The sequence below is a fragment of the Telopea speciosissima genome, chromosome 4 (genome assembly GCF_018873765.1).
Source record: "Telopea speciosissima isolate NSW1024214 ecotype Mountain lineage chromosome 4, Tspe_v1, whole genome shotgun sequence".
Classification (NCBI taxonomy): Eukaryota; Viridiplantae; Streptophyta; class Magnoliopsida; order Proteales; family Proteaceae; genus Telopea; species Telopea speciosissima.
Genome location: NC_057919.1, coordinates 60,215,948 through 60,276,895, shown reverse-complemented (window position 1 = coordinate 60,276,895; position 60,948 = coordinate 60,215,948). Strand labels below are relative to the sequence as shown.

The 60,948-nt window shown below is 38.0% G+C and overlaps 4 protein-coding genes across 4 annotated transcripts; all 4 read right to left on the bottom strand.

Annotated features, from left to right (window-relative positions):
* Window positions 1–651: 651 nt before the first annotated feature.
* LOC122659490 (methyl-CpG-binding domain-containing protein 4-like) lies at window positions 652–9,007 on the bottom strand. Its single transcript, XM_043854594.1, has 3 exons — window positions 8,928–9,007; window positions 4,525–4,602; window positions 652–1,161 (listed from the first exon to the last, which is right to left on the bottom strand). The coding sequence occupies exons 2-3, from the start codon at window positions 4,567–4,569 to the stop codon at window positions 652–654; spliced, it is 555 nt and encodes a 184-aa protein (XP_043710529.1). The 5' UTR covers window positions 4,570–4,602; window positions 8,928–9,007.
* A 640-nt stretch (window positions 9,008–9,647) lies between these two features.
* On the bottom strand, window positions 9,648–9,984 carry LOC122659489. Its single transcript, XM_043854593.1, has one exon. The coding sequence runs from the start codon at window positions 9,903–9,905 to the stop codon at window positions 9,648–9,650; it is 258 nt and encodes an 85-aa protein (XP_043710528.1). The 5' UTR covers window positions 9,906–9,984.
* A 6,807-nt stretch (window positions 9,985–16,791) lies between these two features.
* LOC122660511 (ABC transporter C family member 3-like) lies at window positions 16,792–24,381 on the bottom strand. The gene is made up of 10 exons (XM_043855848.1): window positions 21,819–24,381; window positions 21,402–21,488; window positions 20,667–21,317; window positions 20,400–20,564; window positions 18,701–18,995; window positions 18,397–18,605; window positions 18,025–18,330; window positions 17,489–17,552; window positions 17,029–17,268; window positions 16,792–16,895 (listed from the first exon to the last, which is right to left on the bottom strand). Exons 1-10 carry the CDS (start codon window positions 24,192–24,194, stop codon window positions 16,795–16,797), a joined length of 4,494 nt encoding a protein of 1,497 aa, XP_043711783.1. The 5' UTR covers window positions 24,195–24,381; the 3' UTR covers window positions 16,792–16,794.
* A 34,776-nt stretch (window positions 24,382–59,157) lies between these two features.
* Window positions 59,158–59,719, bottom strand: LOC122659488 (heavy metal-associated isoprenylated plant protein 39-like). The gene is made up of 3 exons (XM_043854592.1): window positions 59,714–59,719; window positions 59,528–59,603; window positions 59,158–59,438 (listed from the first exon to the last, which is right to left on the bottom strand). The coding sequence occupies exons 1-3, from the start codon at window positions 59,717–59,719 to the stop codon at window positions 59,158–59,160; spliced, it is 363 nt and encodes a 120-aa protein (XP_043710527.1).
* Between the last annotated feature and the right edge of the window lie 1,229 nt (window positions 59,720–60,948).

The window sequence follows — 60,948 nt, the reverse complement described above, 5'->3', positions numbered from 1 at the left end:
CCACATCATCTGTCTATGTGGCATAACGAAGGCATGCTACTTTAATAAGCTTATCAAAGTGATGTATATACTTTGAAATTCAAAAGCAAAGTAAAAGGGAATAAAAGAGACAGAAGGGAGAAAAGGGAGAGGAGTGAAAGTGAGAAAAAAGAGAAAAGTGGGAGAAAGGGAGACAGGAGCGGGATGACAGAGAAAGGGGAGGTTGCTTTGAAATGCTGTGGAGAGGAAGAGGTAAGAGGAGGTTATGTTATTTCATTTGGGGAGAGGATTTCTAACACCACCAGTGTGGAAGAATCTCACATGCCATACCAACATACCATGCTGAAAACAGTTCCCACAAGCCATTTAACCACACTGGCTTTGGCTACCTCATCTGTCTACTAGCTGATCTCTATCTCCAGTAGGAAGGAGATATGCTATAGCAGCAGAAAGCCAAAAATGAGTGACAATATCAGCACATACCATGCATCTGATACATTTGTCAAAGGCAAGATAAACTAATTTCACAAAGAACTACTATCTAATGAATCCAAATAAAACCATGAGAATTATTAAACTACTGGCCAAGAAGTTCCATTCCACAGAGAATTCAAATCATGAAAAGTTTAGCCAATGCAACACACATAACAGTTTAGCCAACACCACTGTCTGTCAATCCACTAGTTCTCCATCATCATTATCATCATCTTTGATCATCGATTTTTTCTTTTTCTTACCCCTACTTGCACCATTCTTCCCATCCACAATTCTAGGGATTGTGTTTTCCACTACCTTTGGTACCGTAAAACTGAAATCTGAAACAGAAACACCACTGTACTCAGGATTTGCCTCAAGAAACTTCGCTATCTCAGTAATGGCTCGCAGTCTCTTTCCAGTTGAGGTAATATAATAGGCATCAAACTTAGAAAAATCTTTTCTAAGTACCAAGATTCTTTCAAAACCAACTGGAGTCTTTGGAATATTTGGTTTGTCAATGGCCCAAATCTTGCTGCTGTCATACTCAATATCTTCAGGATCCTCACAAGAGACACCATATTTGTTGTCGCAGACCCACGGATCCTCTATGAATTTGCTTCTGATGTCTTCAAACTCTTCTTTTGTGGGAATCAACCTCCATTTGAAGCATTCACCACACTGTACGGTATACACAGTCGATGGTTTCTACATGCACAACACAAAGATGAGGTGGTTAGAAAACTGTAAAACATCTACTGATGCTAAACAAATACTTGGCTTCAAGGTGGTTAGTTTCTCCTATGTTATACTTGCTTCTATGGGTTAGCCTAGCCACTAGAATGAACTTAAACCAACTTAACGTAGTAGGAATCCTATGGTAACAAGGAACTCATGACCAAATTTAAATTACAGTATACAAATGATACAAGTCAAATACAACATCCAACCCCAATAGTGAAACATGATCCAATGCAGAGAATCATTGAAAGATAAGTTTGAAAGTCTCTTTGTTCTCCTTATCATTAACAGATAAACCATTTGCCGACACACGCGCGCGCACACACACACACACAGATAAACCAAATATATTTATATATATAAGAGAACGCAACCTGGTTGTGTGCAGTGGGAAACCCCTGCGGCCAGACACAGGGCCGCGCAAAATGACCGCTGCGTCCTCAGGTATTTCTGCCTTTCCATGGGGACACAGCGCTCATTTCACATGGTCCTGTGTGGGTGCAGGGGCCGCGCGCCGCACACGACCAGGTAGATTGAATGACACCTCTATAGGTGTGTTTAGAACTTGACACCTTCATTTAATAGCCACTTGTAACTCTTTTACTCAAGCATTAAGTACAGCACTAAATAAATTTTGGAAATTTACCAAGGGTAAAAAGGTAAGGTTACAAATCAATCGACACTTTACCAAAAAAAAAAGGGTAAAAGACACTTTGGGTACCCAATGTTTGAACAAAATATATCTAAGATACCCAACATTTGTGATATTGAATTTGAGGTACCTATTTTGATATTCCCAATTATACCCCAAACATAATTTACACTGCCGCCACCACCATCACTGCCGGCCAGCCCCACCCCAACCCACACCATCCTCTTCCCCGCACGACCACCGGCCCCCACCCACCCCCCTCTGTTCCTCTCCCAACACCCCACTCTGCCCTACCCCATTCCATACAACCCAGCCCACCATACCCTACAACCTCGCCCCACCCATCCCTGCAACACAAAACCCCATGGCCCACACCATCCTCTTCCCTGCATGATTACTGGCCCCCACCCACCCCCCTCTGTTCCTCTCCCAACCTCCAACCCACCCTGCTCCACCCCACCCCCTGCAACCCAGCCCACCCTCCCCTACAACCTTGCCCCGCCAAGCCCTGCAACCCAACATCCACCCTGCGCCCCCAACGGCCCAACCCCTCCTCTAAGACATCAAAAACTAAAAACAGGGAGAAGCTAAAGCTTCAGAAGAAGACGAAGAACCTATCAAATAGAAGAAGTTAAATCTGTTACATCTACCTCGTTTCTTCTACTCATACAGAAATGTCAAACTAAGACATGCCTCATTCTCCCTCCATGAGCTACTAGCATTCAAACGAATGTCTAAAAGAAAAAAGAACATGGCCTGATCAATAACCCAACTCGAAACCAGTCGGACAACAGAACCTACGTCATCTGAGATGCCCACTCCCAAATCTTGAAGTTCAGCTTATATAATTTATCCAACCCAAATAATAATAATCAACATCAAGCCTGTGAATCAGGCTTCCTTGGTTGACCTTCCTACTCTCTCGCCTCAAAAATCCTTCTAGACTCCTGATCTGCCTGAGCAACGTCTTCTGAACATCCATAGCCCTGAGCGCCTGAAACTCGAGGGGTTGTAAGCAATCCCCCAAGAATGCGAACCCACACCCATAGAACAGATTGATCAGAATGATTGTATCCCTGGTGACCAACCACGAGAAAGCAATCAAAAGCCAATATTTGACAACCCCAGCGACATTCATTGTCAGCTGCCTCTGTCTCCGCCTGCAACCCCGCCCCATCTCCTCTGCAACCCCACCCCTAGACCTGAAACCAAGAGCTCTCTTCTCCCCTACCGCCCTCATCTATTCTTCCTCCCTAACCCCACCCTGTCCCGCACCCCCTGCCCAGCCCTCTCTCTCCTGCTGCTCAATCGCTCAACAACACCCACCACCCGCTGCCCTGTTTCATTCCCCCCTAACCCCTCTGCACCTTCTGTCCCAAACACTGTCGCCTTCACCCTTCTTCGATTTGAACCAAAATACAGTCACCCCCCCCCCCCATCTCCTCCACCACCATCGAATCTGCAACAGCCCTTCCCTCCCCTGCACTCTTTCCCCATTCAATTCCATCATTTGCGAAGACAACAAGGGTAAAATTGGGATTCTAAAAAAATAAGGAACCTCAAACGAGCATTATTGAAACGTGAAGTACCTCAAACATCATATTTATGGAATGTGAAGTACCCCAAAAGATACAATTCCAACGTTGGGTACCTTACGTGCAATATTGAAAATGTCAAGTCATTTACCCAAAAAACAAACTCTATTGACACCTTTAGGGGGTGTCAATAAGAAAATCACATCTATACCTCAAATAAAATAAGAGAGAACGAACAAATAAAGCAAGGTTTCTGCCAATTCTAAGTTATCTGAGGTATTGATGGAAATCATTCTGAGTTTATAATGATGATATCAAACTGAAAAAGGGATTGAATCCTTGAACAGTAAAAGTTTTCTGGAAGTGAATGTCCTCATTTTTCAGCAAAATCACAGAAATAAGAGTCCTTCTATCAATCAAGTTCACTAACAGACTTTTTAATTGCTGATATTAGTAACAAAAACACCAGAAATTGCATCTAAGTTTACGCATTCATTCACCATGATGGCACCAGTTGACTACCTAGTCTCTGTAACCAAGCCAGCTTCATCCACACCATAACCAATTTTACCATAATCATTAATCGGTCAGTATAAGTCCATCTGTTGCTGCCCTCAATCATTTTGTCATAAATTACTTACAGGCAAACTCTTGGGAAGGGGGAAGGGGGAAGGGGGAAGGGGTAGGGAAAGGGAGGTGACTCTTACGATTAGCAGTAAAAGTAGGAGGTGGGGTTGGACAGAAATTGTTAAACCTTACGGTCTTGAAGCGCTTAGTAGGGTCACAAGACAATTATGGGATTTGTATCTATTTCCCCAAGTTGTCAAGTTTTTAGAAGTTTAGTTGTTTAAACAGAAATGTGTGTAAATCAACCCAATCATTTAGCCCTAGAAAATTTCATTCCAATGGCAAAGGAATGAGGATATGCATTCAGAACTCCTAAATTTCTTCATACGCAGTTCTGATTTTAAACATGCTCACAATAATTAAAATTTGGGGAATATCAAGATCAGATTCATACGTCGAAAATGGATTAAAGACCTATATCAGTTTTCATGATTTCTTTATGCCATAAATTTAATCGGAAAGGAAATTTTTGTAAGGGGATACTAAGGAAGTGAAGAGAATGCAAGGGAAGCATACCTCTAGGGTTTTAGGAGTTTCTTTACCTCCTCCTCCTGGCTTCATCCTTTCCACAAAACTCCACTGCAGCTTCTGCTCCTGAGAGAAACAACGATCACCTCCCTCGCCTTAAAAGTTAAAACCAAACAGAACAAACCCCTCGTGCTCCACGTGAGCACTTATTCCTCTGAGCTTGGGTAAAGATGGTCCGTAACGGCCGAAAGTAACCCCCCTCTGATGTCATTCACATATGAGATGCCATTTCTAGTCTATCCCTTTCTATTTCCTTATATGTATAGTCAAATTTTGAATTTGAAAGCAACATGTCATAGGCCAGCTATTAAAACTGTCTTCATTCCCAGTCTGAGAGCTACAACTTTATCAAGAACAGCCGAGCTTGGGTAAAGATGTCCGTAACAGCTGAAAGTAACCTCCTTCTGATGTCATTGACATACGAGATGTCGTTTCTAGTCTGTCCCTTTCTATTTCTTTATATGTATAGTCAAATTTTGAATTTGAATATATCACTCTGAACTAAAATAAAAGAAAGAGGATTCATATTTTCAAGTTTCTTTGAAATGACTTGACTTATAATTTTGTAATTCCCACCTACCCTTTTGACTCAAGTTTTGTGTTCCAATTCAACTCTTCAAGGCACAGCTCATATTTGCTTTACCCCCTATTAGAAAGTAATTGGAATAGGAAGCCTAATTGTTATATATTGATCCTTGATATCCCCATATTTGCTTCAGTACTCCAAGATTGCTCCCCTACTGACTCATGACTCTTTTTTGGTAGAAAATCCACCATAATAGTATTATTATTATTTTTTGGTAATTAATCAATCGCATTCTTTACAGCTCATTAGTGGACAAGTTTTGGCACAATGGTTAAGTTGCACTATTGTAACCTGTTGGATATTCTTTTTTGTTCTTTACAGCTCATTACCACTTTACAATGTCCTACAGTAGCGAGAGCCTCATGCACTGGAATTTCTTTTTTATTCTTTACAGCTCATTACCACTTTACAATGTATGGAAAAACATGGTCAGCCAAGGTTTAAAATCCTAGAAACAGACATGGGATCGGCCTCCTCAATTTTGATTCAAATTGGATCAAAATAGATTAGACCTAGAAAATGAAATCGAGATGAAGAAGCAAAAATTACATAGATACGTGTTTTGGATTTTTTTTTTCGTCAGTCTTGTAGATCTTAGATGTAAATTTCATTGATATTATATTATTTTAATAATTACAAGAAAAAAGAAATGACTAAAAATGAAGATCTAAATGCATTCACGGATGTATCAAAATAGGGGTTTGAGAACCGAGCATAATTGAAATTAAGTTTGGCTTATTATGAATTGATTCCAATCCGATTCTTTGAATCATGGACTCAGCCAAGGGATTCCAATCACTTGAAATCCTTGCTAATTTATTACTTTTTAGGGAAAAAGAACGTCACCTGGTCACATGGAACCTGCGCCAGACACAGGAGTGCTCAAAATTACTACCCTGTCCCCCCATGAAATCAAAACTCTCATCCATGTTGATGCCATGGCATGTTCTCACTGGCCCCTGCACTGGCGGGTGCCACACGACCAGGCAGCATTCTCTTGCACATTTTTTAAAACCTTGCTACACAAACACTGATCCTTTGAGAACCCAAATGCTGGGTCTAGGACCAAAGCCCAAAGTTTTTTAGTTGAGTTGTATACGAGGGGCAATGAGAACAATGGTACAACCTAGCATATATTAATATGGCAAAAGGTTCCTGTCCCCGCCCTAACAAGAAGAGATCGAGGAGATAAAACCCCCTATTTGATGCATCGTAATCCCACCCCTTGTGTGATCATACATGAAACCCTCCCCCTATTAGTATCTATATAAGATCTTCTCATTACTGCTTACCCAAACTTATGAAATTGTTTTTCTTTTTCCTTTTTGGATCTAAGAAATATAGCACTTAACAAGTGGTATTGCTTTGTTCTAGACTAAGCCCAAATAAGATTTAAGATCACCTACCCTTATATGTTTGCTATATGTACAATTAGGTAATGATATTTGTCCTTTTTTTTCTTTCATAAATGCCCCTCCATGCACTCTTAGACTCTCTTTGGTATGGTTTAAATTTATGTTTATCTGATACATAAACATAAATAAATGTGTTTGGTATGATTTATGACCCCTATTACTCATTAAAATAAATCAATATAAGCATATATTCGTAAACAGCTCGAGAGTGGTTTATGATTTATAACCATAAACTATTAATGTTTGTTTATGCAGGCACCATTAATGAACACATGCAGAACTGCTACTTAAGTGGGGGTCAAATGGTAAATTAACAAAACTTAGAACAAAGCCTCTCTCTCTCACCAACCCCCACCCCGCCCTCACCCTCTCTCTTAACATATATCGTATTATATAATATATATATATATACACATTATATAATGTAAAATATATTATATTATACTATATATTTATATAATATATAAATATAATATAACACATATTATATTATATGCACTACATAATATAGTATCTTATAATATAATATATGTACTACTATATATTATAATATTATATAATATAATATAAAAGGAAGGCTTTTGTTATATATACATACTATATATATATATGTAAAAAAGAACGCTACCTGGTCGTGTGGCTCTTGCACCTAGACTCAATACCACCTTGCCTCCATGGAAAGTAGGAGTGTGCGTGTGCAGGCTCTAGAGGCCCAAGCAGCGTTCTCTCGCCCTATGTATGTATATATTGATAAGAAAAGTTTGGAAGTCCCTTTGTTCTCCTTATCATTAACAACGAAACCATTTGGTGACACTTCAATCCATGTGGTAAAAATACACACACACACACACACACACACACACATATATATATATATATATATATATATAGAAGACTCTTCGTTCTCCTTATCATTAACAAAGAAAACGTTCGGTGACACTTCAATCCAATCCATGTGGTTAAAATTCACACACACACACACTGTTTGAATGACACCTCTATAGGTATGTTTAGAACTTGACACCTTCATTTGATTGCCCCTTGTCCTATTCCCAAAAGGATTTAATGCAGTTTTTTCAATGAGGGTAAATCTGTCATCTCACATAGGAACTACATTAAATGATTCCTTAAATGACTTTCAACTCTTTGGAAACTCCTTTTTTATCCATGCATTAAGTAATAAAATAAATTTTTGGAAATAAAAAATGGTAAAAAAATGAGGTTACAAATCTATTGAAACCTTAGGAGAGTCAATAAGAAAATCACATATATACCTTGATACTGCAAAATAAAATAATTCTTTTTATATACTTCAAGTTATGAGGCCAAAAGAATAAAATTTAATACTACAGAAAGTAAAAAATAATTAGAAACCACTTAAAATACATACCTCAAATAAAATCATAGAGAACAAACAAATAAAGCAAGGTTTCTACCATTTCTAAGTTATCTGAGGTACTGATGGAAATCATTCTGAGTTTATAACGATGAGATCTAACAGAAAAAAGAGCTTGAATCCTTCAACAGTAAAAGTTTTATGGAATTGAATGTCCTCATTTTTCAGCTAAATCATAGAAATAAAAGGGTCCTTCTATCAATCAAGTTCACTAACCGTCACTTTTTAATTGCTGATATTAGTAGCAAAAACACTAGATATGCCATCTAATTTTATGCATTCATTCACCATGGTGGCATTAATTGGCTACCTAATCTCCGTAACCAAGACAGATACACCCACACCATAACCAATTTTACCATAATCCTTTATCGGTCAGTATAAGTCCATCAGTTGCTACCCTCAATCCTTTTGTCATGAATTACTTAAGGCAGACTCTTGGGAGTGGGAAGGGGAAGAGGAAGGGGAAGGGAAAGGCAGGCGGTTCTAAAGATTAGCAGAAAAAGTAGGAGGTGGGTTTGGATAGAGATTGTTAATCCTTACGGTTTTGAAGCGCTTAGTAGGATCACAAGACAATTATGGGATTTGTATCTACTTACCCAAATTGTCAAAGTTTTTAGAAGTTCTGTTTAAACAGAAATGTGTTTAAATCAACCCAATCATTTATCCCTGGAAACGAAATGGGGAAGGAATAAGGATATGTATGTAGAACTCCTAAATTTCTTCATACGCAATTCTGATGTTAAACATGCTCTCAAGAATTAAAATTTGGGGAATATAAAGATCAGGTTCATGCGACGAAAATGGATTGAAGGCCTATATCAGTTTTCATGATTTCTTTTATGCCATAAATTTAACCGGAAAGGAAATTTGTGTAAGGAATACTAAGGAAGAGAAGAGATTGTCAGGGAAGCATACCTCCAGGGTTTTAGGAGTTTCTTGACCTACTCCTCCTGGTTTCATCCTTTCCACAAAACTCCACCGCAGCTTCTGCTCCAGAGAGAAACAACGCTCTCCTCAGTCCTCCCTCGCCTTAAAAGTTAAAACCATACAGAGCAAACCCCTCGGCCTCTGCGTGATCACTTTCTTCCTCAGACTGTTTTTTCTATCTCCAGTTACAATGATCCATCCGGGAACAGCCAATCCGATTTGGTTCATTACTAGACCTTGCCCTTCCAGTAAATCTTATTGAGTCTTGTAAATGGGCCTATGCTTTGCCGTACAATTTCATATCTTATTGATGGATTCAACATGGTCCTGGAATTTTTTTTGCCCAGATCAGGTTTGGGGCCTTCAATCCAGAAAAAGAGGGTGCGGAGCGAAGATGAAGACGACGAAGGGAGGGAAGGGAAAGTCATGAACCCTACCGAGTAGTATTGAATTAATTCGTCAGGTCTTGAAAATTGTAGTGAAACTGAAACCATTTCTGGGCTTGCAGGGTTCGTTGATCCTCTGAAGATATGTTGTGGGTGCCATGTGTGGTGTGGGATGAAACGTCAATGGTAGCGAGGTCCATGGTGCTTCTGGTAAAAACCTTCAAGCTACATAATCTGGGACGGTGTTCACTGCTCTCTCTCGGGCAGCAAACCAGAGGATTGCAGACGATATCCTCTTTGGTGGACTGACCGACCCACCGTTTCACCTCATTAGACAACCCAAATAGCTGGTTCCAATAATTTAGCATCTCCCACAACTATCTGAACTCTTAAGAACCCTACCCATCAATACAAGCTAACCAATTTAGATTTAAGAAGCTACTACAGGCCATGCGACCCCAACCAGAACAGGTCCGGCAGCCAACATCACCGTCCGACCAGCGGGAACACATGCAGGTAACTCGTCCGGTGCCGTTGCAATTCGGACACCTGGGCCACTGACTAGCCATCGGCTTCTCCAACACCGATTTCACCAGCACCGCACCTGCTAACACACCGAGCTCTGTTGCAAGCTGAGACGCCACGATCGGACTCATTTTCTCTTAACTGTTTCTCGTTCAATCCGTAGGGAGATTCTGATTTTCTGAGTTCAGTCGAAGATGCAGAAGAGAGAAGAGGACCGGATGAACCATGGTGGGTTATTCTGCATCCAATGGTTCATCCTCCTCGTACTGATTTTTTATAGTGAACCCAGTCAAACCAGTGGGTTATTTGGTTTCGGTTTAATCTCACCGTTTTTAATCGGGTTTTTTTTCAAATGCCCCTGAATTTTTACTATTTCCAAATGCATCTCTACTTTCCAAACTTTGTAACACTCTAGTCCAGTCCATTAGTGGTTTCAGGAGTTTTAATGACCAAAATGCTCTTATGATAAAAATCCACCAAAATTAAAGAGTAAAATGCCCAAATTGCCCTCATCTTTCCCAAATAGCTTAGGGTTTAAAACTGAAAATCGAATAAAATATAAAATCATCCAAAAAAAAACCATCTTTTGCATTCTCAAAGAGATCATTACTGGAAGGATCTATGGGTAGCAAATTATTTGACAACTCAACTTTGATAAATTTGGAGCAACCATTGAAGATGCAAGGCTAGAAACCCTGAAGGCTGCTGATTGATGAGATAAACCCTCTGGTATCTCAAAAAATTCCTTTTATCAAAAAAAAAAAAAATATCTCAAATAATTCCAGACGAGAGAGCTTCTGTCCATTCCCCCATCTCCACTATATTCCTCTAGTAAGATAGACTTATTTGCATCATTGAATCCACTGCAATAAAACTCAGTAACATGTTATTGCATGCAATCACCATACACAGAACATTGCAATCAAGTGATGGTAAACCTGAGTTCCATCATTTGTAATCCATGGAAGAAGGAAATAAAAGATTATCTCAAAGATTTGCTTTCATATGGATTTTCTGTGTTGGATAATTGAATAACAAAATTGTATTTAAACTTGAAAGACATAAAAAGCAAGCAAAAATAGGTCATTATTTATCCTTCAAATAGCATAATTAGCAATAGCATGTTACACAAACAAGAGAACTAAAACTAAAAGGTAATCAAAGTCTTCAGACTGTTGCTCAACCTTGAGTCTTTGTCCATACCATTCCATTCTCATTTATCCAATGACACACTTCAATTAGGCCTGGTCCAAAACCTAGAAGTTTGAAAGCAAGATGGTTTGGGTTCCAAGTTGATGTATCATAGTGGCATGACATGATCGCATGATTCACTTTCTTCTGAGCATGTATATCAACCGCAAATACTTTTACTTTCTGTAAAACATGGCAATAATAGACTTGAAATGGGAATGGCTGACTATGACATATGGCTGGTGATTCAGAGAGGTTTCCATAGATGAGTTTCACAGCCCCGATTGTGACATTCTCATAAGATCCTTCCACACTCTCAGTAGTCCATAAGCATACATGGTGCCCTAATTTCTCGACCACAAAATCAATGAGATCCTTGGTAGAAGTCACACAGGTGCTCTGCTTTCCTCGAATGGGACTTTTCTCACATGTCTTGATGGTGTCTTGAATATATTCATCCATGTTTGATTCATCCACCACTCCAAAAAGCTTTTTTAATTCCTCGATCTTGTTAAAGGAAAATGGGATTTTTGAAGCCAGAGATCGCGGCAAGAATGATTTATAGGACATGGGTCCCTTAGATCAGGAATAGGCATGAAACCTCCCTCTTTCACCATTGATTCTCGAAAAAATGGCAATCCCCCTTGGCTAGCAACAGGCAAGGGTGTTTCATTTGGAGAATCATATTTCAGTTTGGCAACATTCCACTTGGCTACTGATAACAGGTTAGTGTTGTCCCTTGCCTTCTTCTCCATTGCATTTGTAGAACAAGCAACATTAGCTTGCTTACAAAATGAATGCAGATTGGAAGCCAATTCATTTTCCTTCATAAGTTTCATAAACATTGCCACCTGATGGAAATTTAAGGGAGAAGCCTTTGCAGCTAACCAACTTGGAGGGTGTGGAAGACCAATTTGTTTTTCCCAATACTGTAAGAAGGCATTTTCAGCTTGATAACCCTACAATTTCATAGGAAAAATAATCACCAAATAAGAAAGATAAATCAGGAACAAGCAATAAATAATGGGAAATCATCATTTTTCTTACCCTGAAGTATGCTAAGATCAGAAGTCCAAGCAATAGAATGGGATGCTTCATGATGGAGCTGAAACAAAGAATGGAATGAGTTGGGTTTGTTTCATGGAGGAGTGTTTGTATTTATATAGATACAAAAATTTTGTAGTACCAACAAATAAAAAAGAGGAAGCTTTTGTCAGTCACCCTCCCCTACATGGTTGAATGTCTTATTGCAATTTTCATTTACTCCATATGAAAAAGCGAAAAACTTTCTCCTTTCTAAGTACAGTTGAAACAAACTTCCTACTCCCCTTTAGGTGTCAAATTTTACAATACCAAAATTAACCTGGGTTATTCTCAAATATCCCGTTTTTTTTTTAAGGCTGGGCACGCTGCCAGGAGCCCAGCATGTATCATCCTCTCTCCTCCTCTTTTGGAAAATACTCCTGTGTTCAGCCCTGTGATTGGTGCATATCGTTAACTTAATTATTAATGGCATCCACGAGTACTTGACTAAAAAATGGGTTCAAGCGGTAATTTTGGTACTCAAACACTTTAGTAGAGTAAAGGAGATAGTTTGATTTTTCTTCCATATGGCAGATATTTGGGTGATGGAATTTCGGGATTGAGCTCCTCTCCAGGGAGCCCAGCGCCCAGAGGGGATCCAGCCATTGGGCTATGCTGCACACATCCTGATGGTTGGCTAGGCGTATGTCGGGATGTGTGTGGTACATTCCAACTCTTGGATGCCCCCTGGCCCCTGAGCACTCCCTGGCCGTTGGGCTCCCTGGAAAGGAGCCAGATCCTAAATTTTGTGGTCTTGATCTCCTCATTATCATCCATCCATTTGTGAGGTTTTAACCACAAAAAACAATGAACTCAGTAAGCATTCCAAACCCCAAAAAGGCAATTGCAAAAAATAAATAAATAAATAAAAGAATAGACGACTTAAGAAATGTGCACTCAACGAAAAGGACTCAAACCTTCCCTTTTTTAAAAGATTATACACCACTTAATTCCTCTAGCGTTCCTAACTTACCAAAAACTAGGGTGTTAGAAATTTTCGGTGTTCACGTAAGTGAACTTAAGTGAACAACTCACAGTCGTTCAGATGGAACATTCTCATAGAATGGATTCTATCTTAATAGTACGTTCGCGTACGTGAACATTCCCTTTACTCAAACAATAATACATCAATCAAAAATTTGATGCTCTAAAGTATAATTGAATTAAGGACATCTCTTTGTGAAGAACCTCAGCCGTACCCTTTTAAGGTCAAAAACTTCCCATGTGGTTGGCTATAGGGACAAATCAAATTACCACTCAAGGAACCAATTTTTATTTTTGGGTCATAATGCAAAACCATGGAAGGAAAACTTTGTGAAGAGGGGAAACTCGGAAATAAATATTGCAAGAATAGGTAAGAACAATTTAGGCATAAAAAATATACCACAGTTATTATTCAAGGAAATTTTGGCAATAAATCAATTAAGATATGTCTAAAGAGAAAGTCTTCCAAATCAATGATGAAAGAAATCAAATGTTATAATCTTCCGTCCCCCACCTCCAATTGTAGAAAGTTGTCCTTTCTTTAGAAGTCCCATACTCCCATCCAACAAAAATGAAGGTAGGGATTCTCTTCACTGTGGATGAAGAGAACTTCAGCCCCTTACGTGTAATGTAACTAACATGCAAATTTCTTGCAGTTTTTTTATTGGCAGGCGTTAGAAGGTATCCCTAAATCAGCACCAAGTTCTGTCATATGGAAAGTTGTTGTGGCAATTTCAACTATATGGATACTAGAAAATAGTCTAAGGTAGGGCACATGTCAAATTTTAGACTTAGATTCAAGCATATACCCTCCCATGTATGGTCTATTCACTTTTATTTTCAAATATCTATTTTTTTAAAATTATATTTTTCAACGGATTTCAATGATTTTGTTTTTTTTTTGGTGGGGTGGATGGGGGGGGGGGGAGGGTTATTTGACCAACTCCATTTTGGTTCACTTGGCATGTGAGCAATGGACGACCTTGGGTTCTACTTGTCCACAAAATTTCAATTATGCCCAATATACCACATGGTAGACATTTGTGTAATCTAAAGATACCGTTGGACTATTAAAATTTCTCACATGATTTATAGATACGCATGAAATTTTTTATTTTTTTTTATCTCTTCTTATTTTATACCCAATACTTCAACTGGATGCTAATTGTAAGTATTGTGGTCCTCGGATGGAGGTTTCCTCGGCCTTATGGCGACAGAATTGTCTTTGATGAATAATAACGTATCATTTCGAAACATCTTCATGGGGATTGGGATCATGCTTCATAAAAAAATGGAGTCGCCACCTAGGATTCAGGCCTAGGACCCAATGGGTGTAGCCTCATTCGGGGTGAGCGGAAATGGGTTATGTGATTCCTTATGATCTGGTCAGAAATTATGGGTAAGTGGTCAGGATTATGAGTGTGGGAATGTATAAGCACCCCATCTCGCCCAGTTAAACCGATCTTTTTACTAGATGCAAGGTTTCAAAAATTCTCCCTTAATAATGCATCCTATATCAACATGTAAGACTAAATCATGATGCACTAAACATGACAAAGAAAGAAAAAAAATAATTACTCTATTACGCTAAAGTGAACTACTTTAGTGGTCTACATTGTGTCAAAACAATAAGAAGGAAAGAGATAAATTTCTATCAAGAAATAAATGAAAATATATCAAATGTGAAATATGTGATGTCTCACGGCTCAGGTGGAGATGGATGATCGGCTTGCCTCTCTCTTGTCGGACAGAGTAAGGACTATATGAGATGAGTTTCGTTACTCAGACTTCAGGCAAAACAACGATTGTATAAGGGATTTTCATTATCTGTATACAGGCATAATAATGGTTGGGACAGATAATTAGTAGGATCACTTTTTAGGCGGGGTAATTGAAGGATCTACCCATCACCATCGCCAGGGTGATTCCCTACTCTCGGAAGAGACAAATTGGAGAGAAAGGGCCTAAGAATGCTCTAAAACGGAGTTGGGGAGGGTAATTGAAGGATCTACCCGTGGCTTAGGAGAATCCTCACTCAAAAATAGCTTCAAAGAAAGAAAAAGGGCTAAAAACGGGGCTGGGACCTCTGTTAGTTAAAACGGGAGCGGTAAAAAATGGGGTTCGGGACAGACGTATTTTAAACGGATCAAAACTTGAACAGGATGGTAAAAAATATGGTCAAATATGTTAAGAACGGCAAAAAAATGAAAACAAACAGTACGCATTTTAAACGTTTAGACTTTTTTAGTACAGGACCAAAAAACCGGTAATATATACATATAAATTAAAGAATTTACATAATTGATGTCTGCATTCAAAGTTTAAAATAAACATAACATCCAATTATTCAAATATTTTATTTATTATTTTTTCATTTATCAATTAATCTCTTATGCTTATATTTAATATTAAGGCTATTAGTTTACATTAAGGTTTTGGGAGAGAGAAAACATGAAAGGTTTTAGGATAATAAAACCGTGGAGATCTTAGAGGCCCAATGGGGGAGAAATTTTAGAGGAGATGAGAAAGCCGTGGCCCGTGGGTGGCATGCGGAGGGAGTTAGATATGTGAGAGAAAACATAAAGAGGAGAGAGAGAGATGGAGAGATGGAGAGATGGAGAGATGAGATAGGATTTTAGGAGAGATGCAAAAGATAAACCGTAAAGAGATTTTAGGGAAAAGAGAGGAGATTTAGGAGAGATGGGAGTTGCTGCTTGTAAAAGTGCTCTCAAGAGAGCATTTTTAGTCCCACATAGGTAGTGGTGTCCTTGAACAAAAATTGTTAAAACTATAAAATGAGTCTTAGACTCAATGAAAAGTATCTTTCAACGTTTTATGGGTTTTGGGCCTCATTAATGCTTAATCTATTGATGTTGAGAACCAATTGGGTCCCATTAATAAAGGTTAAAATTTATTACAAAACCCTTTTTTTGATTTTAAAAAATGGCTGACGCATTTTAATCGTGTTTAAAACTTATTTTTCAGCCGTTCACGTTTTTTCTCGTCGCTTTGAGCACAGTTTGGTTTTAACTAATAGAGGTTGGGACCCTCTCCCTCACTCTATTTCTTCCTTGTTTTTGGGGAAGGGGGACCCCCCTATTTATAGGGGGGCACTCATAAAGCGCTACACTGTGTTGGTCCTCCACGGCGCCGTAGATGATATTACCACGTTGATGTTTGTACTTTTTTCATTGTGTCGTATTTATTTTACGCGATGCCGTGGAAGCCTTTCTGCAGCATTGTGGAAATCTTCTGCGGCGCTGCGCTTAAGGCATTCCCCCAGCACTCCAGTTTTGGGCTTTTTATGGGCTTTCAGGGGTTTTTCTAGGTTTTTTCCTCCTTTTTGACTTTTCATTAAATTTTTTGTCGGGGGGCTCTACCTCCCTACAATCCCTACGACCCGCTAACCGGCTAGCGAGACCACCGTGGTTGGGAAATGTGAGCAATACCTCCTTCAACATTTGGTAAAAGGGTATTATAAGTCATTTTTAAAGATGTCAAGTATATTTGGCTTAGATGTAGAGGCAAAAGTTCTTCTTGAGAGAGATACCGATGTTTGTCCGTATCCTATTATTATCGTCGCTGGGGGGTGACAAAATTCAGTGTCTACACCAATGCCAACTTAAATAATTACAAGCAACTTAGATATCTATTCTAGCTTCTCCCAATATATTTCTGTCACACTAAAAATGCAATACACCTTAGTCTAATGCATTCTACTTACAATTGAACATTTAAAACTCTTATTTAGCCTCTCAAAAATTAGGAACTACATCTTTGAGTATACTCATTAACAAGCTTTGCAAATGATGAAGACTTGACCTCTAATAATTTAGCTGGGGAATCATATTCCAGTATAATGCCTGCTTAAGACCAAAAAAAAAAAAAGCATATCAATCAATGTAGGTAAGCACCTAAAAAGATAACAAAATATATTACAAACCAACAAAACCCATTTGATTGTATTGTACTAATTACTAGCTACCAAGTACTTACCATTATCGAGAAGGAGGACCATATCAATATCAAGAATTGATGTTATCCTATGTGCAATTGTGATGATAGTAGATCCTGAGAAGTGTTTTCTAATCGTTTGATGAATTAAATGGTCAGTTGCAGTATCTACTGACGCAGTAGCTTCATCAAGTACTAACACTTTGCTCGTCTTGAGTAATACCCGCCCTAAACAAACTAGTTGCCTTTGACCCATGCTCCAATTTTCTCCATTCTCAATCACTATGATAACCACCATATGAAAATGGGTTAGTAATTTAGGATCTTATTTTTATTTACTTTTCTTCTACTTTTTTTTCAGAAAAGGAGTTAGGGGCTGGGAGGTTGGGTTATGCATTTGAATTTAGATATATCCTACTTTTTGTTGGAAGGGATTGTGCACTTGTGCATGTGTAAATTGATGTCGAGTAACTTTAAGATAGCGTGTATGAGAAAAATCAACCTGCAGAATCAAGCTTCCCTTCCTCCTTTCGAATTTTATCACCAAGTTGGCATCTATCTAAAGCCTAATACAAGAAAAAAAATCCATGTCAACTTACCACTTAGTTTGATTATTCAAAATGACATAGAATTGATCATTAAAGATAAGATAAGAAAAAAGATGAAATGAAGAAGCAAAGGGTATCAAGTGCAAAAGGAAATTGGGTGGCAAAAACAGTGCACTTCCCAAGTCCCAACTATGAGAATCTCTTGGATGATACTTGGCCTAAAGATGATTTAACGTTTCCAATAAAAGAAGACCATAATGAGAAAGGAATTCATCTAGATACATGTCCTAGCTAGTGTAAATGATTTAAAAAAAAAAGAACAAGAATTAAAGACAAGACGACCACGAGAAAGGAGTTTATACAAATGCATGTCCCAACCAGTCAATTGCGATGGGTTTGTTTTGTGTGTGAACATCAGTAAGCAAAATATATGTCCATCATTTCTTTGTTCATGATTAAAAATTATTCATCCAAAAAAAAAACCACCCACCTCCCAGATCTGTTCATCAGTATACTCTTCAAGTGGGTCAAGATTACTTCTTAGAGTCCCCTCAAACATTATTGGGTCCTGCGGGATGATACTCAATCTCGATCGCAAGTCATGAAGACCAATTTTAGATATGTTGATACCATCTATCAAAATTTGACCAATTGTAGGTTCAAGAATGCGGAAGAGAGTTTGTACGAGAGTTGATTTACCACTTCCTGTTCGACCAACGATGCCAATATTCATCCCTCCAGGGAAAGTGCATGTGAGACCTCGCAAGACAAGAGGAAGGTGTGGGGCATACCGGACCTACATATATAAAAAAAGAAATAAATAAGGAGATAATGATTTTGAGGAATCTAGATTAGGGATTACCTGCAGATCAACAATATCAATTTTCCCTTGTGAAGGCCATTCACGACCTAGCATATTTTCTTTGACCGACAGAGGAGGTTCACTAGGGATGCAGGCATATTGTAGTATTCTCTCAACAGATATCATTTTGTTCTCAAGACTACTAAGATCCCAGACAACCCCCTGCATACTTAAACTAAGCCCATATGTGACTGCTAAACCCACAACACCTTCAACAAAGAAAGGAAAATAAAATAAATTCAAAACAATCAATCAAAGTTGCCCTAAAGTATGAATTTATAAGATCTCAAGTTCATCTTTTTACCAGGACTGAGTACTCCCTTTGGCACTAAGATCAAAAAAATCAAAAAGATGACATATGTGATTGATGCCAACATATCCATGCGGAAGCATAACCACTCAACTGCACCAGAGAAATAAAATTTGGGTCGGGAATACGCATCTACCAGCTTGAAGTTTGTGTCCATAAACCTCTTTTCTTTATTGAAGCATCTGATTGTAGTTAAACCTAAACTAGATTCAGCTAAATGCTGTATAATTGGAGCTTGGCACACTCCGACCAGCCGTGATAACTCTCGGGCTGCAAATATGTAGAATTGCTAATGAACAAGGTTCACCAAAAATAAATAAAAATTAGGTACAATGTATAATAATGTAAATTAATGAGAAAATAATACAAGATCTTTTTTAGAGGGATTTCTTAATATGAGCCGTTTACATTTTGATGATTGATAGTGACACCATCATCAAGAATAAAACTCTAGGAAAAATATTTCATTACGTTTTATTTATTTCAATTATTCTTTTTTAAATGGTTACAATTTTCTATTTTTATTAGATTTTTTATTGAATTATATACAATACTTGTATGTGGACTATATCTCGAAATTTCTATCCCCAAATTCTTAGATGAATATTTACTGAACATGAACATAATTGTATCCAAAGTTTTATGGTACCCAATTTTTTTACTTTACCAATTTTAGATAATATTTTCAAATTTAAATTCATGTGCCCATTTCAACATTTTATGCCAAATCAAAATTTAGTCTTATTCACTTTTGCCAAAAAGTGCATGAATATGCATTTTACAGGAAGAAAAAAAAAAAAGTAGCATAATGCCACCTTGGTACTTCACTTTTGCTAAAATGCAATGCTTTTGCATGTTTGGCTCACAAGCTTCACTTAGGAAAGAACTATGGATGTGAAGGAAAGATAAAAGAAATAAGGGAAATGGAAAAGAAGGATAAAAGAAATGGGAAAGAATAGTTTTCCATAAATCATCAATTAATTACTAAGACGACATTGGTTCCTAGGTAACCCACCTAGATAGATGACTCCCAAATATCTACCACATTGCAGTTCCATTGGGCCTCATTTTTTTTACGACATGGGTTGTCTAAATCAATCATCTATCAAATTTGATCCATGATTTGTTGAAAATTTCACTTTCAATTTAAGTTCATCTATTGAAAATACAAAGGTAAAAGTCCAAAAATGGCGGGCCATACAATGAATGGATCAAGGCACAACATAGGACTACGTGCACAAGGCTGCGCATTTAGGGTGAGGTCAAATGTACACCTACAGACATTTCGGACTTGAACCAATGACCAAGTGTTTAGCAAGTGAGCACTTGACTAATGCGTCAAGAATGACCTTCGCGTTGTTTGGTCTTTTTTTTCCATAAAATTTTGGTAAACAAGGACTACAACTTTGCATTACTTTACATGAAAATGTGTGATTAGAAAAATAGATCTCTTGTGTATATTATTTATAAATTCACGAAAATATTAAAGTCAAATTAACACTTTCAAACCCAAACATATGCGCATCTACCACTAAATGAATTTTTTTTGTGAACAAAGCAAAGCACATTCAAAATTTATTGAACAAACAAAGCTTGAACCAATTTGAATTACAATATGTTAATCATAGAAAAAATATGGTTGAGCTTGATTTAAAATTTTAATAATGAGAAGAGGAAGTGTCTACAGAAATACCCGGTACCAAATGCAAGTCACCGTCATCGGAATAAAAACTATTAACATTTTCCATGCAACCTGTGACATTACTGCAGTAGCTCCCAAAAATCCTATGATTGAGATAAGAAGTTCTTCAATTTGATGTGGAATAGAGGTATCAACTACACTTTGATCTATGGATGCCTATATAAAAAAATTTTACTTAAAATTTAAAATTATATCAACTATTATAGTGATCAAACAAGATTATTTGGATCCAAAGAGTAATTAAGCATATTTACTAACCCGATTTAGAATCCTTCCACTTGGAGTAGAATCAAAAAATGACAGTGGTGCACGAAAAATACACGAATGCATTTTGTTGAAGAGCAGATTGGCAGTCTTGCACCCAACAGTTACAATGAGCATGGACCTTATAAGTACACAAAAAGAGCTTCCAAAGGTCAAAGCAACATAAACAAAGATGAGAGTGGATCCTGAAACATAAGGTCTCACGTCATTTGAAACGGGAGTAGCCAACACCATCCAGTAACAACTGACTATTAAGAGAAGATGAAAAAAAATATGTGCCAACAATATCAGCGGTATTAAAGCCCCTTTATATATAGTAGTAATATATTTCCAGTAAACTGAAAGACTAACTTCACCCTTTTCTCTCTTTTCTTCTTGGACAAGCTGCCCTTCTGGCCCAATTAGTTTATCTGTTTTGTAATTTTTGGGGTCCCTTTCCTCATCATCTTGAATAGATTTCTCACTACACAATATATCACCATCTTCCTCACCATTAACTAAATTATCCAAAATAGCCTCACGATCAATAGAATTAAGTTTTGCTAAAGCTTTCTTCTGTGGATCCATTAACTCCATAAAGTCAGTTCCTGAACTAAGAATTTCTTCATACTTTCCTGCTTGAGTAATCATTCCATTTCTCATAACCTATCAAATAAGAGAATGTAAATAATTATTCTTAAACTAGAATGAGGGAGTTAAAATCGAAAAAGAAAGATCGCATATTCTCACCAGAATAAGATCAGCAGAACGTAAAAACTCTACTTGGTGTGTAACATAAATTACTGTTTTTGAATTCAAAATTCCCAGCAAACACTCCTGTCACAAAAGTTCAAATATTCACATTTATGCATTCAAAAAAAAAAAAAAAAAAACTTTGGTTACTTAAAAGAGTCAAATTGTTATACGTATTAATCTACTTTTTTTTTTAATAATGCTAGTAACATCAAACAATAGGTTTCATGCAAGAACATGCATCACTCAATATTGTATGTTTATATGTATTGTTTATTTAGATAGACATGAGATCAATTTTTTGACCAAACTCTATTTCTAATGAAAACAATTGCGACATAAACAATAAGATGTATATTTTCAAGTCAACTTCATCAAGGAAAGCTTTGGATGTAGAGGTCAAAGAGTAGCTACCTTAAATAGGTGAGTTCCTGTGTGAGCATCCACAGCACTAAAAGGATCATCAAGCAAATAAATATCAGCATCATTGTACAAAGCACGTGCAATCTGAATTCTTTGTTTCTGCCCACCACTTAAGTTGACCCCCCTGTCCCCTATGATAGTTTGGTCTCCAAAGGCAAACAATTCTAGGTCCTTCTTCAACGAACATGCTTCAAGGATCATCTCGTACCTTTCCTCCTCCATCTCCTTACCAAACAATATATTGTCTATGATCTTGCCACTCTGTATCCAAGGTGATTGTGCAACATAGGCCTTCGTCCCATTCAACTTAATGGCTCCAGATATTTTCGGCATTTCCCCCAATATGCATGAAAGTAGGCTTGACTTACCTGACCCAATAGAACCACATACAGCCACTTGCATACCTTGGTACACTTGAAAATTAAGATTTTTTAATGTTATATTAGGGGAGAAAAGGTCCCAAGAGAAATTCCCATTGACTATCTCAACTGCAACATCAGAACCATCTCTTGAAAGCTTTTGTACTATATTCGGATGAAGATCATCAAGACAGAGGAATGAGACTATCCTATTAAGAGAAACTTTAGTCTGAACTATCATAGAGATTGTGTCTGGGAGATTATAAATGGGTACCTGCAATATCTCAAATGTTGAAATTGCAGATAGAACCTTCCCCGACTCTAGTGGAATTCCCATAAGCACACAGAACCCAAAAGTAACCACAGATACACACATGGGAGCAGACAAGAAAAAGAACGAAGTCATAGCCAAGGTATAAAGTAACTTTTTTAGCCATCTTGTTTCAAATTTCCTGAGCTTGATTATCTTTGCCATAAATTTCATCTCCCAACCCTGGAGCTTGAGAATTCTTATATTCCTCAAAGCCTCAGATGTTACCTTCATCCTTCGATCCTTTGAATCCATTAATTCCGCTTGAAATTTCTCTTGTAGTTTTCCCACTGGAATATTTGCTAACATCAAAATCATTATGACAACAAAAGATACAAGTGAAGCAAGCCCAAGGTTCATGTACAAGATCAACAATGCTAGAACAATTTGAATAGGCACCCGCCATATATCATGCAAGTACCAACTGAAAAATGCAATCCTCTCAACATCAACACATATCAAGTTAATGTTCTCCCCACTAGTGTGGCTCTGCTTTGCATGGCTAGAAAGCTTGAGACTCTTCTTATAGATTATTGCAAATAAGGCAGTACGAACCCTAATTGCCATCTTTCGCAATTGAAAGAACAAGTGTCTATCTGAAAGTCCCCTTATGAGCTTTGCAAGAAAGAAAATGAACACCAGTGCATAGTCTTTATATTTTGGTGCGTGGGAGCTATTGAGATACTGAACAAAGGCATCAATAAGGTAAGGCCCAACATACGAAGCCAATGTGCAAACAATAGAGAGTAGACCAGTCCATAGTATTTCTTTCCACATTAAGAAAATCAATGCCTTAACCAGATTGTGTGTGCTTATCTGACCACCATTACCATGATCAAATTTAAGTTTACTTTTAAAATGAGCAAAGACCACATTGGCGCTATCACAATTGGCAAGTCGAGGAACATCTTCGAGGTCCAATGTTTTTTTATACCCGAGTGCAAGCAACGGGTAAATCCAAGCAAAAGTAAAAGTACTAATAAGATTGGCATTTTCATAAGGAATTACATTTTCTCCACCGATACATGGTCCTTGTTTATCGTCACTATTGTTTTGACTAGAACTAGTTTTCAAAAGAGGCTCCAAGAAATGGAAATATATATCTTCTCGTCCTTTGCCAAATAACCCAGCATAACAAAAGAACAAACCAGTAATAATGGATACAACATTAGAAACCCATAGTAGTAATGGTAAGGATGAATATTTCCAATACAAATCAAGAAGTATAACAAGAAAGGAACAAGACATTAGGAAGTAGAAGGCCCACCAAATCCTTAGTAGAATGGGAAACTTGCGCTCACTTGAATGAGAACATTGGATGTGCAAGTAAGCAGAGATTACAAACCAAGTAAGTGTTCTGAATGTAAAGTCCAATTGGGCAACAATCTTTAAATCAGACCAACCACGTTTATACACAGAGAGGTAGTTTAACACGTATAGGAGTAGATCACAAAAAGATAGACTCATGCAAGATATTAGGGCTGCCCAATAGTATAAAATGTATGAATTCTTCAATGCTGATTTTGAATTCTCAAGGTTAGGCATCCTGCATCTCTTGCAAACCCAAGAAGTGGATAAAATTAATAAAAAAATTAGGTGTGAAGAAGCAGAAAACCCATGTAGAAAAATGGCTGCAGAAGACTGCGAAAATAATCTCCAAATATTCATATCTTTCTTTGATTCTTCAAAAGCATCCATGTTTGCAAATTTTCTTTTCTTCTTGTAATTTGATGACTTAGTTTAGGTAGATCCAATACAAATCCCATCAGTTTTACCACATTTTGAATTGATGCAGGCTCATTTGCAAAAATATTGTGCAAACTCTAACATATAAATACCAATCATTTCCACTTTATGAATCCCATAAGATTTAGACCAATAGTGGAGTCTCAATATCACCCTTACATGAAGTTGAACCTGTTAATGAACAAACAAAACAAATTAAAACCATTTGACCATATAGGATGAGCAAGAGAATTGGTAAAATTTCAATAGAAAAATCAAGAATGGAAGAAGCTACAGTTATATATAATTTAGTATATGTTCAATTGAGAACATCAATGAAGAGAATAGAAACTTAGTAATCTGATTGACCAATAAATATTTTGGAATAATTATATGGAGCAAACTACCAAAGGAAAATGATAGTTATCTCTCATGAGAAGTTTCTCTAATTTTGGTAGAACACTGAAAGAAAACCAGCTCCTTTTAGCCTCAATGGTGATTTAATGTGATGTGCAACATTTGAGTGAAGGGTTTATTCAAGGGTCGATGGAGAGAGAGAGAGAGAGAGAGAGATGCACCTTGACGAAGAAGCTTCAAATTATTGTGTGTTTCTGTAACAAAAAAGTGAATTTCAAGAACTTCTTCAACGAACCAAAATATTTCCCTGTGCCTCCCTGAGAAATAGGAAAGTTATCCTCTACCTAGAAAGGCTATAGAATGTGCATTCCTCGGATTGCGCCAAGTCTCAATTAAATTAAAGGGAAATGTTTGAAAGAGATCCAACAAAAATTTCCGTTGAAATGGCCACCCCCTAAAATTAAACATCTCACAAAATCACCCTCAAAAGGGAGCCTAAAAAACAGCATCTAATTAGATAGAGATCCCATTCTACATCTTAAAAATAGGAAAGTTGAGGGTAGATAGAGATTTCACTCCCCACCTTAGAGATTCCACTCTCTACATTGCCACCGCCCGTGTATGGTAAGCTAGCAGGCGGCACCAATGGGATGCCGGATGGAATATCATACAAGAAGAGCAGGGTCATTTCAAAGTGGCAAGAGAGAGATTGACACAGAGGGCACTAACCTGCGATACATTGGCAGTGTGTCCAGCATTTTCCAATAACTTTTTTTGGAAAAAAAAAGGGGAAGATATCACGTAATTATAAAAATATCCCTCAATTTTGGAAAATTTTGCGTGCCCCCCCCTAAAGTTCTTAAAAATTAACACATGCCCCCATTCCATTAGTTAGGACTAACAGTGTTAAAATCAAGGGGTAAAGTGATATTAAAAATGCCTTTGCAAGAAAGAAAAAAAAATCCACAACTCATCTTCCCCAAATCATTTAGGGTTTGAAAAAACTTGCAATTCATCTTCCATTTTTTCAAACCCTAAGCGATTAAGGGAAGATGAGTTGTAGGGTTTTTTTTTTCTTGCAAGGGCATTTGTGTCACTTTACCCCTTGATTTTAACACTGTTAGTCCTAAACTAACAAAATGAGGGCATGCGTTAACTTTTAAGAACCTCAAGGGAGGACGTAGAATTTTTTAAAATTAAAGGGTTTTTCTGATAATTACGTGATACCTTAAGGAAGGTACGTGAAAATTTTCAGAAAAAAAAAAAAGAAAAGAAAATATACTAGTGAAGCTAATGAAATTCCCATCAATATCAAGGAACAAAGGTGAATTTTTATCACGGTTCCCTATCTGGTATGGTGCCCTAGTGCATCTAATAAAAGGAGGTGGACCCCATCTGGGCAGTGTGTTCGATCGAGGGTGGAATGGTCATTTCAATCTCCCTATGAGAATGAACAACCGCACAACCGTACCAATCAGCGAACTCCACAGGCGACGATAAAGATTCAACAAAGGTTACCACCTGGAACGGCGTTCACTACTCACTGCAGACAATATCCTCTTTGGTGGACTGACCGACCCACCTTTCACCTCATTGGTAGACAACCCAAATAGCTGGTTCCAGCAATTTCGCATCTCCCATATCTATCTGAACTCTTAATTAAGAACCCAACCCATCAATACAAAAACTAACCAATTTAGATTTAAGAAGCTACTACAGGCCATGCGACCCCAACCAGAACAGGTCCGGCAACCAACATCACCGTCCGACCAGCGGGAACACATGCAGGGTAACTCGTCAGGTGCGGTTGCAACTCGGACACCTGGACCACTGACTAGCGATCGGCTTCTCCAACACCGATTATCACCAGTACCGCACCTGCTAACACACCGAGCCCTGATTTAAGCTGAGACGCCACGTTCGGACTCATTTTCTCTGATCTGTTTCTCGTTCAATCCGCAGGGAGATTTCTGATTTTCTGAGTTCAGTCGAAGATGCAGAATAGGAGGAGGAGGATGAACCATTGGATGCAGAGCAACCCACCATGGTTCATCCTCCTCGTACTGATTTTTGATAATGAACCAAGACAAAACAGTGGGTTGTTTGGTTTTGGTTTAACCTCACCGTTTTAATGTCAAATTTGAATTTAACATCCCCCAACCGTTGGATTTCCACTCTATCACGTGGCGGGCCTGGGCTTGTGGGCAACACGATGACCGCCCACACCAAGACCGCAGACAAGCTCGATCCAAAAGAAAAAGAGAGCCCCATCGAACTAGACTACTTTCTTCAAAGGAGAGAGAGAGAGAGAGAGAGAATGGGGCCTCTTCTCTTCTAGCATGAGCAATGAGTAGGTTCCATTGTTGGGTATTATTGAGCTTATCGGGAAATTCGCCACATTGTAAATAAGTTTAAGCCTTCCGTGTGTTTTTTGTGTGAGACCAAGATGTCTAGTCTCCCTCTCTCTAGCGTGTGTAGATCGTTCTCTTTCTCACATTTTGTTGCTGTCCCTGCTTGTAATGGTTCTGGTGAACTTCTTTTGATGTGGTCTCAGGGGGTAGAATGTACTATCCTTTGGCAAACAGCTTGGTGTTTGCATGTGGAGATGTATGTGCAGGAGTTTAATATATATGAAGTGGAATGTATCTTTTGTCAACATGAGTTGTGACGAGCAAGTTAGAAAACATCAATTTCATTCTCTGCACAGCCTTGCTTCTTTTATCAATAAACCGTGCATGGCTTCTAATGGGAGACTGGAACTTTTATCTCACTGTGAATGATAAGTCCGGGGGTAGACCATTAACAGCTTCTCAATTGGCTCCTTTTCAAGACTTCTTAAATTTTGCTTGTCTTTCTGAAATCCGAATTAATGAATGGCCCATCTGAGACTTGGAGTAATAATAAACAAATTGGTAGCAGAAGAATAGAGCAGGCCAAACTTGATAGATACCTTCTAATTCGGATTGGCAACAACTGTATCCGGCAACAACAGTCACAACTGAAATTATGGCCGGCCACATCAGATCATAAAGCTGTCATTCTTCACACTCACCCACCTGATATTCGACATCAGAGACCTTCTTTTCAGTTTGAAGCATTATGGTTGGTGGAGCCGGGTTTTTTAGAAGTGGTTAATTCTGCCTGGAACACCAATGATCAACGTGGATCTTCCTCCTACAGGTTTTGTAATAAACTTCAAATTCTGCAATCTACTCTTTCTATTTGGAATAGACATCATGTTGGTAACATTTTTCAACGAATTGATCGAGGAATCTAGAGAAGTTCTGAAGATGTTGTACACTATTGCCGTGGCACATAGAGATGATCTCTGGTTTCAAAGTGAAAAAAAGGGCTATAGCTTATGTGAAGAGGTTGACTCATCAAGAGGAGTTGTTGTGGCAGCAAAAGTCTAGGATTAATTGAAACAGGAATGGTGATAGGAATACCAAGTTCTTCCATCTAACCACCATCAAGACAAGGGCAAAGAATGTGGTGAGATTTATCAATGTAGGAGGTCTAACCCTGAATGGATTCGAAGAAATGGGGGAAGCATTCAATGGCTTCTATAAAAATCTCTACAGCACTTCTAATCCAAATTTGGAATCTTCTTATTTCACCCCAATTAGAGGTAGAGTAACTAGTGCTGATAATCTTTCTCTTCTAAGCCCAGTTACTGACGAGGAGATTTATGCCACTGTCAAAGCCATGCCATCAAGCAACGCCCCAGGGCCGGATGGTTTCTTGGGTATGTTTTACCAAAAAGCTTGACAAGTAGTGGGTGGTGATTTAATTGACAGCATTACAAGATTCTTCAATGTTGTCAGCTTTTCTCTGCAACTAAATCACACATACATATCTCTCATTCCAAAGGTGGATAACCCCTCATCGATCGCAGAGTATAGACCAATAAGTCTATGTAATTTTGCATATAAGATTATCTCAAGAATCTTTGTTAATCGTCTCAGACCCATCTTAAGTCGAATCATTTCCTTCAACCAGAATGGATTCATCAAGGGAAGGCAAATTCAAGACAATGTGTTGATATGTCATGAGCTACTTCTCAAGATCAAGCATACCAGGAGAGGGTCTCGAGGGTTTTTCTCCCTCAAAATGGACATACAAAAAGCCTACGATCATTTGGAGTGGAATTTTCTAAGAGAAACACTCACCAATTATGGCTTTGATCAGAGATGGATTCAGTTGGTCATGTTTTGTGTGGAGAAGACACATCTTAGTATCCTACTTAATGGCACCCCTCTCCAACAATTCAAACCTACTAGAGGACTTCGACAAGGTGACCCTCTATCCTCATATTTATTTGTTCTCTGTGCTGAAATTCTATCTACTAAGATGGCCATAGCTCAAGGGAACCTTCAGATTAAGGGTGTTCAGATAAGCAGAGGAAGTGAAAAGAATTAATCACATGGCGTTTGCAGATGATCTAATATTTTTTGGGGAAGCAGGAATGGAGGAAGCAAGACGAATCAATGATATTATACAAGAATACTGCAAGTTCTCAGGTTAGGCATTGACTATCAATAAGTCCAGGGCCCAATTCAGTCCAAATGTCAATTCAACCATCAAGAGACAACTGAGAGAATTCTTTCAAATTACCCCCACCTCTTCATTGGATACTTAGCTTGGCATACCATATTCCACGGGTAAACTCTCTAAAGCTCAATGCACTAGTCTCCTCAACAGAGTTAATGGGAAGTTACAACATTGTAAAGCACAGTATTTGAGCTCAGCAGGGAAGACAGTCCTTATACAATCTGCCCTTTCAACAATTCCTCAATACACCATGTCTTGCTTTCAAATCCCCGCTTCAGTGCATAAAGAATTGGACTCCACAAGCAGAAAATTTTTCTTGTCAAATGGTAATAGTTCTTTTATCCCTACTATTTCTTGGACCACTATTTGTTTGCCCAAAAGATTAGGAGGACTCAACATTAAGCTCTCAGGTCCCATGAATAAGGCCTTGCTCGCTAAAAAAGCCTGGGAGTTACTCTTCCCTCCTTCTTCTCAATGGTCCTCCCTCCTGAAATCTAAGTACTCTCCAAACTCATCTTTACTTTCTGCTCCTTGTCCTCAATCTTCATCTTGGGGGTGGAAATCAGTTTGTTCTGCTCGGGACCTCCTTCTTAAAGGAATCTTCTTCCGTTTAGGGAACGGATGCTCCATTAAACCTTGGACAGATTATTGGATTCCTGATTGCCCTCCTTCTGCAGCTCCTTACCCCCTCCATCCTCAAGCTCCTCTCTCAGTGGATCTTTTATTCGACCCCCACACCTTAACTTGGAACAGAAATCTGATCTTCCACAGGTGGCCACCAGATCTAGCTTTTAGGATTCTCTCCATTCCCATACCCACTTTTCCCCGAAATGATTGAATTGTTTGGATGGGAACTTCGACCGGCATGCTTACTGTTGCTTCAGCCTACAGGATTGCAATCCATGGTAGTAGTTTGATGCAAAACTCTTATTGGTTGAAAATCTGGCACCTTCCAGCAGCTCCAAAAACTCAACATCTGATATGGAAAGTATTGCATCAGAAACTACCTCTCCCAGATCTCTTAAATCAGTGAGGATTCCAACTTAATCCAGTTTGAATTTTATGTGGTGAACAACAACAGAGTGCGGATCATCTCTTTCTTAACTATCGCAAAATATAGCATATTTGGGCATCGCTAGGACTTCTTGACTTCTTCAGTTCCCAAGAGATTAACTCAGGAATTTTCATAGCAATGAAACACTCTAGAACCAACAATAGAGATCATTTGTCGAAGTCTGCTCTTTTCTGCAGTGTTATATGGACCATTTGGAGAGCTTATTGGGATCATCTCTTTCGAAGTGAACCATTTAGCCCCAACACAATCATGGTAAGAGCAATTACCTTTGCTAAAGATCAAATGACAAGCCAAGCGACAACTCACCAAATCAATACTAGATGGGTAAGGTGGAATCCCCCTCCAGAGGGAGTCCTGAAATTCAATGTAGATGGAGCTAGTAGGGGTAATCCAGGTTATACAGGGATAGGTGGAGTCTGTCGCGATCAGCGTTCCAACTTCATATGCTGTTTCATTCAAGGCATTGGGAGAAATTACGCACTTGTAGCCGAAGCTCTAACAATCAAAACAGCTTTACATATGTGATTGGGCTGTAATCTTAGATAGAAATCACTATTTATTTATGGTTTTTATTTGAATATTTATGAAGGATTTGATACTGTTATGTGATTTCTATGATTGCAGGCCTTGAAGGAGAAAAGCATGAATCAGTAATAGAATCAGCCCCCTCAGTCGATTTTGGATGTTTACCAGCTGGGTCAAGGGTCCGCATGTGTGCAAATCATCATCTCAAGGGCATTATCGTAATTTGACAAAGAAGAGATTTTCAAGAAAAATCGATATTTGACTCATTGCATTAGAAAAATTAAATGGTTAACATTTAATTCTTGGGTCGAATCGATTCGGGTCAAGGAAGGAGGGATTATGGTAAAAAAAAAAAAAAGATTATGACAAAGTTGGGAAGTGTGAAGAAAGAAAAAAATAAAAAATAAAAGAAAGAAGAGAGAAATCTACTCCAACGTAAATATCTCTCTCTCTCTCTCTCTCTCTCCTTCTAGTTTGTTAATTCAAAAACTCTTAAACAACTTTTTACTTTTTTTTAAGTCATCCCATCTCACACGTTCTCTCCATCTCTCCCATCTCGCACATTCCCTCCCTCTCTCTTACTCTTCTAGTCGAACCCAATTCCCTTGGATTATTTTTTCGATTTTTTATTTCAAAACCCATATCACTTCTCCCCTAAAAAAGAGGAATGAATTTCAAAAGGAAGGGGGGAGAATTAAAAAGGGGATATATATTCAACAAGGGAGAAAAGGAGGGGAGTTCGTTCTTAGTTTTTTGAGAGGAGACTAGCTCTACGGTTTTGGGAGAAGAAGACTTGAAGAAGAAGAAGAGGAGGAGAGGAAGAGCATCTACCATCGCCATTGCTGCCATTGCTTCTACTCTCTTGTTCCCTCTAATTCTTTGGCTTGTATCCCTAACTTCTCTTTATTTCATTTATGTTCAATGAGTAACTAAACTTGCTGCTGTTTTTGGAAAGATGATACTTTAAGGATGATTTAATTATTCATTCTCTTTTATTATTGATTGCTTGGAAAAAACTTAGGCATCTCATTGTGATTTTTATGTAATCATGTTTACATCTAGTTAGGGTAATTTGTTTCTGTGATTCAATTTAACCTACCAAGCAATAGTATTGAATTGATTCATGTGGTCGTATCAATGATACGGTATACCTGAGTGGATTATGCGTACCGAGTTCTTTGAACTTTCGATTTATTGTAGCGATCGAACGACAATTTTGCCAAGATACTTTATACCTAGAAGGGACCCTATTTTCTGTGGTTGTCATGGGGCTTGTAGTTGCCATGAGCCGAATATGAGAGAGTTTGAATGATGAATCTGAATTGAAGTTGATTCAACCTAAAAACAGTATTTTCTCACCATCTTTTATTTAATTTAATCAGTTACTAGTGTTAGCTTGAATTTAATTAATTTGCATTTTTAGTTCCACCTTAGACTTGATTTAATTTTGTGCAACTTAACCTCTGTTCCCCGTAGTTTGATACCCGTATTTTCCACTGTATTAGTGTTTAGTTAGGTTTATTTTTTATTGGTTCAACGACTCGATCATGGCTTTAGTAATGGGGGTCACCTGACTTGCCATTGAGAGTAACAGCTGGCTTGTAATTCATCTTCTAAACAATCCGTCTAAGGTGGCTCCTTGGAGAATCACACATGCTATTGAAGATTGCCTCTTTGCTGCTCAACACTTTGAGGCAATTAGGGTATGTATGGTAACCATTCTGATTCAAAAAATTGATTCTGGGTCAGAATTGATTTTTTTTGTTTCTGAATTTTTGGAGTAATTCTGTACCAACAAATGTTGTATGGTAAAAAATTGATTATGCTATACAGAGAAACAGAAAAATGTATGGATTGCCATTGATGGTTGGTTTTTCCCTCTTAATAAGACTGGGAAGTTTTCTACAAAAATTGCTGCTAAACCATTGAACTGTTTAAATCCTTTGTTGCTACTTGTCCTATTGATAAGAATGATAAGCAGATGTTATTATCTGTTCTTGCTGTATTTTTTACTTCATTTGGTTGGCCCGAAACTATGCTATTTTTGGTTCTCATAAGCCTAATACCCTACGAAAACAATCCAGGTTGATTTTCAAATGGGCCAATGCTTTAACAATGAGAGAAAGAAAGCCTCTTCACCTGTGATTGGGCTCCTCTGTCCTGCCCTTCATTTCTACTTTAAGAAAAGAATTTTTTTTGATGAATTCCAACCAAAAAAGAGGAAAGGGGGGGGGGGGGGACACAAGAGGAGGAAAAAAAAACACAAGCAACCTCTGTCCTGCCCTTAATTTCTACTTTAAATACAGAGGAGGATTCTCAAAGAGAGATCAGTTTATAGACGGTGTTTTAATTTTGTTTTTGTGATCTAAGGTTTTAAACCCTAGATCAGAAAAAGAAGAAGAAGAAGGGAAATAGTAGTAGAAGTACAGATGAAGAAGAAGAAGAAGAAGAAGAAGAAAGGAAACATTACCTGAGTTGAAGGAGATGCAGATGATCCAAGCTTTGATAAATCAGAGCTTTTCCCTTCGTTCGAACAGAGGCTGAAACGATGGAGAGAAGAGGGCTGGCAGTGTTCTTCATTTGAGAGATGGAGAGGTAAAGCCGTTTTAGGTTTTGTTATGTTTTGAGGGAAAATTCCAAAAAATGCCCCTCTAACTTAAGTCGTCCTAAGTCTACACGATTTTTCATAAAACCAATTCTTAGAATTGAGAAACTCCATTTTGGTGTTTCTCAAAAGCTTGCCAGAATTCATTATATCACTCGGTCCATTTCAAAGAATCACAAAAACAGATCGGACAAACCATACATAATTTGATTCAATTCTGCCCCTAGAATAAAAACAAACGTCAAAATCCATTTTTTGAAAGGTTACCATACATACCCTTACTTACCAGCATACTCTTAGAGAAGCTAATGCGGTGGCAGATAACGTAGCAAAGCTTGGCTCCATTTCCCAATCTAATTTAGCTTGGTTTTCTTCTCCTCCCCAATGTATCTTCCTTGCTCTGTTTTCTGATTGGTCTAGAACCTTGTTCCAACGTTAATAAAGATTGTTATCCAAAAAAAAAAAGGAAAAAGATATTTGCCAACAACATCCTCGCCAATCATCCATTCAACGGTAGCAAGAATTAGGACACATCCTTAAGTGTTGGCAGATGTTGAGATGCGTGTTCAAATCTTCCAAATCGTGGGATTTATAGTTGAAGAGGATTCGTCTGGCATATTTTGAGGCGGTACACACAACCCAAGCGACTTTTGTTCTCATTTTTTTATTATCTCTTTTTAGTTTTGGTAAAAAAATTTCTATTATCCCACGTCACCCATTCTCACATCATTTTCACAAGACACAATCCCATATTCCCAAGTCTCCTACAAGGGTGACCCACTTTAATGAGTATTCAGTTCTTTTTTTTTTCTTGGGGGTGGGGGACGGGGGGAGTGTGGCCCTCGTGCACACGCGACGGCCAATGAAAGTGTTTGCGGAAGCATCTTGGGGTGGGGCAGTCATGTCATCCCAAGTGTCTAGGCATGGGCAGTACACTCCCCACATCAACCATATTGGTTGTAGCTTCTTATGCATTATGGAATAGGGAGATGTTGGGTTCTTTGTATCAAAGCTACTCCCAAACCAGTTGTAATATGATAATCAGTGCCCAACATTCCACGCTATATTTTATAGCCAGTTGTAGGATCAGGATCGTCTCCAGGGAGCCCAACGCCCAGGGGGCATCCAACAGTTGCGTTGTGCTGCACACATCTCAGTGCATGCCTAGGGATGTGTGCAACACAGCCCAACGGTTGGCAGCACCCTAGGCATGCTGAGCTCCCCGGTGACGAGCTAAATTCGATTGTATTACTATCCTATAAAATTTTCCTTTAGTTTTTAAGGAATATGTCAATCACACAATACTCCGGACACAACTCTTCATTTTATTCATTCGATTTTTCTCCAGGAAGCCCAACGCCCAGGGCGCACCACTACAACAAAAAGGGCTTATAACTGCGTTTTTTTTTTCACAGTAATAGGCCCAAAAATCTGCAGCAATAGCCTATAACTACAGATTACCTGCGGTTTTTTATCTGCAACTACAAGTGCCGTCGCTAAGTCTATAGTTGCGGTTATCCTACCGCAGGAAAATGGTACTCTGTAGCTGCGGATTTTTAGTTGTGGATTTTTCCTCAACAAATTTATAGCTGCATATTTTTTAGCTACGGATATTTCCACAGCAAATCTATAGCTACGGATTTTTAACTGTGGATTTTTTCACAGCAAATCTATAGCTGCGGATTTTTAACTGTGGATTTTTTCGTAGTCAATATCTAACTGCGCACTTTTAGTTGTGTATTTTTCCGCAACAAATCTATAGCTGCACAATTTTGCGTCCCAAAAGTTATAGCTACATTTTTTAATTGCGGATTTTTTGTACAACAAAATCTATAGACATGTAGATGCAGATTGCAATTGCAAATTTTTGTGCATTAAAGGCTATAACTACAGATATTAGCTACGGATTTTTTTTATGAAACTTGTAACTATGGATTTTAGTGGCGGATTTTTGTGCATCAAAATCTATAACTACAAATTTTAACTGCAACTTTTTGTACAACAAAATTTATAGTTGTGGATTTTAATTATGAAAATTTTAGATTATGCCTGTTTCTTGAATCCACATAATCCATTCATTACACAATACATCTAAAATAAAAATCCATTCAACACGTAATATGACTAAAATAAAAAATCATTCGATACCCATAATTGTTTAACACCAAAATATATATAAATGCATAAATCGTGTTTATCATCCAAATCACTTAAATTCAAAATACATCTAAAATAAAAATCATGTTCACCATCCGAATCACTTAAATCCAAAATACCTAACAAATCAACAATAGTATCCTAAAAACACTCAACTCCCAACAATTCATATTGTACGCTAAAAAAAAAAAAAAAAAAAAAAAACTACTAGACTCGACTAGTAGTTGAGTGCTCCTTGTTGTTTAGATCTTGATCAAGTCTCAACCTCCCAAGTGCTATGCTGATGGGGAACTCTACAATGGTCTACTACCTTCTTGATTGAGTATATTTTGAGTTAATGGGATACTTCCTATAATCAATATTAATAAAATTAATTGTTAAACAATTATTTAATAAATACTCATGATAAAACCATAAATTATATATCACTTTACCTTGTTGAGATGAAGAAGCATTATGACTAGCTAAAGAAGAGCGATTCCCTAGTAGTGTTGACTCATTGTGACCAGTATAGGCATTAGGTACCTATCACACATATATAGACAACAAAGGATTATTCTTGAAATAAATAATAGTTAAAAATAATGACCAATAAATTATAATAGAAATAAAAAAAAACTGTAATATAAAGATAACTTTTAAGACTAGCACCCTAAAAGCATCTAGCATATTAAGCCTTCAAATTGGCAATCAATACAAAGTAGCCTTTCAAATCCATGGAAAAGGACAGAGAGTTGATCTAAAAATCTATTAAAATTGTTCACTAAACTTCTATAACCTGTACAACTTTACTCATTACCACATGTATAAAGTTGTAAGCATTTGGGAATTGGGATCAACAAAGTTTCTAATGAGAAAAAGGAAAGGGAGCCAAAACAGATTATGTGTTGATTTCCCATAAATCAGTTGGATTTATTACTCAGATTCTGATTATTACCTTCCACCAAGTTAAAATTCAGATCTTCTAATGTCAAATTGGCATTTTGATAGATATCAATTCTGAACTCAAATTTCATTTTCTACATTGTTACTAAATTAGATTTAAGTGATTTCATAATCTAAATTTGAGGTAGAACAGAAAAAAAATAATAATATGCAATAAAACTACTCATATCCAAATGCTAGAGTACACCTTTTTTTGTTCACTTGCTGCTGGAGGGACGGTGGATCTGACAATGAGCCACTAATCTAATTCACAGTATAAAACAGAAACGTGATGGGAAATATATTCTACTTAGGACAGTAACTAAAAGGATAAAAGCATGGAAATATTATTTTGTAACTTCAACAAATTTTGCAAGCTGAGAATCAATATGATCAAAATTAATTAGTTTTCAACTAACCAACTTCTTAGTGAAAGCCGAGAACATGACTTCCAAGAAACATACCTGCCCATAGATCCAAGCTCTAGGGATGTTAAAAGATTGAAGTAGATCGGAACCACATACAAACATGACCTGGAAAATAATGAATAATCAACTAGTCATCCAACCTTTATCTGAGGTATTAACAAAAACTATAATTTATCCCTTAAGCTTACAAAAGAAAAACAAACAAACAATCTGTAGGTATCATTGCAGTAAGCATCTACAGCATCATAATGCTATTCTTTTTCCTTTTTTTTTTGGTGGGGGTGGGGGTGGGGCTGGAGCTCCCATTAACAGCTCTATATCCTAGCTAAAGCAACCAGAGAACTTACCTTTGGAAAGCAATCTACTCTCAGACAAGCAGCTATGAAACCTAGCCAAAACAGTCAAAGTGCGCTGGAAGCCACTTTGCTTCCCCTACAAAAAGAATCTAAAGCATTTGTTCAATTTTAGACAATGAAGACATCATGGAAAGAAAATCTAATTGTCCTTTGGCACTAAAGAGTCGTCTTGAGCCCAAGAAAGGGCAACAAGTAAAATGAAGCTATATTGCAAAAGAAGAGAATCCCACTAAAACTGAAATGCAGAGGAAAGTGCAAAGAGAGAGTGAGAGAGATTTAAATACATTTAGCTCTTTTATATTATGGACAGGATCAAAGAAATAATCATGCTAATGTTATACACTTACACCCATACTAAGATTCTAAGCATTTACCACGAAAACTCTCTTCTAGCTATAATCGGCCAAACATTTCAGGTTTGAGAGGTAGAGAGATATCGCCAAACGGGTTTCAGATTTCAATCCAAAAAACCTGTCTTCTGGAAAACAGCATTCCGGACACGGCAAAGATCCCTCCCTTTAAGCTACCACACCACCCCTTCTTCTTGGCTGCTATCTCTGTTGCTCCTGAAAGAAACTGAAAAACTTGATTTCAAAGCATAAAAACCTTTTGTAGTCTTAGAAAAATGGTAGCAGTGTTTAATGAGGAGCTTTTAAGTTGGTATCTCATCACTCTCAAACTGAGGGAAACAGTGGAAGCTGGAATTGCAAACTCACCTGGTTCTATCCCTTCACGTGACCTTCAATTGGGACCACTGCAACGGTGACAATCCCATACACAGCCACCTTCGGAGCAGCAGTGGTTGACGCTGCACGAATCCTCCTTTTCGCAATCGCATTTTACATCAATCAATGGTGACGATGAAAATGTTAAAGAAGAAAGAGAAGTAACGAATCCAATGGAATCAGATTGGGCGATCTCCATTAGAGAAAAGCTCGAGCAAGCCCATCAACATCATGAAGCTGCCTCATGGGCCAAGCTCTGCATCTACCGAGTCCCACAGTACCTCCGTGTGGGTGACTATTATGGCAAGGCTGACAAGGCTTTCGTCCCACAAATCATTTCCCTGGGTCCTTACCATCACGATCGGAAGAACCTTCGACATATGGACCGTCACAAGTAGCGTTCTCTCTATCAGGTTTTGAATCGAACCCATCAAGACGTGAATCTCTACCTCGATTCTTTCATGGAGGTTGAGGAGAAGGCTCGAGCCTACTACGAAGGACCAATCTCTCTCAGCAGCAACGAATTCGTGGAGATGATGGTTCTCAATGGCTGCTTCGTTCTCGAGCTCTTTCGAGGCGCCGCCAGGGGTTTCGAGCATCTGGGCGGGATTTACCACAAAAAAAAACAGAGAGGGGCGTGGAGGTGATTGGAAGCAGAAGGGAATAGATAGGGTTGAGAGAGATTTGAGAGAATGAGAGAGGGGCGCATGGGGAGAGAGATTTTTTTAATTATGGTAAAGGCGGGGAGAGAGATTTGAGAGATTGAGAAAGGGGCGCACGGGTGACTGGAAGCGGGAATGGATTTTTTTTTTTTTTTAATCTTTTTGGTAGGAAGAAGCGGGAAGGGAATGGGGCTCGGGTTTAAGGCGGGAAAGAAAAAGATATTCAACACAATTTATATTGAGAATTGATCATCTTCATGTACGTGCAAACGAACGTACATCTCAGAGCCAATCACATGTTTATTTTGAAATTATAATTTAAGCTGAATTGTTCGGTTCAATTTTCGATTTATATGGTTCAACTGGTTCTTATACTCGGTCCATATATTATAATATATAATATATGATATAATCTATTATACTATAGTATAGTATATAAAATCTAATAATAATTCTAGTAATATAAATATGTATATATATATATATATATATATACTATAATATATTAGTATTATAATATATTAATATACTATAATATATTAATGGGAAAGAGAACGCTACCTTGTCTCATCCAGCGCGTGGCCCCTAAACCCAAGCAGAGAGCTATACAAAATGACCGTTGCACCCTCAAGGATTTCCGCCTTTTCATGGAACATGACGATCATTTTGTGCGGCTATGTGTCTCGGCGTAGGGGTCGTACGCCGCACGTGACTAAGTAGCGTTCTTTCTCCCTATATTAATTCATTATAATATACTAATATCCAAAATCAGTTTGGATTCGGTTCTGAAATTCGATACTCAAATTGAAGAAAACATTTTATTCGATTCGGTTTGGCTTATTCGAAACTAGTTCGAATTTGACACTCTTAAGCAACTAGGCAAAAGCTATACACGTATGCACACCCTTGCACCCGGTTCTGGTTAAAAAAACATTTTTTTTTAGTGATATGTACATGTATGCATATTATACACGCTTTTACTAACTATGGTGCTGGCTGAAGGTAATGACTATGGGAGAGGGTTCTCTCTGTGTGAGAGAGAGAGAGAGATTACCTTCTTCGCTGTCGTCGATGCAATAGATCGAAAGTCTAGAGTGAACAGGGTTATTGGAGAGTGAGAGTGAATGAAGGAAACAGTTTGCAGGTAGGTTTGGGTGAGAATGAATTTAGGGGTCATAGGTTGGGGGAGAGATGTGGTTACCACAGTTTTAAATACCACATCAAGTATCTTATATTACTGCGATTTTTAAGATTTTGTTCCTATAGTTATAGGGTCCTCTATTACTGGAGTTTTAAATACCACATCAATAAGTATTCCATATAATTGCGCTTTGGTTTCCAAAGTTATAGGGTCCTCTATTAATATGATTTGAAATACCACAACAGTAAGTACCAGATATTACTGCACTTTTTAACTGTGATTTTGTTTTCGTAGTTACAAGGTCCTCTGTTTTATTACGGTTTTGAATATCGTAGCAATAAGTATATCATATTACTGCAATTTTTAACTGCAGTTTTGTTTCCGCATTTATAGGTTCCTCTATTATTGCAATTTTAAATATTGCAGTAAAATGTATCTCATATAACTGCGGTTTTTAACTACGGCTTTGTTTCCGTAGTTATAGGGTCCTCTGTTACTGTGGTTTTAAATACCGCAGTAAAAAGTCTCAGATTACTGCGATTTTTAACTGTGGTTTTGTTTCTACAGTTACAGGTCCTCTATTACTACGATTTTAAATACAGCAACAATAAGTGTTCCATACTACTGCAATTTTTAACTGCAATTTTATTTTCGCAGTTACAAGGTTCTTTATTACTGCGGTTTTTAAATACCGCAGCAATAAGTATCTCATATTACTGCATATAAAGAAACCGCAGTTTTAAGACATTTATAGCTGCGGTTTTTTGTAAAGTATCCGTAGCTATAAGTGTATTTTGTTGTAGTGCACCCAAGGGGCATCCAGCAGTTGCATTGTGCTGCACACATCTCGGTGCATGCCTAGGGATGTGTGCGGCACAGCCCAGCGGTTCGTAGCACCCTGGGGGTGCTGAGCTCCCCGATGACGAGCTAAATTCGATTGTATTACTATCCTATAAAATTTTCCTTTAGTTTTTAAAGAATATGTCAATCACACAATAGTCCGGACACAGATCTTCACTTTATTCATCCGATTTTTAATTTTCTATGAAACATCATCCTTTATGTCACATTCTTTATTTATCATTGAGCCCAAATACCTAAAATAGTTATTTTGCGGAATCTCCTTCTCGTCAAATTTCACCATCTTATTATTTTTCTTAGCATAACTAAACTTACACACCATATAATCCGTCTTCGATCTACTTGTTAAAATCTTTTGATTTTAAAGTTGATCTCTATAATTCCAATATGGTGTTAATCCCTGTTTTGTCTCATCCAACAAAATAATATCATTAGCAAAAGCACACTGAGAAACCTCATATTGAATATTTCTAATAAATCATCCATGATAAGTGCAAACAAGTAGAGGCTTAAAACTGATTCTTGATGTAACCCAATTAAAATTAGAAAATCACTACTTTGACCCTCCCCCCACAGTTCTTACACAAGTCATCACAACATCATACATATCTTTAATTATATCCACATATATACTTAAAACACTTTTTTTTTCTAGTACTTGCAAGAGTAAACCTCATATTGAATGACTCTCGGAGTATTTTTTTTTTTTTCCCCTTCCATTTGTAAAAATACACTTCTCCAGTCCAAGTAAAAAGTAATTGTACTGATGTGGCAACTTCACCGGTATAGATATTTAATAGGATCTTTATCGCCCCCAGTACTGGGGGCAGTCAAGTGCCATCATGTGGCTAAGGCACCACCTATGTGTGCACGGTGGGGCCCATTGTGCACACATGGCAGTGCCCCAGCCGCATGATGCGTACTTGACCGCCCCCAGTACTGGGGGCGATAATTTTCCTATTTAATACACAATTTACATTGGTCATATGTTGAATTTCAGACTTAAATTTAAATTTAATCAATACTCCAAAGTATGTCTTATTCCTTGAATTTTTGGCTATTGTAAACACTGAATTTTGTCACCCCCCGGCGATGATGACAATAGAACACGAACAGACATCAGTATCTCTCTCAAGAAGGACTCTTGTCCCTACATCTAAACCAAATCACCCTAACATCCCTAAAATGACTTACAAGACCTTTTTACCAAATGCTGAAGGAGGTACTGTTCACCCTCCCCCACCACGGCGCCGTAGGCTCCTTCACACGGCACCGTGGGGATGTGTACCGGATTTCCATGGCGCCACGAGGGGGTGTGACATCAGTTTGCTAATGTCACCCACGGCACAGTGGAAAAGTCACCTATGGCGCCGTGGATGACTTATCTGGCCAGGAGAGAGAGGGGACCCCTCCCTATAAATAGGAGGGTCCCCCTACCCCAAAGGACAAGCTTTTCTCGGGTAGGGAGACCCTCCAGGGCTTGTTTTGCCCCATTTTCACCCTCTTTTCCCCCGTCTTTCCCTCATGAGTATGTGAGTGAGTGGAGTTCTTCGACGTGGGTATATCCTTCAATTACCCATCTAAGCATAGAGTGATTCTGCTATTGGGTATTGTTATCCCGTCAGTGTACGGATAACGAAAAACCCCCTTTACAGTCGTTATTCTGTCTGTATATAGATAACAAGAATCCCTTATATAGCCGTTACTCTACTCGAAGTTTGAGTAGCGATACCCATCTCATATAGTCTTTACTCTGTCCGACAAGAGAGAGACAAGCCGATCGTCCGTCTCCACCTGAGCCGTGGGACATCATATATTTTGCCCTCGGTGCGCTTTCATTTATTTCTTGCATTTCTAGACAGGTATCTGTCTCTTTCCCTCTCATTATTTTTGGCATAATGTAGACAATTAAAGTAACTCGTTTTAATGTACATAGTAAATGATTTTTCTTTCTTTGTCATGATTAGTGCATCATAACTTAGTCTTACATGTTAGTATAAGATATATTATTAAGGGAGAATATTCGAAAACCAGCATCTAGTAGAAAGATCGGTTTATCCGGACGAGGTGGGTGCCTAACACCTTCCCACTCTCGTAACCTGACTACTTATCATAAATCTCTGACTAAACCATATGGAATCACGTAGCCCTTTCTGCTAACCCCAGATGGGGCTACACCCATTGGGTCCTAGGCCCTAATCCTAGGTGGCGACTCCATTCCTTTATAAAGCATGATCCCAATCCCCATGATGATATATCGGAACAATACGCCGTTATTCATCGAAACCAATCTTTGTCGCCATAAGGTTGAGGAACCCTCATCTCGAGGTCCACGGTACTTACAGCTATCCATTTCTTTTTAGAAAATATAATTTTTTTCAATAGATTATCAAAGTTTTATTTTGCCACTTCGTCAACTCCATTTTGTCCGAAAACTTGAAATGTAAGTTATGGATCTTGTGGTCTATCTATACATAAAATTTTAATTTATACAAATGTGGCAGATATTAGAGTTGGACTAGAGAAACTCACTAGAATTGACAGGTTAGAAAACTTTCTCCATAAAAATAAATGCAAACCTCAAAAAAATTACAGTGTCATATATAGGCCAATCACATGTCAAGTAATATAACATCTATTTTTTGGTTCCACAATTTGTAGATGATGGTCCAAAAAAGAAACCACTAAACAAGCACTTGATTCCACCTATGGAAAGTTGGCTAGATCTAAAAGTTGGCTAGATCTAAAAGTTCTGTAGAACAATAGATATCAAGGTTTCATGTTCACATATTAAGTTTTACTTCAAATGGTAAACTAAAGCTTTGAAAACTCAATACTACAAAATTGATGCATGGAGAGTAGAAATCTTTATCAATATCAATTGTTCTTGCAACCTTGAACTCTATCCATCCTTGGAAGAATGATTTATTACTATTGTATCAGACAAAATTATATTTGAATATCCTTAAAAAATGAGTTTTTTGATCATTTTACCCCTTGTCCGTACCGTGCTATCAATACGGTATCGATATCAGTGACTAGCAAAACCAGTATGTATCGACCGATACTTAGAACCATGATCTGTTTGAAGAAGAACGATGAGGATGAAATGTTAAATAAAAAATTAATTAAATAGAAACATGGAAGAAAAAACAAAAAAAAATAGAAAAAGAATGGAATAAAAAATGGGAGGGAGAAGAAGCGGGTGGGTGCTTCCATTTTTTACTCTTTTTTACTATTTTAATGACAAAAAGAGTAAAAAATAGAAGAAGAGTGGTAGGTTAAATAGATTAGCAGGTAACTAGGTGAAAAGGAAGGGCAATCTGGGTATTTAAAAATATGAGGGTAGAAGGAGATGTAAAAGTTTAAAAGTAGGGTAGTTTCAAAAAAGAAATTTAAGGTAGGATAGTTTTAGTAAATATAGGCTAAGTGTAGGGTAGTGATAGTAATTACCCCTCTCTTTTTTTTTTTTTTACACTGTTTTGATGTGATTTATTTTTTCTATTTTTTATCCATTGAGAAACCTGTTTGGTTTGTTGGAATAAATAAAATATTTAAGGGAAAGGGATTCATGCACAGCCAAATTTGTATCATCAACGACTTCGTATTATAGGGGGAGTGGTTTCAGTATTTGAAGAAGGGTTTGCCCCCATTCAAGTGTTTGAAGTATGATCGTGCACCATGCACGACCATACATAAATACATTTTACCAATATTTAAAGGTTTCGTCTAGAGGTTACAAACAGACTTTGTTACCAAACATTATTTGCCCTTGTGAGCCTGTGGTCCGTGACTTTAAGGGCCCAAGAATGTAAATTTGCAATAACCCTTGTCCCTCCCTCTCCATAATTTCAAGGAGGAAGCTTCAGTTTCAGTCGTTCAAAAATTCCAAAGCACGCAGATGAGTTCTTGGTGTCTCTTTTAGAAGAGATCTGTAAGTTCTATGGAGACAAAGAATTCCCATGTTATCTTTCTCAGTACTATCAGAGAATGGGAGAAATTTTAAATTTATGAACCAATTCATTGGAACCTAGCTAGAGACACGATACCACATTACTCCTTATATCAAGAGGGAGCGAATTCAAGGATAAACACATGGTTAGAAGAAGAAACTGTCCGAACTAATGGATATATGGTTGGCCCTCAAAAGAATATCATCAAGGGATCTCTGCTTAAAAAAAAAAAAAAAATGTGGAATGCATCCCAATATAAACTAAATTTGTATTTTGCATATAATTATATGGGCGGGCATGGTTTAAATCTAAAAAACATATTTTGAACACATTTCATTTAAAATAAAATGTCTTGTATTTTCTACTGATATATCTATCCATGAAATTATCAGATGTTGAATTAGTAAATCTTTGAATGACCAAAATAATAATAAAGAAAAAATACAAAAACAGTGCAACTATGTAAGTAAACAGAGTCATCATTACTGAAAGCAACCAAGATAAAACATAAATATATGTGCTGCCTTAATGCTACCACCCGTATGAAACTACGTACCCCACCCATCTAGGAGCAAAATTAAAGGAAAAGAAAAACATGATTACACATTAAGACATTGATTCAAAGTTTAAGTTTTTTTAATGTTTTTTGGTAGATGGATAGAATGTCCAAATTCCTTCCTCTTTGAAAAACACAGTCCTCTCTCTCTCTCTCTCTCTCTAATGGTGATTTCCGGGAACCTATTGGAGTTTTCACCAAATGTACCTATTAGGGGTGTAAATGAATAGTCAAAACCCGTATCCGTATCCATGTCCATTTTTATTTAGTATTATCCGAATCCATCCGAAAGGTAAACGGATGCGGATACGAATAGGTTATAGTTATCCGAAAATCTATATTTACATGTAAACAAATAACATGTGCGATCCATATCCGTGTTCGTATCCGTTTAGCATTATCCGAATTCGTCCGAAAACTAACCAGATGCGGATATAGCACTATCTGAGCTGAATACGATCTGTTTACATCTGTATTACCTACTAAAACTGGTTCCCCAACAACCTCCTACTATGTTAATGTAGCACATGAAAAGTACCCTCATCATCATATAAGAAGAATGTATTTCCGGAAAAAAAATATATAAGAAGAATGGATAGGTTGAAATCGATGCATAACTCTCAAAACTCCAAATCCCATTTTATGTACTTTGTGAAGTCATATGCTTTGATCCTTGAGTTTGATAGCATGATAGTCCATATCAAAATAATCACTGGGGAGATCAGTATTGACTAGAATATGCATTTATTCTATCTAGTATATGCATTTTTTTCTATTTCAAAATGTCTATGATGACTCATTATATCTCTCTATAATCAGTAAGAAATAAGACAATTTAATATGAAAAGCCAATTAGTGCTTAGTTTAATTTGTTCTAGACACATTTTCTTTGTGTGCACCTATAAAATAGCCACAGCTACATTTGTACTTTTCACTTACTAGTATATATATATAAATATAAAATAACAAAGGAAAAGGTTCCCACAATTATCCGATCCGTGTTCCAATCCGTTTAGGAGCTTCCGAATCCGGAGTTTTGGTTTCACAATAATATCTGAATCCGTCCGAAGATAATCGGATTCGGATTTGGATAGTTTCATTTCGGATCAGATAAATATCTGGGTTTTTTTTATCCGATTATAAATAGGTTATTTTAATATATAATAAAAACATATGATATATTACTATATTACCCTCATTCAAAATTTTATAAACACTTTTTAAAAAGATACTTTGGTAATATCAATCTAATCCTAAGTTCTAACCTAAAGTCCCAATTCCCAAACCCTAACCTAATCGAATTCACTTTACCCTCACGGCCTCACGAAGTCGAATTCATCCCTAATTCTAATTTTCATCTTCTTCTCCATTTCTTACTTCTTCTCCCAAACCCTAACCGAGTTCCGCCGCTCTCCCCACTCTCTCCACTCTCCAGTCTGCAAGCCCACTGTCACTTGTGTCGCTCTTTTTCTCTTTCACATCGATTCATTCTGCCCCAGAGGACTTATCTGCATAGTAAGAGCTGTTTTTTTCTTTAATTTCTGAGTGTTTTTGTTCGATTTCAATAGTTGAAAAGCTGAAACTCTCAGAAAACAGATGTCGAATGCTTAGAAGGAATTGCTCCTTGAAGGGAATCGTCTTCGTGGTTGATTGCTCATTTGAGCCCCCGGACCCTTCTCTCTTGGGTCCTTTCTTCTACTCTTCTTCCCACTTCTGATTTCTTCTTCTCTTATTTTTCTGTTTCTTTTTTTTTGTTTCCATTTTTTTATGCTCTGTTCTGGATAGTAGTAGCAGCCCCAGATACTCTGGTTCAATCTCCTCCCTCACCAATCTTCGTTCCTCAAGCTTTCGGGTTAAGATTCCCCACCTAGGGCGACTCAAATCCCAAGTGCTTATTCTGCAAGTCTTCTTCTACTATGAGACTCGACCCCTCAAAAAACCTTGAAATTGTGATGTCGCCAATTGTAATTTCAGAGCTTCAAATCTCACTAGAGTGTTGATACTTGGTGATGCTAAGGCCTGTAATAGGTGGAGAATTGAGTCACTATCCTTCGCTTGAAATTTTGAGTTGATTGGGTTCCTAACGAAGGAGTTCTCTCCATCAAAGCTTGTAGGTGTTTCGGTTGTGGGTTCTGCTCTGAGTACCAATCCTATCGAAGGTACCACTCTCTATTCTGTGTATGGTATTTAGTTGCAGTTCTCGAAACTTTAATTGTTGCTGGTTTGAAGAACATGGCATTTTTTTTCTTCTATGTAACCAATATATCTATGACAACCTTAACTAGAATTTTAATTCAAGCATTTTTTATTTATCCTAGCTTTTTTTTCTTTTTTTTCTTGCCTCGCTATTATCTTTCAAGTTGATCAATTATAAACAATACTGCAAAATTCTTTATTTCGTTATAGGAATTTTCATTCCAGATTAGCTAATGCAATAACAAGCAAAAGATAAAACAACCAGTGAAGGAACTAAACTGATAGTTTTTCAGATCGGATAATATCCAGATATCCGACAAGCAATCGGATTCGGATATGATATTTGATTTTAAATTTCTGTCGAATATCGGATCAGATTCGAGTAGGTAATTTGGGTAAACGGATTCAGATTCAAATAATAGTAAATCCAAGCCAAATCTGATCCGTTTACATCCCAACCCATAATGCGCAAGTACTAATACAGGCTTATGGTAGCCCCCTATTACGAATCGTCAAAAACGGTTTTTGGAAGAGAGAGAGTGTATGTGGGGTCCTCATTTATGTGAGGAAAACATATCAAGGAATCTGCACACACAGACACCATGCAGATCTTTTGCCCCAAAGAAATGACATGTATTCGTCTTTCTCTCTATTTTGTTTTTCTTTTCTTGCATTACAGACATTACCTACATATCTTATTCTCATGCAGACATCGTCTAAATCCCAATCTACAAAAAGTTGAAGAGCGTTATATTTATTTACTTGAGGAATAATTTCCTTTATCGATGATTTGATTTCTATCAAAAAAAAATAAAAAATAAAAATTGGTGATGTGATCATGTAATTGAAATCTTAGATTAACAATACACTTACATTCTTATTGACCAAGCAAAAATCTGTCCCTCTTCGAACATTGTTTTAGGTATTGTTATCAGGTCAGCCATGATTGATATCGGTATCGTATCTCTAGTACTAGTTGAGAATTCAAAAATACAGCATTTTTAAGCCAATTCAAGCGATACTAACCAATATGTATCTATATTATAATCTGGATCAGCTACCCACATGGGGACGGGTGGGGACAGGTCTGACTCCTCCATGGGTAGTGGGTCGCACATCCCCATGGAGGGTTCAGATCTATGCCCACTCGTCCCTGTGTGGGTAGCAGATCCAAAATTAAATCGATTTCAAAAATGTCTGATAACCATCCAATTCCATGATCTAAAGTCTAAACCATGTCCCCGTTCCAATCTGACGGTACCAATGGCCTGGTGACGGGACGATTCCTTCACCATTAGTCAAAGGAAACTCTGAATTCCAACCAAAAAGGAATTTTTGGTAAAAGGATAATTTATTGATTTAAATCTATAGGAAAAGGAATATTACAAAAGTCGCAAGAAATGCCTTGACATAAACTCCCAGCCTTTTGGCAGCGCACAGGATGGCCCCTTAACTTGTGGGCCCTGTCGATAAGAACAACAAAAAACAAAAAAGTAACCGGACTTTCCACATTTATTTATTGAAGAAAGGGACTCAATTCAAGAATCTAGCTCCTAGGTCTAGATATATTACGGTGTGAGATGTTCGCCCCCACATTAGGAAAAGTAGAAATCTCACTCATGTTTGATGTTTTTTCTGAGTGCCAAATTGCCAATGCAGGAGCCATGTTACCAATAGAAAACCCTTTCCCTCATTTATTAATTGGGGGAACTTGGCCCCTACACACACAGGATTTCCACCTTCCATGAGGGGAGGGTGATCTTTTCTCCCCCCACCCCAACTGTGGTTAGGCTTAGAGAGTACACTCCCTTATAAAAAACTTTTCTTCTTATTAATTATTGGGAGAAAGAACACTACTTAGACACATCGGTGCACTGTCCCTACATCCAAACTAAGGTGGGTAAAATGAGCATCGCATCCCACATGAAAAGACAGAATTTCTCAGAGATATGATGATCATTTTGCCCACCTATGTCTAGGCACGTGGGCAGCCTAGTAACCTACCATACACTCAGAGGTAGCTTTCTCTTTCAATTATTATAACATAGTAATAATAATAATCCGTGAGTATCTTATTTCATAGTTGCAAGCGAGGCTTGACAACGTCGTACCAAAAAACAAAGCGAGGCTTGACAACGCCTGAGACTTATGGATACAAAGACTAAAGTGAGAATTACCATTCTATATTACCTATCGCATTCCCAAGTCCCATTCATCTCATCAATGTTGGTGTGTCGGTGACAGATGTCGACACCAATACCATGAACTATATTATGTGAGGGTGGGGGGTCAGGGATTTGTGGAGATAAAGTTGAATATGAAAAAACTTTGAATCAGTCAATAAATTTTTTTAATCCGAAAATTCTCTGGGATCCGGGTTGACCCTCGAAATTTTATTAAAACGTTTAACATCTGTATATAAGGATAGATCATTATGGCATTAGTCATGATTCGAAATATCGCTATCATATTGACATACAATCGATACATATCATAATCATCAGACTGGTATCGTTATGATACTAATCCGGATGGGGTTTAGTTGCTAGACAGTGGATATAATTTGAAATCAAGCCCGACACAGGAGGAGGGTTGGTGTGTCAAGGTCAACAGTTGGCACTGGAAAAGACCCAGCCTAGGTGCTTCAGGTCGACAGCTGGCATCGGAAAAAACCCTAGCCCAAACCTTTTAACATGAATTTTAAAATCTGATTTAGGAGTTACTCTAATACATGATAAGTTACAAGATAGTTGTTTAAGATCGCCTGACCATGTTCAACAGAGGGCTTTTGGAGGCTCCAATACAAAGGACTAATTTAATTCAAATTGAAGTAACTAAAAAGCCAAGGGTTGAACTAAAATGACTTCGTAAGAGAAATTGTGAGAAAAGACATGCATGACTTAAGCTTTATATCAAATATAACCTCCATGTGGATCCCATTTAATTGAGATAAGTTTAAGTCAATGTTATTACTATTATGTTAGGCCGATACAGCCCAATTCGAGCTCATAACCTTGGGCATCACAGTGGTGGCGGGCTCTAATAGGGTTGAACCTGGCTCGGCTAACTCAGATGGCATCACTTAAAGAAGGACAAATTTTTTAGAACCAGTAAACATTGGTTGAAGACAAGAAGCTAAGTTGTAACGTAAAATTAGGCATGAATCGACTAATGCAGTGCCACTTGAAAGTAGGGATGTAAATGGATCGGATTCGGCTCGGATAGTACTATATCCGCATCCGTTCGAACGGATTCGGATAGTGCTAAACGGATACGGATCGGATATTTTATCTGTTTACATGTAAATATAGCTTTTCGGATAGCTATAGCCTATCCATATCCACATCCGTTTAGTTTTCGGATGGATTCGAATAGTACTAAACAAATACGGACACGAATTCGGAAACGGATTTTAGCTATTCATTTACAACCCTACTTGAAAGCACAAGGATTTGGGACCCGCAATGCCAAACCACAACGAAGATTTGGGGGTATTTGGTATAGATTCTGATTTTTGTAGTTGTGATTCTTCTTCAAGACAATTTTATTTTTTTGTTTTGAGTTCTCTATCAGACGGCACAGGGTAGCTAGCGTCTCCTTGTATTTTCCTCCGTCCTCCTATAGTAGGAGGCAACTATGTCATTTTGTAGGAGGGAAGAGAGATAGTGTTGGGTAATTGTATTACAATTCCTTACAAATAATTGAAACAACACGAATTGCAATACAATAGATTAAGCAGTAGAAACTAGGCTTGACCTTTGGCTGAAATGAGAAGACCAAAGCTTGAATTTGATGTAGAACCACACCCGCAACAACTTGAACAAGCTTGAGGTTGAGTCACACTTGTGGTGCTGCCTTTAAGGTAATTGATGCCTCATACTGCCAAGGAGTGTTCTGCACCACTACCCCAAGATAAAACAACCTCCAACTAGAAGATGATGCAGTCCTTCTAGTCCCTTGAAGGAGCCAAGAGCTTCAACACAGCAACCCTCTAACACACATAGAAGAAAAGAGAGAGAGAGAGAGAGATAATACTCTTAGTGATTGCTAAGTATGGGCATGAACATGTATCCAAAGATGTCTCTTACAAAGCAATTGGTTGGGTTTATATAGGCCCAAGACCAATCCTTGCACTCCCTTGGAATTCTCAAGAATAACCATCCACTTATGACCAAATTGAAGAATAAGATTTATGGGCATGAATATGGACATGAATTGGAGGTTAATTTCAAATTCATGGTCATTCCCCACTAAGGGTCATGAATGACCTTAAAATTCATTCATTCTCCACTAAGACCATAAAGGCCTTAAAACCCCATAAAATGGTCATTCTCCACTAAGGATCATAAATGCCTTAATACCCATAAAGGGAGAGACATCACCTATGGCCATGAATTGAGAAATCAATCTCATTCAATATCCTTGACTCACCTTCCCACTCATGATAGTGACCATGAATAGACTTTAGGGTACCCATAGAATGTTACAACCTTTGGAATTACTTCTTTGATCACATGGGTCCCACACCATAACAAAGCAATCAAAATATTTTGAAACTTAAAATAAAATAAAATATTTTTTAAATCTAGCAATCCCCCACAAGTTTCAAAACGACACGAGACACACATGCTGTGACTGAATTAGACACTATAGGACATATCGTTGTAGGTGTCTTTCGGATTTGAACCTACACTAGGTCTAATGAACCGCGCTACAGAGTAGAGGTGGAGTCAGACTCCTTGAACCTTTTCTCATTGGTGTAGCTGACCGTCCCATCAACCATATCCCATAGTCGACTCTTGCGCTACCCATCATAAAATCACTTTGGACTTTTGAACCGGCCATATCCCTTATCTTGAACTCGTGAATGTTTTAGAGAACTCGCCTATAAGTTCTCATCGGCGATGGCCACACCCCTTACATTCACTTAGGTTAGTCCCTAGTGTGCACCACAACTGATACACCCCCACATTTCCTGGGATTAGACTAATTAAGAGCTTTACCTCTCAACCTCTTTCTTTGTGGTAGTACTACTTTCACCATCTACAGCTTGGAATGAATATTTATACAAGTAGTAGTACAAAACCGGTCAACCAGTGATTTCATTTGTACCCCTTGAACCTAATTCAGACATTTAGCCTCTTCACATAGGTAGGGTGTCCATCACATGACCTATGGATTAGGCATTAACCCCATTCCTGTAGATGCACTACACAAGTTCTTGACAGACATTAGGGATGTAAATGAATAGCCGAAATCCGTTTCCGTATCCGTGTCCGTATCCATTTAGTACTATCCGAATCCGTCAAAGCTAACGGATGCGATTGGATAGCTATTGCTATCCGAAAGCTATATTTACATGTAAATGGATAAAATATCCGATCCGTATCCGGTTGTATCTGTTAGCACTATCCGAATCGTCGATAGCTAATCGGATGCGGATGCGATATAGCACTATCCGAGCGAATCCGATCCGTTTACATCCCTAGACATAGGCTTTGTGAACATGTCGCTTGGTTACTCGACTTCACATAATCGATAGCTATCATTCCTTCATCTATGTACTGTCTCACAAGGTTGTGTCTGAGGCGTATGTGCCTCCTCTTACCATTGTATATCCGGTTCTTGGCTAGATGTATAGCCGCTTGGTTATCACAATGTAGCGATACTGATGGCGCCGATTTTTGCCACAATGAAATACCCGCCATTAAATTTCTAAGCCATTCGACTTCCGTTCCTGCCTTTTCCAAGGCTATGAACTCAGCTTCCATGGTAGAGCCTGTCCCACAAGATTGCTTTGTGGACTTCCATGAGATTGCACCGCCTGCTAGTGTAAACACATATCCACTAGTAGCTAAGGACTCGTTTGTATCCGAAATCCAATTTGCATCACAATACCCTTCCAAAACTGCTGGTTTACCACTATAGTGTAAACTATAGTTTATAGTGCCTTTTAGGTACCTTAATAACCTATCAACCGCGCTCCAATGTTCCTTACTTGGATTGTGAGTATGTTGACTCAACTTTCCTACCGCAAGGGCAATATCTGGATGCGTACAATTCATTAGATATGTGACCGAACCAATAATTTGAGCATATCTTTTTTGATTTACTGGTTCACCTAGGTTCCTTTTCAAGTGACACCCCATATCAAAAGGTGTTTTAACCGCTGAAACTTCATGGTACCCATACCTTTTAAGTATGTTTTCTGCATATCGGGCTTGGGATAATGAAATATGATTTCCTTGCTTGGTGATTTTGATCCCAAGGATCATATCAGCCTCTCCTAAGTCTTTTGTGTCGAAACTAGACATCAAAAGTTTCTTAGCTTGATTAACCATTTCCAAGTTTGTTCCCATTATGAGCATATCATCTACATATAGTAGTATGAATACACCCCTACCACCATGAAACCTGCTATATAAGCATCTTTCAGCGTCATTTACAACGAATCCATTTGAAATTAGAACCTTGTCCAATTTTTCATGCCATTGCTTCGGTGCTTGCTTCAATCCATATAAGGATTTCCGAAGTTTGCAAACCTTTTGCTCTTGGCCAATTACAACACAACCTTCTGGTTGCTTTATGTAAATTTTCTCCTCTAAGTCCCCATTAAGAAATGCCGTTTTCACATCCATTTGATGGATGACCAGGTTATATATTGACGTCATTGCCAACATAATCCTTATCGTGGCAATTCTAGACACCGGGGCAAATGTATCAAAGTAATCAATATTAGGCTTTTGCCTAAAACCTTTGACAACAAGTCTGGCCTTGAAACGATCAAGTGACCCATCACTTTTAAATTTCTTTCGAAATATCCACTTGGTTTCCAAAATTTTGGATCCGAATGGTAAATCCACCAATTCCCAAGTGTTATTCACTAAGATTGAATCTATTTCACTCTTGATTGCCTCTTTCCAAAAGACGGCATCCAGTGATGTAATAGCCTCTTTGTATGTAAGAGGATCCTTGTCTACTAAATAGACAAGCCACTCATCATCTGTATATTTGGGTCTTTTGAGTCGCTTGCTCATCCTAGGCCGACTTTCGTCATCATTACTCAATTCTTGATTGGTAACCCTTTCATTTGACTCCATTTCCCCATTAGTCAATTGACTATCCTTACTTATAGGTAATATGGACTTAAAGGGAAATAAATTTTCAAAAAACTCAACGTCTCTTAATTCTATGATGCTATTTGGTTCAATAACATCATTCATGGCTTTGATCACCATGAACCGATATGCCGTACTATTTGTAGCATAACCCAAAAACACACAATCACATGTTTTTTGTCCCAATTTTCTTTTCTTGGAATCCGGTAACAACACCTTAGCCAAACAACCCCAAACCCGTAGATGTTTTAGACTTGGTTTTCTACCAAACCATTTCTCAAATGGAACCATACCAGTCTTGCTATGTGGGATTTTATTTAATAGATAACATGGCTTTCCCCCACATATCAAGTGGTACACCTGAACTCAATAACATAGAGTTCATCATCTCTTTAAGAGACCTATTTTTTCTTTCGACAACCCCATTTGATTCCGGTTGGTATGGAGCGGTTGTTTCATGGATAATTCCATTTTCCTCATAAAACTTATCAAGGTTAAAGTACTCAGCCCCTCTATCAGTTCTAAGTCTCTTAACCTTCTTACCAAGTTGATTTTCAACTTCCATTTTGTAAGATATGAACGCCTTTCCGGCCTCATCCTTTGATTTGAGTAAATACACCATGGTATATCTAGAGTGGTCATCTATGAAAGTTATGACATTGTTGTTTCCTCCCCTAGACTCATATGACTTGTAGTCACATAAGTCACTATGGATTAATTCCAAGAGATTACTCTTCCTATCCATAGTCTTGTGAGGTTTTTTGGGTAACTTTGCCTCTACACAAGTTATGCACTTGTTTACGGGGGATTCCACCTTATCGGTGATCATGCCTAACTTGCATAGTTTGGTGATATATTTCACACTACTATGACCCAACCTACCATGCCACAAATCAAAAAAGTTAGAAGAGACAATCATGTAAGTAGAAGAAGTACTAGTTTTCTCAATTACAATATTTTCAACACTTAGTACAAACAACCCCTCACTAAGGTATCCCTTCCCCACAAAAACATTGTTTTTAGTGATAACCGCCTTATCACTTTCAAAAGCCAATTTCATTCCTACTTTATTAAGCAAAGGAACTGAAATTAAATTGTGCCTAATATCCGGCACATGAAGAACATTAGTGAGAACCATAGTCTTCCCTTAAGTGAGTTTCAAAGTCACTTTTCCTTTTCCCATAACAGGAACACTTTGGGAATTCCCCATATATACCTTTTCATCCTCTGTATTCATGGAATAAGAGGAAAACATCTTCATATCACCACAAATATGTCTTGTGGCACCGGTATCCAATACCCAATCTTTTGGTTTTTCAACCAAATTTGCTTCCGTGACCATAGCAATAAAGACGTTGTCTTCAACTAGGTTCACCTTTTCAGAATTTTTCTTCCTGAACCGACAATATTTTTTGAAGTGTCCTAACTTACCACACACAAAACAAGTAAGTTTCTTCTTCTTGAAAGAAGGCTCATCATTGTCTTGACGATTCTTCCTTTTCTTGTTTTGTTTGTTGGTCTCTACCAAGTTCGCTTTTATGCGTCTTTCCCCAAGGTCTTTTTCACCCTTGTCCTTGTGCCGGTTCTTCTCCTCAATTTTGATCCTTACAATCAATTGGTCTAGAGTCAACTCCGTCTTCTTATGTTTCATAGATGCCTTAAAGGCATCCCAAGAAGATGGAAGCTTTTCAATCAAGGCACCGGTCACAAATTCTTCCGGTAGAACCATTTTTTCCTTTGGTAGCTTTCCAACCAAAATTTGAAATTGATCAATTTGGCTTGAGACGGTGTCACTATCTTTCATAGCAAAGTTTAGAAAGTTAGCCACCAAGTACTTCCTTGAACCAGCATCCTCAAGAGAGTACTTTTTTACCAACGCATTCCAAATCGAACATGCATACTCCAAATAACTATACACATGGTATAGGTCATTTGATAATGCATTCAAAATTTGATTCTTGCATTGGTAATCCGCTCGAATCCAAGCCACCCTTTTGCCCTCCTTTTCAGGATCATTACTTTTTTTCGGCATGGGTTCAGTCAAGGCAAATACCACCCCAATTTGGGCTAATGCAAACAACATCATTTGCCTCCATCGTTTGAAGTTTTGACCTCCAAACTGTTCGATCTTGTCAAATTCAGAGATAATCCTCATTTTACCCAAATCCGGTATAAGCTCCGTCACCGACGGGATAACATTGGTGGGAATTAAGTCAACGGTAGGAAAAAGAGGAATCTCCTTACCATTGCGGTTAACAGGAACTCCGCCTTCTTGGTTGTTGATTGCTCCTTCAATACTTGTGTTTGAAGGATTTCCTTCATTGGCAGCGCCATCAGCGATGTTGTTGTTCGAAGCATCACCCTTGTTGCTTACGACTCCAAGATCAGCCATGAGATCTTATAATATCAATTACCTTAAACTTGTTGGGTAATTGTATTACAATTCCTTACAAATAATTGAAACAACACGAATTACAATACAATAGATTAAGCAGTAGAAACTAGGCTTGACCTTTGGCTGAAATGAGAAGACCAAAGCTTGAATTTGATGTAGAACCACACCCGCAACAACTTGAACAAGCTTGAGGTTGAGTCACACTTGTGGTGCTGCCTTTAAGGTAATTGATGCCTCATACTGCCAAGGAGTGTTCTACACCACTACCCCAAGATAAAACAACCTCCAACTAGAAGATGAAGCAGTCCTTCTAGTCCCTTGAAGGAGCCAAGAGCTTCAACACAGCAACCCTCTAACACACTTAGAAGAAAAGAGAGAGAGAGAGAATAATACTCTTAGTGATTGCTAAGTATGGGCATGAACATGTATCCAAAGATGTCTCTTACAAAGCAATTGGTTGGGTTTATATAGGCCCAAGACCAATCCTTGCACTCCCTTGGAATTCTCAAGAATAACCATCCACTTATGACCAAATTGAAGAATAAGATTTATGGGCATGAATATGGACATGAATTGGAGGTTAATCTCAAATTCATGGTCATTCCCCACTAAGGGTCATGAATGACCTTAAAAGTCATTCATTCTCCACTAAGACCATAAAGGCCTTAAAACCCCATAAAATGGTCATTCTCCACTAAGGATCATAAAGGCCGTAATACCCATAAAGGGAGAGACATCACCTATGGCCATGAATTGAGAAATCAATCTCATTCAATATCCTTGACCCACCTTCCCACTCATGATAGTAACCATGAATAGACTTTAGGGTACCCATAGAATGTTACAACCTTTGGAATTACTTCTTTGATCACATGGGTCCCACACCATAACAAAGCAATCAAAATATTTTGAAACTTAAAATAAAATAAAATATATTTTAAATCTAACAGATAGACACAAGGATGCGCTAGAATATGCTATGCAGTTTGGCAATATTCTTTTTCTCTCTTTATTTTTTTATTTATTTCTCCTTTAATTCTCAAAATTTATTATATTGAAAAAGACATGAGGAGAGTGTTCGTGAACAAACACGGCACTAATGAGGTCCAAGAAAACAATATCATAGAGTGGAGGGGCAATTAAGCCATTTCGTGTGAGGAAGAAAGAGATAGACAAGGATTTGTTAACTTATCCTACTCAAGCAGCGTAGAGCCTTTTCCAAAATTTAAATAACATAGGTAACGTCAATAATTACTCTCAATACATCACCATCAAGGGATTGTCGGTGATGGATCAACTCTTGGCATTAGACATATATATACATAGACGAGAGAAAGCCGCTTGGACCTCTAGAGCCTGCAAGTGCGCACTGGTCAATGGGAGAGCATGAAAACACAAGCACAAGCATCGACTTGGGTGAGATTTTCGCTTTTCCATGGGAGAATCGTCTATAATTTTGATCAGAATCGATCGAAATTGATCAAATATATCACGGCCGATTTGGAGCAATATTAACCAATTTGACCGATCCAATTCCAATTTTTGAAATAGTGGTTTCTCTCCTTCTTCAATACACTACAACATTTAGATAACTTTGTGATGATTCTTGGAGTGACTTTCTAGCTCTGAATAATAGCTTCTAATTCCAAATAAATCCAAAAACACATTCCTTAAATCCATTAATCACAACCATTTTTTCATTTATAAATATGCTTAGTCATGTTGAAATTCTAAGCCCAATAATTTCAATAAAATGTCCCTATCATATACCCGAAGATACAAGCGACACTTAATAATGCAACCAATAATCGTACCTAAACCCATTGTGTGATGACAAGTTAGGAACTTAAGGTGTTGTACTACATGTCAATTGTCCATCCATGGTTCAAAATCAGTTACATGTTATTAGAGCATCTAGTCTTAACCCAAAATATATTACATATATTAGAGCACTGTCTAATAAACTTTGGATGCACGATACTGATTTATACGGACCTGGCTCTCTTCTAGCAGTGGCGGGAGTTGGAGGATCCAGCCCAGTAAAAATAGGGGGGTGTCCACCTGCGAAATCACCCAAACACCCTTGTTTTTGCTAGGCTGGATCCTCCAGCTCCCGTCATGGCTAGAAGAGAGCAGAATACGATTTATACTTCAAACTTTTATTTGGAAAAAGAACTCTATCCCAGAGTGTGGTCTATGTCAGCACTCCCGTGAGAGTGCTGGTGTAGGCCACACTCCCCGACAGAAAACTACTTCCCCTGTTTTTTTTTTAATTTATTATTTCTATCAACCAAACGGACCATTTCCAGGACTCCAACTATACAAAGGAGCTTCAAGTGAATCCTCCCAATTTAAGAGATAACACAACAAGCGCTGGGGTTCTCTTCTGAAACAGTCTCGAAATAGTAGATGGGAGGATTATGACCACCCTGATTTGCCTTTTCTTCCTTCTCTGTTTTTTTATTCTTGGTTGGTTCTTCCTTCTTCGTCTTCTCAGGCTCTTTCACTGGCCCAACAGAGTCTAATTCCACGTGCCAAAATTTGCGCAATTTAACCACGACCTTTACAGGATCTACGTCTCCGATCACTGTCATTTCCTTCTCCTTCATATCCATGGAGATGGAATCGATTCCTACACAGAAAAAAAAACGCAAAACATGTTAATTACCTTCACCACCCGCTTTTCTTGATTCAGGATCAGAAAAGCTATATGAAATATACCTGGAACGGCAGAGACTGATTTCATAGCCTTTTGTTTTTCTCTTTTGTTACATAAGCACAGCTTCAAAACCACTTTCTGTAACAAATGGAAGCAGAGATCAGAAGATCCAATCAGATTATTCAAAAGTGATATGGAAAGGAAAATCTACACAGCAATCAATCAAAGAGAGATAAATAACTGATCACCTTCATTTCTCTCTGTGTCTCTTATATATCTGACTGGGAAAACAAGGAACAGAGACGATGAAACCCCAAAAGGAAGGAGAGAGAGAGAGAGAGAGAGAGCAAGAATGGGATCGAACTATGTACTTAGGAATGCCTCTCCATATCACAAGAATGTCTGTGTTAGATTTATAACACAAGATCGACAACACAGAGAAAAACACACAGAAATTTACGTCTCTCTCATATGTTGACGCCTTGGCCGTCTCAAGAAGTCCAGCCACCCAGTGGTCACCCACCCTTGGGTTTTTATCTACATCCTAAGCCTCCATTTCGAAGACCTTGACTCCAGAGGTACTGTTCGCCAATTCTCCGGATTTTCCTCCTCTCCATTTCCCAATCTGTAATTTCTTGTTATTTCCCCTCCGAGAATGCGACATGTGGCACAACTAAATCTAACGGTCTGTATTAAACTATCAATTTTTAAATCCTAACTAACCCTGGTTATGCTAACCCCTAGACTAACCCGGGTTGGTGTAACCTGACCCAACCCTACCCTAACCCATGGTTTAACCCAACTTTTTGAAAACTATTCTTCAGATTGGGGGATTTCAGATTTTTAGACTTGTGCCTTTGTTCGCCATTGCCGGAGATGAGAGCAAATGATACAGTTGCTCCACCCTTTCTGCAATCAACCCAACACCAAACCCCTTCCGCATCCCACCCCACACACTTCAATCTCCTTCTCCATCCCTCCGCGGAATGATCTAGTTGATCCGTGATTGAGCAAATGGTAAAGTTGCTTCTCTCAGCTCTGTTGTTCCTTTCAAAGTTTTCCATGAAGAAAAAACCAACTAACAAGTAGACAAAGGGATGCAGAAGTTTAGTATTGCTTCAAAACCACGGAACTGATGGTAATGGATCTCAGAACAACACAACAGAGACACAGTAGAGATGAAAATTGACTAAAGGGGAATACATACTTAATTACGATCAAACAATTGTAACACTAAAATTACAAGGCACACCATTAATTTTTTTGTAACCGCAGACCTTGTTCTTGAGCCCCCAATCATCATAGTGAACATTGTGCTCTCCTTGTTTGTTATTGATTTAGGTTGCTATGTATCTATGATGGTAGCGTTTCCCCTCTTACATTCTATGCCCCTCTTCCAAGCATCCATGTTTGCAAAGCTTTTAGAGAAAGATTAAGGTAGCTAGATTTTTTCGATTGGTGATGTTTTGTAAATATATCACTA

Bases quoted from the DNA above. Each gene is read 5' to 3' on its own strand.
- LOC122659490 (XM_043854594.1), bottom strand. From the start codon at position 4,569: ATGAAGCCAGGAGGAGGAGGTAAAGAAACTCCTAAAACCCTAGAG. The intron at 1,162-4,524 runs GTATGCTTCCCT...TTGTGCATGTAG, and splicing joins AAACTCCTAAAACCCTAGAG to AAACCATCGACTGTGTATAC.
- LOC122659489 (XM_043854593.1), bottom strand. From the start codon at position 9,905: ATGAGTCCGATCGTGGCGTCTCAGCTTGCAACAGAGCTCGGTGTGTTA.
- LOC122659488 (XM_043854592.1), bottom strand. The intron at 59,439-59,527 runs GTATATTTCATA...TTTTCTGTGTAG, and splicing joins ATCAGTCTCTGCCGTTCCAG to GAATCGATTCCATCTCCATG.
- LOC122660511 (XM_043855848.1), bottom strand. From the start codon at position 24,194: ATGGATGCTTTTGAAGAATCAAAGAAAGATATGAATATTTGGAGATTA. The intron at 18,331-18,396 runs GTAATCCCTAAT...TTATATATGTAG, and splicing joins TTGATATTGTTGATCTGCAG to GTCCGGTATGCCCCACACCT. The intron at 17,553-18,024 runs GTGGGTGGTTTT...TTCTTGTATTAG, and splicing joins CTGATGAACAGATCTGGGAG to GCTTTAGATAGATGCCAACT.